Source organism: Brassica napus, chromosome C2 (genome assembly GCF_020379485.1).
Source record: "Brassica napus cultivar Da-Ae chromosome C2, Da-Ae, whole genome shotgun sequence".
In the NCBI taxonomy this organism is placed as follows: domain Eukaryota; kingdom Viridiplantae; phylum Streptophyta; class Magnoliopsida; order Brassicales; family Brassicaceae; genus Brassica; species Brassica napus.
In genome coordinates, this window is record NC_063445.1 from 7,173,741 (window position 1) to 7,245,829 (window position 72,089).

At 36.9% G+C, this 72,089-nt stretch overlaps 6 protein-coding genes, 2 long non-coding RNA genes and 1 other non-coding gene across 10 annotated transcripts; 6 read left to right on the plus strand and 3 right to left on the minus strand.

Moving 5' to 3' along the window:
• Positions 1-13,556: 13,556 nt before the first annotated feature.
• Positions 13,557-14,591, plus strand: LOC125582143. The gene has a single exon (XM_048748671.1). It carries the CDS (start codon positions 13,557-13,559, stop codon positions 14,589-14,591), a length of 1,035 nt encoding a protein of 344 aa, XP_048604628.1.
• Positions 14,592-19,745: 5,154 nt separating this feature from the next.
• Positions 19,746-20,658, plus strand: LOC106417701 (protein LIGHT-DEPENDENT SHORT HYPOCOTYLS 5). Its single transcript, XM_022695916.2, has one exon. The coding sequence runs from the start codon at positions 19,908-19,910 to the stop codon at positions 20,451-20,453; it is 546 nt and encodes a 181-aa protein (XP_022551637.1). The 5' UTR covers positions 19,746-19,907; the 3' UTR covers positions 20,454-20,658.
• A 1,370-nt stretch (positions 20,659-22,028) lies between these two features.
• On the plus strand, positions 22,029-24,029 carry LOC125581498. Its single transcript, XR_007319119.1, has 2 exons — positions 22,029-23,622; positions 23,693-24,029. It is a non-coding gene; the product is annotated as an uncharacterized LOC125581498 (long non-coding RNA).
• Positions 24,030-30,658: 6,629 nt separating this feature from the next.
• TRNAS-CGA lies at positions 30,659-30,740 on the minus strand. Its single transcript has one exon. It is a non-coding gene; the product is annotated as a tRNA-Ser (tRNA).
• Positions 30,741-31,436: 696 nt separating this feature from the next.
• LOC106388117 (transcription initiation factor TFIID subunit 15b-like) lies at positions 31,437-33,551 on the plus strand. The gene is made up of 6 exons (XM_013828116.3): positions 31,437-31,721; positions 31,796-31,886; positions 32,007-32,598; positions 32,734-32,884; positions 32,973-33,051; positions 33,204-33,551. The coding sequence occupies exons 1-6, from the start codon at positions 31,550-31,552 to the stop codon at positions 33,325-33,327; spliced, it is 1,209 nt and encodes a 402-aa protein (XP_013683570.2). The 5' UTR covers positions 31,437-31,549; the 3' UTR covers positions 33,328-33,551.
• Positions 33,552-35,391: 1,840 nt separating this feature from the next.
• Positions 35,392-47,926, minus strand: LOC125581499. Of its 2 annotated transcripts, none has more exons than XR_007319120.1 (3): positions 46,989-47,921; positions 46,491-46,724; positions 35,392-39,752 (listed from the first exon to the last, which is right to left on the minus strand). It is a non-coding gene; the product is annotated as an uncharacterized LOC125581499 (long non-coding RNA). The 2 variants fall into 2 exon arrangements; XR_007319121.1 differs by lacking the exon at positions 35,392-39,752 and adding an exon at positions 39,803-40,408 and having other exon boundaries at positions 46,989-47,926.
• A 202-nt stretch (positions 47,927-48,128) lies between these two features.
• Positions 48,129-54,130, plus strand: LOC106407730 (cation/H(+) antiporter 24-like). Its single transcript, XM_022708020.2, has 2 exons — positions 48,129-49,016; positions 49,297-54,130. The coding sequence occupies exons 1-2, from the start codon at positions 48,717-48,719 to the stop codon at positions 51,550-51,552; spliced, it is 2,556 nt and encodes an 851-aa protein (XP_022563741.2). The 5' UTR covers positions 48,129-48,716; the 3' UTR covers positions 51,553-54,130.
• A 9,585-nt stretch (positions 54,131-63,715) lies between these two features.
• LOC106388132 (exocyst complex component EXO70B1) lies at positions 63,716-65,905 on the plus strand. Its single transcript, XM_013828135.3, has one exon. The coding sequence runs from the start codon at positions 63,833-63,835 to the stop codon at positions 65,678-65,680; it is 1,848 nt and encodes a 615-aa protein (XP_013683589.2). The 5' UTR covers positions 63,716-63,832; the 3' UTR covers positions 65,681-65,905.
• A 418-nt stretch (positions 65,906-66,323) lies between these two features.
• Positions 66,324-67,790, minus strand: LOC106388143 (40S ribosomal protein S4-1-like). Its single transcript, XM_013828147.3, has 4 exons — positions 67,645-67,790; positions 67,323-67,400; positions 66,958-67,236; positions 66,324-66,865 (listed from the first exon to the last, which is right to left on the minus strand). The coding sequence occupies exons 1-4, from the start codon at positions 67,645-67,647 to the stop codon at positions 66,446-66,448; spliced, it is 780 nt and encodes a 259-aa protein (XP_013683601.1). The 5' UTR covers positions 67,648-67,790; the 3' UTR covers positions 66,324-66,445.
• Positions 67,791-72,089: the final 4,299 nt, after the last annotated feature.

Below are 72,089 nucleotides of genomic sequence, written 5' to 3' on the forward strand. Positions count from 1 at the left end.
TCGTTGTTGCTCAGTGTACCACTCCGGGAACCCATGAACAAGAACGCATTCGGAAATCTCATGTCCTGTTCGGCCACAGTGTGTGCATGATCGAGCTGGATCCCTGGAGCGAGGTGGAGCAGAATTGGTTGGAGTTGTAGAAGAACCCTTGGAGGCCTCTGTTTTGACAGTAAACCCAAGCGCATCCGAACGTTGTTCTTTAGAGCGTGTCGCAACCATGTTTTGTTCTTCCCGAATGACTCGAGAATAGACAATATTGAGGTCTGGTAATGGTTCTTCATCAGTAATCCGAGACCTGATAGAAAGAAAGCGTGAATCATCAAGACCAAAGAGAAATTTATGGACCCTGGCGTCCTCTTTTTCTTTTTCGATCTCAGCCGCTGCAGCACAGGTACAAACACGTGTAGTTTTAAGATTTTGAAGTTCTTCCCAAATTTTGGTCAATCTTCCCTAGTAATCAAGTACAGATTGACCATCCTGCTTGCAGTTAGTGATTACATCCTGTAGTTGATGGATACGAGCTCCATTTTTGACTGAGAAGCGAAACTTCAAGGTTTCCCATAGCTTGTAGGCATCAGGTACATGTGTTACCGTAGAACGAACCTTCGCGTCAATCGATGTTCGTATCCAGTCCACTATCATTGAGTTTGCAGCAAGCCAGCTCCCTAGGTCAGGATGATCGTCAACAGGTTTTGTGATAACTCCGTCGATAAAGCCGGTTTTCTGCTTTGCTTGTAGAGAGTTACAAAGCTCGGTAGACCACTCTGGATAGTTATCATGGGTAAGTAGAACAAATGTAATCAAGGCACCTGGATTGTCTGATGGGTGTAGATGATATGGAGAAGCTGCCATCGAAGGTCCTTGGCTTGTAGCAGTAGAATTGATTGGAGAAGATGATGGAGAAGTAGACATCATTGTTTTTGTAGAAGTAGAATAATCAAAAGTTTAGGATTTGAAAAAAAAATTTAGGTATGATCTTTTAGCTCTGATACCATATAATGTAGTAGAATAGAATTGTGTATCTCATTAATTAATCCACGGCATGTTTATATACAACATTAACTTGGAGAATAAATTAAACCTACGCTAAGAATAGGAAAAGTAGGTAAACCTAAACTCGTTAGAAATAGAAAGTTATCTCATTAGTTATATACTACTCCTTGTAAGTATTTTATTAAACATTTAAATCGAATCTTAAATAGACAGTGCAGTGCTAACTGCTCGGGAAAACCGTCTTTGACAGCTTGTGATGACCATATTTTCTTGGTCGACGACGACCAGACAATTTGATAATACCAATGCCATCCAGATTGGTTTTAACAATTTAACAAGTGTCAAATGAGAATATTTTCATTCTCTTTTCTTACTCTTTATTCACAAGTTATTCTACGAAAGATTTATTGATGCAGAAGCCCTAAGATAATTTTATTTTCAAAGGTCAATTTTGTTGTTTAATCAGGTTTTGATGTCAATATTATGACGCACACAACAACAAAAGTTGATAACAACTCAATGATTATGGATAGCGGAAGACGGGTACAACTAAAAGGGCACGTGGAGTAGTGGATTCTGACAAGCTTCACGTGTCACCACTTTGACGAAAGCTAAAAGATGAGAATGTCTCCTTCCCGCATCTTTTTCACATTATTATGTGCGTGTATGCGTTTAGTACACTGTACACTGTATGGTAGTGTCGGGCCTATGGATTCTCCTATATTACGGCCTCTGAAACAACCCAATTCGTATAGTTTAGCATAAACTTGTGAAATCCATGTCTTATTTTCCCTCTCTATTCCATATTCGCATTTTTGGGCTTGCCTTTGATTTTGAATAAACATTTTCACTCTTTGTTACTATTCCATATGTTGTTCACTTGTTCCTATCATGTTTCAAAAAAAAAGAAAAAAAAAAAAAGTTCACTTGTTCCTATCAGCTTATCCTATTAAAATCTAGGATCTCGGTGAAAATGTAAATTAGTTTCTTAGAAAAGCTACCACACTACCTAATCCAAATTTGAAATATTTTCCAACTAATACTAAAAAGGTAGTCGGATTGCTTGTTACCAAAACTCTTTGTTACTTGTTAGATCTAAGATGCCAAGAACGTAGAACTAGATTGTCCATTTCTTTTTTTTTTTTGTCAAGAGCTGTCCATTTCAGTTTAAGGTTGACAACAGCAGATATGAGTTGAATTGATAGTATATAAGATATCTAACATTATCACTACCTAAAATGTACCGTGAAAATTAACAAGTCTAGTAATTCGTATACTAGACAATGTAATAATGATGATCGAAATGATATTTTCTCTATTTAAGGCTTGGTATTAACCAAACCTACACAAACTCCTTCACTCTATGTCTATATCCGTTTAACACAAGTGACCGGAGAGGGGAAGAAATCGAGGCACACGGAATGTACGTTGCTGGAACATCTAACGATCTCCAAGTTGTACCTTCTGTTCCAGCGATTGATTTCTTTCACAAACCGTACGATATTTCTTTATTGTTACAGGGCTTATTTAACCGTACGATATTAATTAATGCATCTGTTCTTGAATACAAATCTAGCAAAATGAACAAATTTCTAATTAAGCGTAATTTTATGTTTGATGTGTACTAATTCAGACTTACATATATATACTAGGTAATTATCCGCGTCTTTCGCGGAATGTGATTATTAATTTTGTTATTTTTAATAATGAAATATTAAATATGTTTAATTTAGATATCGGTTCAGTTTTAATTAAGTTGTTTTTTTTGTTTTTAATCTCTTAAAATATAACTATAATTTAAAATCAATATTTATTTTGGTTTGTTTGGTTCAAATTGTTGATGTTTTCGGTTTTCCGGTGATAACAAAAAATTATTATTATTTGTTTGATTTCATGTTATATGAATTTTAGATAGTCCTAATGTCGAACCAATAGTTTCATATTATAGTTTTTAAACATATAGTAGTTAAAGAAAAGAAAAATAAAGTTATTAAAAAAAATTATTTTACTACAATTTGGTCGATAGTGAAAGAAGCATTAAAAAAATATTTCAACTTCTAAGAAAATTAGATACTTCAGTTGTAATAAATATTTAGTTATATATGTGCTCACATCAATGTTCACATGTATGTGTATGTAAAATATATAAAAGCGGTTGGTAAATATATAAAGATACTGTTAATCAATATTAAATGATACTCCCTCCGTTTTTGTCCTATTTGTTCAGCATAACAATAACTAATTATTTTTAGTTATTTTTTTGTTTTAACCAAGTGGTTTTATTAAAAGTAAAATTTTAATTTGTGTTTATGCTAAAATATGTTACAAAAAGAAACAAATGAAGGATAAAATTCTTAAAATAAAATTAATTAAAAATAAAATAAGACTAGACATTAGTGAATATGTGTGTGTGTGTGTTTAAGTCTTTTGTAATATTAAGGAATGGGTAATCTTTCTCCATTAATCGACCTGATTTGATTGTCGTTGATATATCATAGACGCTTGATTTGCATATAACTTAAATTCCCTGCGTGTGTTTTTTTTCTTAGAACAAAGTTTCAAAGAATGTGCCATTTGTTATTTGTTACTAGTATTTTAATATTTGTTAATTTTAATCCTAATTTGTGTCATCATCTGAAGTTTCAAACATAATGGACTCAAAATGAGTCGAGATGGCGTAAATGCTATTCGAGATCTCTCATTTCCAGTGTTATCATTCAGAAAAAAAATACACGCAACAAACAGTTTATAAAGACAAGAAAAGATAAGTTATGTTACTTTTGTGTAATCATGCGATGCCATCTTTGATGAATTAGATAGAGTGGTCTTTAAAATGATTTGCGCAAAAGACTAAGAGAAGATAATGTATTTTATTAAAATATACAAACAAATTGAGTTATGTTTATGTTATTTTATAGCACAAAATGAGATCGATCATTTTGTTTGTTTGACAGCAGATGAGATCTTATAATGGTATGCCATAATGAATTTATGATTATGTTGTAGGTTTATATGAGATTTAGAAGAAAACAAAAACATGCTATACGTATACGATGGATGACCTATTCAAAAGTGAAAAGGCGTGACCGCATAGGTATGAAACTAAGCACTAAACACAAAATGTTAAGTAAATGGCGAGTGAGTGATGAAATGAAATTGCGTGGATTAGACAATTAGAACTTTAATGGCCAATATTTTTCTTCATTCTCTTGACCCACTACCTGTTAAGGAGATAATATAACTATAAGGACTTCTTTGTAAATACAATACTCTACGTTTAACCCTACTTGTAATACAGTATAAATACTGTACATGTTGTTAATAAGAAATCTATTTCAATCCTATTTTCTATATGGTATAAGAGCAGGCTATACCTAATCTCTAAAGCCGTCATACCTCTTTTTCAAATTTTTCTTTTCAACGCTTCTTCATGTCTTCAAGCGACAACTTTCCAGCCCTCACCGGCGAAACCGTTGATGTCTCAAACACAACAAAAATCCTCAACATCAACATGACCAACGTTACTAAGCTAACGTCCTCTAACTTTCTTATGTGGAGTAAACAAATACATGTGCTCCTTGATGGATACGACTTGGCGGTTCATATTGTTGGATCTGCCATCACGCCTGCAACAACTCTCACTACCGATGATGGTCTTGTACCAAATCCTGCCTACACACTGTGGAAACGTCAGGATCGACTTATCTACAGTGCCCTTTTAGGCGCAATCACAACAACTCTACAGCCTATCGTCTCGACGGCGAGTACCGCAGTAGATATCTGGACAACCCTCTCGCTCACATATGCTAAGCCAAGCATGGCTCATATCAAACAATTGAGGCAACATCTGCGCCAATGGACAAAAGGCAGCAAGTCCATCAACGAATACTATCAAGACTTCACAACACGATTTGATCAATTGGCGTTACTTAACAAGCCAATGGATCTTGAGGATCAAATTGAGCACATATTGGAGGGCCTTCCTGATGATTACAAAAAAGTCGTAGACAAGATTGAAGGTCGCGAAACTCCTCCTACTCTCACCGAAATACATGAGAAACTGCTCAATCATGAGGCCAAACTGCAATTAGCCTCACTGTCTGCAACTTCCGTACCGGTTACGGCAAACTTCACCAACTACAGAGGATCCTCGAGAAACAATCACAACCGCCATAAAAACTCTCATCGTGGTGGTTACAGAGGTAACCAGACTCAAAACCAGAACCAGACTTGGCAGAAACAACAGCTCACATCGTCACCGCAGCAGAATATGGGCCGTGACTACCAAGGCAGATGCCAGATCTGCTCTGTCTATGGACACAGCGCTCGTCGCTGTCCTCAACTTCACGGCTACTCCAATCAGCAATCACCGGCCCCTTCTTCTGTTATGTGGCAGCCAAGAGCTAATGATGCTCACGCCTCGATCTACAACCCTACGCCTTGGTTGCTAGACAGTGGAGCTACACACCACTTGACATCCGACCTCAACAACCTTGCGATTCATCAACCGTATGGTGGAGGATAAGAAGTAGCGATAGCTGATGGGTCAGGACTTTAGATTACACACACTAGTTCTGCTTCTCTCCCTACTCCATCTAAGTCTCTGCAACTTAAAGATATTCTTTGTGTTCCTAGTGTCAATAAGAACTTGATATCTGTATATCGGTTGTGCAACGCTAATCAAGTCTCTGTGGAATTCTTTCCTGCTTGTTTTCAGGTGAAGGATCTCAGCACGGGGGTCCGGTTGCTCCAAGGCAGAACGAGGGATGATTTGTATGAGTGGCCAATCCAACCATCCGCCCATTCCATTACCTACCCTGAAACCAAGACCACCCTCTCTCAATGGCACCAAAGGCTTGGCCACTCTTCACCAACCCTTCGATCTATAGTTTCCAATTTTTCTTTACCTTGTTTAACAACTCTTTCAATTTCTTACCTTGTAACGATTGTTTGCTTAATAAAACTCAGAAACTTCCTTTTCATCAAAGCACAATCATCTCTTCTCATCCTTTAGAATATCTCTTCTCAGATGTTTGGCAATCTCCTATACTCTCCACTCAAAACTATAAATATTATGTAGTCTTTGTGGATCATTTTACTCGTTAAACTTGGATGTTTCCTCTCACAGCCAAATCCTAAGTCAAACAAATCTTTACAGCCTTCAAACCCCTTATCGAAACCAAGTTCAAAGCCAAAATTCGAAACCTATATTCAGACAATGGGGGAGAGTTCTTAGCTCTTCGCCCACTCCTAGCCACCCATGGTATCTCACATCTCACAACCCCACCTCACACCCCAGAGCATAACGGTCTCTCCGAAAGAAAGCATAGGCATATCGTTGAGACCGGTTTGTCGCTTCTCTCTTCCGCGAATATGCCTCTCTCATACTGGCACTTCGCTTTTGCGACTGCAGTGTTCCAAATAAACCGCCTCCCCACCCCTGTCCTCTCTAACCAATCTCCTTTCCAGAAACTCTTCAAAACATCTCCCAACTACCTTAAGCTTCACACCTTTGGATGCCTATGTTTCCCATAGTTACGCCCCTATGCACCTGATAAACTCCAAAACTGTTCCTTACCATGCCTATTCATTGGCTACTCCTTAACTCAGAGTGCTTATCAATGCTTAGAACCTATATCAGGCCGTATATATACATCGCGTCATGTGTGATTCAATGAAACAGAGTATCCTTACAAAACCATGTTTCCGTCCAACTCTATTCCTCATCCTGAACCCACACCATCTCACGACCCGTCCTCTGTTACTATCATTCCTGTCTCCATCTCGCCACTCGTACAAACTCCATCGTCGCTAACGAGTAATCAGCCCACGAGCTCCGATTCTTCACCACCAGAAGTGACAGAAAATGCTACTCCCCTACCTCATCAACCTGTCACGACCGCACCGTCTCTAGCGTCTGAACCAGTTGCTCAGACACAACCAACATCTCCAGTTGCTCAGGCTCCAGCTGCTGCTCCTCTCCAACAAGCTGCAGAGCCCAGACACTCTATGAAGACACGATTGCGGAACAAAATCATCAAACCTGTTACACGGTACAATCTCACTGCGAAACTGCAAATGGATCCACACTGGATACCAGCTACTTGGCAACAAGCTATGCAGCATGAACATTGGCGAGAAGCAATGAGCAAGGAGTTCAACTCAACGACAACAAACAATACATGGGATCTCACTGAGTATTCGCAAAATATGAATGTTGTGGGTTGTCGCTGGGTATTTACCATCAAATATAATCCTGATGGCAGCATAGATCGCTACAAAGCTCGAATTGTTGCCAAAGGTTTTCATCAGCAACAAGGTGTTGACTACACTGACACCTTTAGCCATGTGATGAAATCTACTACTATCAGAATCGTGCTTGGTTTAGCTGTCAACAAAGACTGGCCTGTCTGACAAATTGACGTTAATACTGCGTTTCTTCAAGGTCATCTTAATGAGGAATTATTTATGTCCCAACCGCCAGGGTTCGCTGATCACGATCGTCCTTCTCATGTGTGTAAGTTGCGTAAAGCACTCTATGGTCTGAAACAGGCGCCACGTGTTTGGTACTCGGAGTTGAAATCATTTCTTATACAGGTTGGCTTCTCCAACTCCTTATCAGATACCTCTCTCTTTATCTACAAGAATCGTGGTGACCTTATCTATGTCTTGGTCTATGTTGATGACATACTAATAACTGGCAGCAATCAAGCATTGATATAAAGGTTCATGGATGCTCTTGCAAACAAGTTCTCAATCAAGGATATGGGTCTCTTAAACTACTTCTTGGGCATTGAAACTATCAGAACATCGGCTGGGATTCACTTGATGCAGAGGAAATATATCACAAATCTTCTGATAAAAGCAAATATGCTGCACTGCAAACCAGTTCTGACCCTGCTTCCTACATCACTGAAGCTAGAGCTTACCTCAGGTGATCCTCTTGCTGATCCACATGCGTATAGGCGCCTAGTCGGAAGCCTCCAGTATCTTGCCCTCACACGTCCAGATATCTCGTATGCAGTCAACAAGTTGTCGCAGTTTATGCATCGGCCAACCTCTGAACATATGCAAGCAGTTAAACGGGTACTAAGATATCTCTCTGGAACTCTCACTCATGGTATCTTTCTCCGCAAACAAACCAATCAGAACCTTCATGCTTATTCTGATACCGACTTGGCTGGTGACACTGATGATTATGTCTCCACCAATGTTTATATCATCTATATTGGCTCGCAGCCAATCTCTTGGAGTTCGAAAAAGCAACAGGGGGTTGCACGTTCCTCGACTGAAGCCGAGTATCGATCTGTTGCTAATACTGCATCTGGACTACGGTGGGTTTGTTCGTTACTTACTGAGCTTGGCGTCTCCATTCCTACTACCCCGACTGTGTACTGCGATAATATCAAAGCGACAGATCTGTGTGCTAATCCAGTCTTCCACTCTCGTAAGAAACACATTGCTCTTGATTATCACTTTCTACGGGGTCAGATACAGTCTCGTGTACTTCGGGTCTCTTATGTGTCTACTAAAGATCAACTTGCGGATGCCCTCACCAAGCCTCTGCCTCGCGCTCCATTCCAACTGTTATGAAACAAGATATGTGTCACACATGTTCCACCTTCTTGAGGGGACATGTTAAGGAGATAATATAACTATAAGGACTTCTTTGTAAATACAATACTCTACGTTTAACCCTACTTATAATACAATATAAATACTATACATGGTGTTAATAAGAAATCTATTTCAGTCCTATTTTCTATACTACCAACTCGTCACCATTTCTTTTCTCTTTCTCATTTTCGTATTTTATCAGATCCAATGCCATTGCATGTTTATATTAGTATATTACAAAAGAAGTCTTATTGCGATTCCATGATTTATAACAATGTCAAGTTCAAATACTGAGAATTTAGCTTGCAGTCTTCATGGCAGTTGACTAGTTGTTGGTCTATCTAGCATGGGTTTAATTGATAACTAGATCTCGATCAGTGCAACCGCGCGTGTACTTTTTTTCATTTATTTTTATATAAATATTTTGTTTTCAATTACAAATTGGTATATGTTATAATATGTATGTGTCTATCAATTTTTAAAACATAATAAATTTACGGTATATTTTTTCATTGAATAGATTGTTTCAAACTTTCACATGTATTTGTATATTCTTCTATATATATATATATATATATATTTGGATTATTATTTCATTATTAAAATCGTAACTATATATATAAAGATTAGTAAAATATTGTTTTATTGTCATAATCTAAAATATTGTAATATTTCACAAAAGTTTTTAAAAAATTAAACTTTTCGCTTCATAGATTTACATCATCGAGTAAATAATTAAACATTTAGTTTTTTTTTTATTTTTAAAATAAATTATATAGTTTAAAATTTGTTTTCATTGGTTTAAGGTAGTAAAGATTAATCATTGTTAGATAATATGATTTTTGTTATTTAAAAATAAATCTTTATAATTTTAAAAGTTAACATCGACAAATATTAAAATAATTAACATATTAAATTATATATATTTAATTTATACTATCTATAAATCCAATGGATCATCTATTGTTTAAATCCAATTATTGATAGCCCAATAAAAATTTCTGGTAGACCTAAAATTTAAATGATAAGATTAGAGATTAAATGTAACATGACTTTCTAGGAATAGGTCCATTAGGTCTATTTTAAAAAATATCACACATGAATCAAGGTTGTGACTTCTGTTTTAATATATAAGATTTTTTTCATTGAATAGATTATTTCAAACTTTCACATGTATTTGTATCTACTTATATATATATATATATATATATTTTTTCGGATTATTATTTCCTTATTAAAATCGTAACTATATATATAAAGATTAGCAAAATATTGTTTTATTGTCATATTCAAAAATATTGTAACATTTCACAAATTTAGAAAGTTTTCATAAAAATTAAAATTTTCGCTTCATAGATTTATATTATCGAGTAAATAATTAAAATTTTAGTTTTTTTTAATTTTTAAAATAAACTATATAGTTTAAATTTTGTTTTCATTGGTTTAAGCTAGTAAAGATTAATAATTGTTAGATTATATGATTTTTGTTATTTAAAAAAAATCTTTATAATTTTAAAAGTTAACATCGACAAATATTTAAATAATTAATATATGGAGGTATAGTATTACAACATTAAATTATATATATTTAATTTATACTATCTATAAATCCAATGGATCATCTATTGTTTACATCCAATTATTGATAGCCCAATAAAAATTTCTGGTAGGCCCAAAATTTAAATAATAAGATTATAGATTAAATGTAACATGACTTTATAAGAATATGTATATTAGGTTCATTTTTAAAAAAATCATACATGAATCAAAGTTGTGATTTCTATTTTAATATATAACATTTTAAAAAATCACACATGAATCAAGGTTGTGAGTTTTGTTTTAATATATAAGATGAATCAAGGTTGTGAGTTTTGTTTTAATATATAAGATATATGACCTCAATAACGTACTAATAAAGCAGGATGCACAGTTAGTAACAACCTTTGATGCTATCGTGCTTACAGCTACCAATCAGCGAACAATTAACTTCAATGAGAGAACATGGTAAAGAAAGAGTTATTCTTGGGTTCACCCCCTACCTTTAGGTTCACCAACCAATAGAAAATTGTCATTTTAAATCTAGTATCTTTTAATTAAGGAAACCAAATAACTTGCAAATTATATTATTTTTTCAAAATAAAATTTAAAAATAAATAAGAATAATATATAAAAAACGAATTCAAAAAAAAAAAATGTTGTCAACAAAACACTAAACCCTAAGCTCTAATACTAAACCCTAAACTCAAATCCTAAACCCTAAATCTTTGGGTAAACCCTAAATCTTTGGGTAAACCCCTAAACCCTTGGAAAAACACTAAACATGTTGTCAACAAAACACTAAACCCTAAACTCTAATCCTAAACCCTAAACCATTGGGAAAACCTTAAACCTTTGGGTAAACCCTAAACCCTTGGGTAAACCCTAAACCCTTAGGTAAACCCTAAACCCTTGGAAAAACACTAAACATTTGGATAAATTCTAAATTCTAAATCTTAAACACTAAACCCTAAATCTTAAAAATAAATATTTTTTTTAAATAATCTTTTTTTAGAACTATTGTTATTTTTATTTATTTAATTTTTTATTTTTTATTTTAAAAGCATAATATAATTTGGCAAGTTATTTTGTTTCCTTAATTAAAAGATACTAGATCTAAAATGACAACTTTCTATTGGTTGGTGAACCTAAAACGTTCACCCTAGGGGGTGAACCCAAGAAAAAGTCGTAAAGAAATTAACTATCTGTTGAAACTTGAAAGGGAAAAAGTTGCGTTTCCTATAATGGAACAAATTAGATCTCGATCCGCGCAACAGCGTGGATTTTTGTTTTCATTTATTTTTATATAAATATTTTGTTTTCAATTCTAAATTGGTATATATTATAATATATATGTGCCTATCAATTTTTAAAACATAATAAGTTTACTGTATATTTTTTCATTGAATAGATTGTTTCAAACTTTCACATGTATTTGTATCTTCTTCTATATATATATTTTTGGATTATTATTTCATTATTAAAATCGTAACTATATATATAAATATTAGTAAAATATTGTTTTATTGTCATATTCAAAGATATTATAACATTTCACAAATTTAGAAAGTTTTTAAAAAATAAACGTTTCGCTTCATACATTTATATTATCGAGTAAATAATTAAATATTTAGTTTTTGTTTAATTTTTTAAATAAACTATATAGTTTAAAATTTCTTTTCATTGGTTTAAGGTAGTAAAGATTAATCATTGTTAGATAATATGATTTTTGTTATTTAAAAAAAAATATTTATAATTTTAAAAGTTAACATCGACAAATATTTAAATATTTAGCATATAGAGGTATAGTATTACAACATTAAATTATATCTATTTAATTTATACTATCTATAAATCCAATGGATCATCTATTGTGTTATAAACCATTTAGTGATCGACCCATTTATCAGCCCGTGTAGCAAGACGGGCCAAGCCCATCAGCAGGATCATACTGGCGCCTATCTACTCTTGTGTTTATCTACATTATAGTTGGTGTTTATCTTACGTATTGCTAGTCATTATCTAGTTAAGGATAAATACGATCTCATGTCGATCCAGTACTTAGACCGTCATTACCATATGTATATAAAGACCAGTTGGTCGACCTAATAATACACACAAGTTCCCCTCTTCATTCACAACACGTTATCAGCACGACCTTGTCTCTAAACCCTTCAAAAAATCCACCACCCATAAATCAGAAACCAAACGATCTCTTGCTATTTTCCGGCGACTCCTAAAGCTCTTCCAGTCGCCTCCTTTTCTCTCTGTCAGCAACCAGCAGCAGCTGTCTCTCCTCACATACCGTTCAACTCATCACAAAAGGTTCAGGTATCTTCAGAAAACTCAAAACAAAACCAAAAAGGATTTAAACCTTCAGCCGCATACATACAGCTACATCTAGCCGTATGTCTTTGCAGAATAAAATCTAAAACCCTAATCTATTTTCAAAGCTTAAATCTCGTCTTGTTTCACTCTGTTTAAGCTTGTTTGATTTTTTTAATCTTCCTGATGTGAGTTAATTGCTAGAACCTTTTAGGTTGACAATTACACCAATTTTTTTTTACATATCCGACTACTGCATCAACTTAATCTGATTGTTTGCTTGCATTAGAAACTTGTTCTTGAATGTTTAAAGTCTTTCTCGGATATGTTGAAATCGACTAGAACCTGTCTCAAATTTGAAAGAATTTTTAATATTTTTAAGATAAATCCGATTTTTCTTATAGATAAATCTGAAATTTTAAAGATAAAACCAATTTTTTTGATAAATCCGACTGAAAACAATATATTATATATTTTAATTCGATTTTCCTATTTTTTTAAAAAACCTTATATCTTTATCTTTAAAAAAAAAAAAGGATTTTCAGCATTTATCAGAAAAATATCGATTTATTTTTTTCCTAATCCTTCTAGGAATAGGAATTGCTAGTATTTATCTGAAAATAAATAAATTTCAGATTATTACTGATATACTAGCATTATCAAATCATTATATTTAATCTGATAAATATCGAAAACAAATAAAAGTAAGAAATGATTGCATTTTTTTTGAAAATGTATACTAATCTGATTTCATGCATGGATTTAACTTTATCTCGATTTTGTATAGGTTTAACTTTACCTTCCTGCATATCACATGAAATCATCTGATTAGGATAGATCATTCATACTGATTAGTTTACTTTCATGTCGAAAATTGATAAAACTGATCAGATTTCATGCAATGGATTTAACTTTATCCTAGATGTATAGGTTTAACTTTACCTTCCTGCATATACATGAAATCGTTTGGATCATTGAAAAAAAAATATTGTTATTTACTTGCATTGCTTGTATCCGACTGAAAGAGTATGTGAATGATCCGATTATTTTCTTACTAATGGGGATAAACTACAAATATTTTTCAGATGTCAAAGATTGCGAATCTTGATTTCAGTGCTTTGAAAAGCAATGGTGACAACTACCTGGAATGGGCGCTTGATGCAAAGATCATGCTGCGATCAAAAGATCTTGGTGACACAATCACCAAAGACAACAATTCCAGTGACAAAGACAAGTATAGAGCTATCTACATGATACGCCACCATCTCCAAGAGAACTTGAAAACTCAGTACATGACCATGGAAAATCCATATGACCTTTGGATCGCTTTACAGCGAAGATATGACCACCAGAAAACGGTGTTGCTTCCAAAGGCTCAATATGATTGGAAACACATAAGGTTCTTGGACTACAAATCAGTAGACGAGTACAACTCAGTCCTGTTCAGAATTGTGTCCTTGTTAAGGTTATGTGGTGAAAAAGTAACCGAGGAAGAGATGCTTAATAAAACTCTCTCCACGTTTCCTCAAACCAACATGGTATTGCAACAGCAGTACAGAGAGAGGAATTTCGCCACATATACTGAGTTGATAGAATGTCTCTTGTTGGCTGAAGCTAACAACGAACTGTTATTGAAAAACAGTGAGATGAGACCTCCTGGTACAGCTCCATTACCCGACATCTCTAAGCTGGCTATAGAGCCAAAGAAAGAGAGTAACCTTGTCCAACACAATGACCATCCCGGTCCAAACCGTGGAAGAAGTCAAGGACGAGGTCGTGGTTCTTTTAAAGCACACGGGCGAGGACGTGGTCGCGGTACCACACCCGGCTTTAGCCGTGGTCGTGGTCGAGGCCGTAGTGTGTCTTTTAAACCACAGATCAAAGCTGATCGATGCCACAAATGTGGTATGGGTAATCATTGGGCAAAGAATTGCCGAAATCCTAAGCATTTGTGTGAGCTTTACATGGAGAGCTTAAAAAGAAACCCGGAAGCTAACATGGTTCGAGACCCGGGATATGATGGTGATGATGATGATGACTTGGAAGACGTCCAGGATCACCAGCACGAGTCAGACAAAGTTGATCACATGGAGTTTGAAACTTCAGACATACTGAAATAAGGAATTAAAATTCCATATCTTTTTTTTTTATTGTTTTCCCCTGGATTTGGTGTTCTTTAAGATTGTTTATCAGCGTTTGGTTTTGGATTTAACTTTATCCTTATGAATGAATAAAATTTTTTTCATTTCTCATATGCCTAAGAATTAGATCATTAAAGATACCATCTCTGAAAATTTTATTATTGTTCATTAACTTTATGATTATTGTTTTTGAAGAATGAAAAGTGGAATGGATACAATCGTGGTGGACAGTGGCACCAGCCACACCATTTTGAGAGACAAACGATTTTTCATACATCTCACACATAAGGTAGCTAACATCACCACTATAGCTGGCACGGCTAGCTTAATTGAAGGCTATGGCCACGCCAATATCTTATTGCCAAAAGGTACACATCTTGAGATTGAAGATGCTTTGTACTCACCTAGCTCAAACAGAAGTCTATTGAGCTTTAAAGACATAAGACTGAATGGTTTCCACATCGAAACAATGGGTGAAGGAAGTAAAGAATTCCTACAGATTTATAAAATCACCCAAGGCAATAAGAAAGTCTTTGAGACTATACCTGCGTGTGGGACTGGTCTTTATTATGCCCAGACCAGTCTTGTTGAGGCTAATGCCGTCTTGAATAAAGAATTCAAAGAAGAGTTTACTCTTTGGCACAATCGGCTGGGACACCCCGGTTCGAACATGATGCAAAAACTCATATCAAATTCAAATGGTCACAGTTTGAAAACAAAAAGAGTTATCCCTAAGAATATCACATGTGAAGCATGCTCACAAGGGAAACTAATTACTAAGCCATCACGTACCAAAGTGAATAACGAAGTGCCAATTTCCTAGAAAGAATACAAGTTGATATTTGTGGACCAATACACCCACCCTGTGGGACATTTAGATATTTTATGGTCCTGATTGATGCATCCACAAGATGGTCACATGTTTGTCTCCTATCAACTCGTAATCTAGCACTTGCAAGATTGTTGGCTCAGATAATAAGACTGGGAGCACATTTTCCAGATTTTCCATTAAATACTATACGTCTAGACAATGCAAGTGAATTCACTTCCCAAGCTTTTAATGACTATTGTATGTCCATGGGGGTAAGTGTGGAGCATTCTGTAGCACATGTCCATACTCAGAATGGCCTGGCTGAATCCTTTATAAAACGGATCCAGCTGATTGCCCGGCCACTCTTAATGAATACCAAACTCCCAGTATCAGCTTGGGGACATGCAGTACTACATGCAGCTGAGCTAATTCGCATCAGGCCATCTAGTGAGCACAAATACTCGCCATCCCAACTACTAACGGGTCATGAGCCAGATATATCCCATCTAAGAGTTTTTGGATGTGCCGTCCAAGTGCCTATAGCACCACCACAGAGAACAAAGATGGGACCTCAGAGGAGGATGGGAGTATATGTTGGATACGATTCCCCTTCTATTATTAAGTACCTAGAGCCAACAACAGGTGATTTGTTTAAGGCCAGGTTCGCGGATTGTCATTTTGATGAATCCCAGTATCCAGCATTAGGGGGAGATTATGGTAAGCTGGTACAGGATATAAAATGGAATCAAACATCCTTAACATGGCAGGATCCTCGGACTAGAGATTGTGATCTAGAAGTCCGGAAGATTATACATCTTCAAGAGCTAGCTAACAGATTGCCAGATTCCTTTGCTGACCCAAATAGAGTAACCAAGTCATACATACCAGCTGCAAATGCACCAATAAGACTTGATGTCCGTGATGGACATAATCAGGCTGCTACTACGTCTAAACCACAATTGAAACGTGGTAGACCAGTAGGTTCCAAAGACAAAGAAGTTCGGAAAAGAAAGAGTGCAAAGAAATCCGACAAAGTGGAAACTCTAGACATGGAAAAGGAAACTCATGTACCACCAAAAGATACTTGGGACGCTAAGAATCAAGGTAATGAAGTTCCTGACAATAATGAGATCTCAATAAATTATGTCATGTCTGGAAGGAAATGGAACAGAAAACATGTCGACATGAGTGATATATTTGCTTATAATGTAGCAGTCGAATTGATGGATAATAAGGATCTAGAACCCACATCTATACTAGAATGTATGCAACGACCAGATTGGTTGAAATGGAAAGAAGCCATTAATGTGGAGTTAGAATCACTGAAAAAGAGAGGAGTGTTTGGACAGATCATCCGGACACCTCACAACATAAAACCAGTGGGATACAAATGGGTTTTTGTGAGAAAAAGAAATGAGAAAGGAGAAGTTGTGAGATATAAAGCACGACTTGTTGCACAAGGATTCTCACAAAGACCAGGAATAGATTATGAGGAAACTTATTCCCCTGTGGTGGATGCTACGACCTTAAGATTTCTAATAAGTCTGGCTGTAAGAGAAGGTCTTGATATGCGGTTAATGGATGTTGTAACTGCCTACTTATATGGTCCACTGGATAATGAGATATACATGAAAATTCCAGATGGTATTGAATTGAAAAACAAAGAGAGTTCTCGAGAACAACATTGTATCAGATTGAACAAGTCTCTTTATGGATTAAAGCAATCAGGTCGAATGTGGTACAATAGACTGTCCGAATATCTCCTGAAAGAAGGATACAAAAACGACCAGATCTGCCCATGCATATTCATAAAGAAGTTCAATAAGGGTTTTGTAATCATTGCAGTATATGTAGATGATTTAAATATCCTAGGAACCTCTGGAGAAATTTCCCAAACTGTTGAATATCTCAAGAAAGAATTCGAGATGAAAGATCTTGGAAAAACAAAGTTTTGTTTGGGATTGCAACTTGAGTATATGAAAGATGGAATTCTTGTGCATCAAAAGGCATATACAGAAAAAGTACTCAAAAGATTTAATATGGACCAGTCTCACCCATTGACTAGCCCCATGGACCATGGTCGTGAGAAGTTTTGGTCCGGACACTGACCCATTTGGTCCGAAGAAGAAAAATGAGGAAGTCCTTGGTCCCGAAGTGCCTTATCTCAGTGCCATAGGAGCTCTGATGTATTTAGCTGGCCACACACGACCAGACATCAGCTTTGCTGTGAACTTACTTTCTAGGTTCAGCTCCTGTCCGACCCAAAGGCACTGGAACGGGATTAAACATATACTTCTGTACCTACAAGGAACGAAAGACTTGGGTCTTATGTTTACTAACAAATCTAAGGAAGATTTAGTTGGTTTTGCTGATGCAGGTTATCTCTCTGATCCACATTATGCTAGATCTCAGACTGGTTATGTTTTTACACACGGTGGGACAGCTATATCCTGGCGGTCCATGAAGCAGACCATGGCAGCCACATCCTCTAACCACGCAGAAATATTAGCCATGCATGAAGCCAGCCGTGAGAGTGTATGGATGAGATCCATGACACATCATATTCGTACCACTTGTGGTATGATCAAAGGAAAGGATCCACCGACCATCCTATACGAGGATAACACAGCATGCATCGCACAGCTTAAGGATGGATACATTAAAGGAGATAGGACGAAACATATTCTTCCTAAGTTCTTCTTTACACACGAGCTTCAGAAGGCATGAGAGGTCCAAGTATTGCAAGTCCGTTTGAGTGAGAATTCAGCCGACCTCTTCACCAAGTCACTACCAACCTCAACGTTCAAGAAGCTCATATGGAAGATAGGCATGCGTCGACTGAAGGATCTTCGGTGATGCATTCATCAGGGGGAGTTCATGTGTTGTACTCTTTTTCCTGTCTTGTTTTCCCTTTTACCACATTGGGTTTTGGGTTTGTCAAGAGAGGTTTTAATGAGGCAACATCCAAAGCATGAATGAACCTTGACCGGATGTGTCGATCAAGGGGGAGTGTTATAAACCATTTAGTGATCGACCCATTTATCAGCCCGTGTAGCAAGACGGGCCAAGCCCATTCGCAAGATCATATTGGCGCCTATCTACTCTTGTGTTTATCTACATTATAGTTAGTGTTTATCTTACGTATTGCTAGTCATTATCTAGTTAAGGATAAGTACGATCTCATGTCGATCCAGTACTTAGACCGTCATTACCATATGTATATAAAGACCAGTTGGTCGACCTAATAATATACACAAGTTCCCCTCTTCATTCACAACATATTGTTTAAATTCAATTATTGATAGCCCAATAAAAATTTTTAGTATGCCCAAAATTTAAATGATAAGATTAGATATTAAATGTAATATGACTTCTTAGTAATATGTCCATTAGGTCTATTTTTAAAAAGATCAGACATGAATCAAGGTTGTGATTTCTATTTTAATATATAAGATATTGGACCGACTATCTATTGATATGATTTGATGTATCAACAAGATATATAAATGATTAAATCAAAAAAATAAATCACGGGAGGCATCAATCGACTACAAAGCATTAGATTGGAATGGTAGTCTCAACGTCGCTAGCTTAACGTCCCTAAAAATAGCAGCCTTTAGATGTGCACATCAGAGATGTCAATTTCGAAAATCATTTGGTACATAACTTTGTTGAATGTAACTATGTAAGTGATGAAAATATATGATATAATTTTTTATTCCACATTAGATTGAAGTTGCATCTGATTGTAAACAGTTTTTTTTGGTTGAATATAATTTTACATTCATTCAAAAAATGATATATGGATAATTACTCTACTTTGTGACAAAAAAAAAAGGATAATTACTCTACTATTTTTTAAGAAAGTATCAGAAATGTGAAAGTATATATGTGAAATATAACCAAGATTTAGGGCCATATATATGTAAAATTTTAATTACTCTCACTCTTTTTTTTTTTTTACATTTTAGATGAACACGCAGCATTATTTTGACCAAATCAACGGGTATCCAATAAAAATAGTTATATTATAATCTTGTAAATTGTCATTACTATACCTATAAGCCTAAATCCTTAAGGTTTGCCGACACTTGTATTCATTTGTTTTCTTAATCCAATATAATATAGGTGTGAATCTTAAATCAACAAGAAGATTTATAAAAAAGCATACCAAGAAATCAAAATGAATTTATCAAACCAAAAAAACAAAATGAAAGCTAAAACATGATGGGCAATAGAAATTAGATGCATCTCAATTTCCATCTTCTTTTTCCTCACAGAAAGAAATATGATGATGGGACGTAAAAAAAGGTGAGCAACTACAATATGAATAATCAAGTCCAACTTGTTTGCTTGTGACTTGTGACTCAGCAAAAATAAAAGTCATCCTCTCTTTCTCACAATCACACACACACACACACACTTGACTCGCAAACAAAATCAAGAACCCAATACCTTAACTACATCCTGATATAATTACATAGATGGAGGGAGAAACCGCTGCGAAGGCAGCAGGGAGTTCCTCCTCATCACCAAGCCGATATGAGTCACAGAAAAGACGAGACTGGAACACTGTCCTTCAGTATTTAAAGAACCACAAGCCACCTCTGAGCCTGTCTCGTTGCAGTGGCGCACACGTCATCGAGTTCCTTAAGTACCTCGACCAGTTTGGTAAGACCAAAGTCCACGTCCTGGCTTGTCCCTTCTTTGGAGAGCCGAACCCACCGGCTCAGTGCACTTGCCCTCTCCGGCAAGCTTGGGGAAGCCTCGACGCTCTCATCGGCCGTCTAAGGGCTGCGTTTGAGGAAATAGGCGGTGGTCTTCCTGAGTCAAACCCTTTCGCTGCCAAAGCTGTTAGGATCTATCTTAAGGAAGTCCGTGAAACTCAGGCTAAGGCTCGAGGGATTCCCTACGATAAGAAAAAACGAAAACGGCCTCTTACAGCCAAGGCAACTCCCAACGTCGATGATGGAGAAAGCAGTGGAGGAAGTGGTGGTGCTGCTTTGGTCGTTTCTTCAACTATGGTATAGTCACGCCACCGACGGAATCCAAATACCTGATGCTAAATCTTAATAAAGTATATATAAATGGTTTAGTAATTATTATGTTCTTTACTTTCTAAATAATCAAATGTTTTGTGTATTAAGTATTGAGATGTATTATGTATACTGCAATTGTATACATGGAAAAGAGGATGACCCATTATTAATTAAAATTTTATTACGTTTAGTTATATACAGTGATCGCTTATTTTTTTCCACCGTGACTGATTGATCAGTACGAAAGTGTATATAGTTGAGATGTTTGTACGTGCGAACTCTCGAAGCTCACGTGAGTTGTGATTTTTCTCACAAGTCACGAATCTTCAGGTGCTTTCTTTTAAAAGCTTTAATGATGATGGTGAGCTTTGATGATGTTGGTGATGATCAATATCATCTTCTTACTCTCACACGTTATGTACTTGTTAATAGAAACATGGTAAGAAAAGAGGGATAATAATAGTATCAAGATCCATTTTTCTAAGAAATAGCAAAGATAAAATAAAAAAGGGAAATTTGGACTCATAACTATAATGGGCCATGATATTAAGCTTCTACCCACAGTAACACTTAGGCTACGATACAGTGTATATATTTGTGTATAATGGCCAAAATACCCCACCATGCGTCGTGGAAAACTGTAGGCCCCACCGGATCTTTCGTTTTGTCTAGCCCCTGGAAACTGAAACGTTTAGAAGTTTTATAAAAACAACACCCCGACAAAGACGGAATCTTTAGAGAGTGTCCAAGTTTGTGTGGCTTTTGGAGGAAAAGGGGTTCTCTATCGTGAGTCGGTGTGGTATAGAGCGAGTAAAGGGATAACAGAAGCTAGGGTTTGCGAGGCGGTTGTAATTGGCGTTGGGAGGCGCGATTGAAGAGGGTTAACGGAAGGAATCGAGGTACGAACTTAAATCGGCGATTTGCAGTCTATCATAATCATTAATTTAGCCTATCCTTTTTCCGCCAAACCAATCGTGTTTACGGTACTTAAATCGACCATTTCCACTATATTGCAGATCTGTGAAGAAGTTCTGAACGGCGGCTGAGTAGAAAGGTAAATTTACAGCATTGTTGCATGCGATTAAGTTTTTAAAGGCAATCTGTTATATGTTGCGTTTCGCGTGTTTGTTTATGTGCTTTGGTGTCTGCAAATCATTTATGGGTTTGGTTGGGGTGTTGGAAGACAATTATAGTTAAGCGATTGTATCGCATGTGATTTAGTTTAGCGATTCTGTTGCATGCGATTATGTTTTTAAACGATATCTGTTATATGTCGAGGTTCGCATGTTGGGCTATGTCGTTGGTGTCTGCAAATCGTTTCTGCGTTTGGTAGTGGTATTGAAAGACAATTACTATAACTATACTATGTTAGATAAAGAATAGTATGGTGTGGTATGGTGTCATGTATGGCTGGTTAAGCGTTTTCTGTGCTATTGACTTCAATATGTGTCTATTTGGTTTGCAACAACACTATAACTAGCATGTATGTCGAAGTTGGGCTTGTTATTGTCTTAGGGCGTCGGAATAATTAATATATTTTGTTCCGTTCGTATAGTAGGTCTGATGTTGTGTCTTTGCAGGGAAAGAATGGAAGAGTTAGGTTTGCCAGAGCGCTTGTTTCTGACCGGATATGAACCTACGGGGTGAAAAAGAATTAACAACTATTTCAATTTGCGATGGATTGAGGTCGTAAAAGCAGCACTTTCAGATTCTCAACAGAAGATGTTGGCGGAATCTCAGTTTAGACAACTCATGCTAATGGGGTCGCATATTTCAGTTATGTTTGCACACTAGATGTTGTCCCGTCAGTTGGTTACCCGGAAGCTGTATGAGCTGTGGTGGTTGTTCTGCTTATACATATATCGTCGATCCATTTCATTACCTAGAAACCTCAGAATGGAATTGGAGGTGTCTCCACTTTCTACCTGTTATCACAATTTCCCTGTCTATACTATATAGCATATAGTCTGGTAAACTTGTTATCCAAAAACATTAAATGCTTTACATACTCTATATCCCGCAACAATACACTGACCCAATCCCTTGTGATAGTTAGACTTCACTTCTTATCAGTTGTTCTATTTTTCCATATATCCTTCTTCTATGTTATCACCTATAAACCTCAGCCGGGGAAATACAGGTGTGTTCCCTTGTATGCATGTTCCCAAAATGTTCCAGACTATTCTGCACATCGTATGGTCTAGTCATATTGTAAACTACAATTGGGTCGGTAAAACAACGTATTTTGTGTCCGCATAATTTCTCAAATACCTCACCCTCTTCCAAGGAACAGGCTTTACCATGTTATATGTATAAGCAGAACCTAAGCAGTTTGTTGCGAAATCGGGAGCACTAGTCGCGTATTTAAAATACAGTATCGTTAGTTGCCGACTTGCAACTCATTGGTGATGTTTTGAATAATTAAGTGCGTGGTTAGGATATAAAAGTGACAGACTATTCTATTATAGGTTTGGTACAACTCATTTACGCACATGCTCTTTTTTCTTTCCTCTCCGTGGACACGCACACGCACTTGAAAGGTCAATTCCCTCACTTTTGGCCCAAACCTGTCCCTTCCTTGGACTGTTACTGTAGCATGGGTATATTATCTAATTGTTTTCCAATTATGAATATACACCAAATTCTCCCAATAAAAAAATAATAGTGGAGGGTCTTAAATAAATACATAAGTTCAAATTTGAAAAGGACTAGTGCCAACCTAGCATTAATTCTCTTGGTAACCATAGTAATAAAGAACCACAGCTTATAAGCGGTGTTCTGGTGGCCGGTGACTTTATAGTCGCCGGTCACTGATCTTTCTTTTTTTTTCTGTTTTTTGTTGTATTATAATCTTCGATCTCTAAGATCGATCTTATCTTCCGGTTGCGGATAGTTCTTTTCGTGATAGGCGATATGTTGTGTTAAAGTATTTTGGTGTGTTAAAATCCGTTTCTTGGCTTTTTTTATTTTATTCTTATCGTGTTTAATTTTGAGGGGTTCTTAATCTATTCGTTAGATAAGCTTGGCTTCTTACTCAGATGAGGTATCAATCTTCGTTAAAAGAATATTATCGCGTAGTATCCAATCGAGTATGAAATCAAGATGATTGATCAAGCGATGGAGAATCGATGCAGTTTCAGATAAGCCGGAGTTCTCTGTTGTAAAATTCTGTTAAGACTCTGCTTCCATCTCCTTAAAGCTTCTCACTGGAGTTCATCTCTTGCGTGTAGATGAAGAGCCTTAAAACATCAACAGCGATCTCAGAAAGGAAGAGCGGTCAAGCAATTTCAACCTAATCGAAGAAAGGTGTTTGGGTCATCGATCTGGCTGTTTCTCCGGTGATACCTCTGACGTCCTCTTTCGATTCCAGATTCGTCTTTTCCACATGATGGGACACGTGGTGATCATGCAATCCAAACCTTATATTTTTAACACGTGTTTTCTTGTTGTAAATTTTATTTTCAGAATGTGGACAAGATTTGGGCTGAATATGTATATGAGACTGGGCTGAGTTGTTTGTATATTTGGGTTTGAAGCCCTTTAATAAAATGCCGACAAAAAAAAAAATTTCTCTTGGTAACCAATATACAAATCTTTATCATAATATAGAGAAACTCTAGACTCTCATTCTTTTGATTTTTTTTTCCAAGCCTAACACATTTTTAAGTTTTATTTCAAACGTTACACACTTTCATATATCTCGAACTCAAATTAAGCACTTTCTTAGCACCAGGAAAAAAAACAGTTAGCTAATTAGGTAGTATATAATAACTAGAGTTGATTACATGGTCTTCAAGATGGGATAGTGCTGCTCTGGAACGTCCAAATTAGTAAGATGGCAGATTGAAATCCTACATGTACATATTTTGCCATGAATTTATTTTCCAAAAGAGCATAATATATTTTGAGAATGATTATAGTTACTAGTTGTTTCAATTCACGATGGAAAATAACAAAAATATATAACAACTATTTAACAGAAGAAAAAACTAATGTTATGTTTCGACTAAAAGTAAAAATAAATAAAATTAGTGATGTGCAGAATATATAAATGAGTAGACAACTAAATTGAAACGAATATGAATAGAGTGATCAACTGTGTCTGTGCGCTAAAAGAAAATGGAAGGTGTTGTGAAACTAGAGAATAAAATCTATGTTTCTGTATTATTCATAAACATAAGTAGCATTTTATATATAGAAAATTACACCGTCGTAGAATAATGAAAATACTAAAGAAAGAAAATACAAATATGGAAAGAGTACAAATATGGAAAGAGTACAAATCATAATCTAATAAGAAAAATGCAAGATGCCGATTATCTCTCTCTCTCCTCACGGTCGACTTTCTCTCTCTCTCTAGCATTGGGCCGGTTATGGACATCCACAATATGATTTATAACACTCCCCCTTGGATGCCATAACCATACATGGATTGTAATACGGTTTAGATGTTGCCTCATTAAAACCTTACCAGAAAAACCCATTGGGACAAAACCATGGTGAAGGAAAAAGAGTACAACACGTATTACTCCCCCTGTTCTGAACAACTCGCGGCTGGCCTCATGAACAACCAAGATCTCCGAATGGTTTGAAGATGTGGCCGCGATCGCCTGCTTCATGGAACGCCATGATATGGCCGTTCCACCATGTGTCAAAACATAGCCTGTCTGTGATCGAGCATTGTGTGGATCCGAAAGATAACCTGCAACATCAAAATCAACTAAACCTTCTTTGTTTTGGTTAGTATAAAATAAACCCAAGTCTTTCGTTCCTTGCAGGTAACGAAGAATATGTTTAATCCCGTCCCAGTGCCTTTGGGGTGGACAAGAGCTAAATCTAGGAAATAGATTCTCGGCAAAACATATATCTGGTCGTGTGTGACTAGCAAGATACATCAAAGCTCCTATGACACTGAGATAAGGCACTTCGGGACCAAGGACATCTTCATCGTCCATCTTAGGACGGAATGGATCAGTGTCCAGGCCGAGAGACCTCACGACCATGGGGCTAGATAAGGGGTGAGACTCGGCCATGTTAAATCTCTTAAGTATTTTTTTTTATGTATATGCCATTTGATGCACAAGGATTCCATCTCTTATGTACTCAAGCTATAATCCCAAACATAATTTCGTTTTTCCTAGATCTTTCATCTCGAATTCTTTCTTAAGATATTCAACTGTTTGGAAAATCTCTCCAGAGGTTCATAGGATATTCAAATCATCAACATACACTGCTATAATTACAAAGCCTTGGCCGAATTTCTTTATAAAGATACAAGGACTGATCGGATCATTCTTATATCCCTCTTTCACTAAGTACTCACTTAGTCTATTGTACCACATTCGGCCTGATTGTTTCAATCCATAAAGTGACTTATTCAACTTTATACAGTGTTGTTCTCGAGTACTCGATTTGTTTTTCAACTCTATACCCTCTGGTACTTTCATATAAATCTCATTATCCAGTGGACCATAAAAGTATACAGTTACTACATCCATTAACCGCAAGTCTAAGTTTTCTCTTATAGCCAGACTTATCAGGAATCTAAAAGTAGTAGCATCCACCACATGAGAATATGTTTCCTCATAATCGATTCCTGGTCTCTGTGGGAATCCTTGTGCAACAAGCCGTGCTTTATATCTCACGACTTCACCATGTTCATTTCTTTTCCTCATAAAGACCCATTTGTATCCAACTGGTTTAACATCATATGGTGTTCGGATTATAGGACCGAAAACACCTCTTTTCTTTAAAGAATTTAACTTCACGTTTATAGCTTCTTTCCATTTGATCCAATCTGATCGTTGAGTGCACTCATAAATAGACGTGGGTTCATGATCCTCATTATCATCCATGATTTCAAGTGCTACATTGCATGCAAATATATCATCAATGTCGACATTATTTATGTTCCATTGTATCCTAGACAAGACATAATTTATTGAGATCTCATTATTATCAGGACCTTCAGTACCTTGAATCTTGGCGTCCCAAGAATCAGTATTAGATACATCAGGGCCGGCCGCATCTAAGCATTCATGATCGGCCGCGATCGCTATTAGGGTTTTGGGATCGGCCGCGACTAAGTCCCGAGATTTAGGAACGACCGCGGTCGCTTCTAGGATTTTAACAACCTCAGTTTCAATCTCTGCACCTTTCTTAGTTTTTCTAGGGTTCTTATCTTTGGAACCTATTGGTCTACCACGTTTCAAACGTTGTCTAGACTCTGTAGCAACTTGATTGTGTCCCTCTTGAACATCAATTCTTATTGGTGCATTAGCAGCTGGTATATATGACTTAGTCACTCTTTTCGGGTCAGCAAAGGAATCTGGCAATTGATTAGCTAGCTTTTGTAAATGTATAATCTTTTGGACTTCTAAATCACATTCCTGAGTCCGAGGATCTTGCCAAGATAAGGATGTTTGATTCCATGTAATCTTTTTTTTACCAGCTTATTGCTATCTCCCCCTAATGTTGGATGTTCGGATTCATCAAAGTGACAATCCGCATACCTTGCCTTAAATAAATCACCCGTAGTTGGCTCAAGATATTTTATAATCGTGGGGAAATCATATCCAACATATATCCCCATCCTCCTTTGAGGTCCCATCTTTGTTCTCTGTGGTGGAGCAATTTGTACATAGACGGCACAACCAAATGTCTTAAAATGAGATATGTCTGGCTCATGACCCGTAAGCAATTGTGATGGGGAATATTTATGTTCACTAGATGGTCTGATACGAATCAGTTCGGCCGTGTGCAAGACCGCGTGTCCCCAAACTGTGGTCGGAAGCTTAGACCTCATAAGCAATGGTCTAGCTATTAGCTGAATTCGTTTTATGAATGATTCGGCCAAGCCGTTTTGTGTATGTACATGTGCCACGGAGTGTTCCACACTTACCCCTATGGACATACAGTAATCATTTAACGCTTGGGACGTGAACTCACCAGCATTGGTCTCTATCATTCTGACCTTAGCATAGTAAAAGTCCAGTAGAGAGCGCATGTATAGACTCTAGGACTTTCTTATAGCCTTGGCCGATCTCTATAATCTGAAGGAACTCTTTGTTTCCTTCGCCCTTAGTCTCAATATGAAAGTCATTCATTCTAATGTCTTTAAATCTCAATAGGCTTCTCTTAGAGCTGGGTGAATACAATGCATCAGATATCTCTAGATGCGTACCCTTAGGCAACATGATGTTAGCCTGGCCGTAGCCCTCTATGAGACTGGCTATACCCGGAATGATACTTTAGAGACTTTATATAAAAAACTTTCAATCATTAATAAAATAAGTTCAAAGCAATCAAAACATAGAAAACATAACGCAAAGAACACGAAAACATAGATGTCGAATTCAACTTCATTCTTTTAAACAATCTGAAGTTTCATAATCCATAAGATCGTCTCGTTCATGATTGAAATCATCTTCACCATCTTGATAAGTCATATGAGCTTCAGGATTCTTCCCTTTCAAACTCTCTTGGTAGAGGTCAACGAGATGTTTGGGAGTCCTACATGTCTTAGCCCAATGATTATCCATACCACATCTATGACACACGGATTTGGTCGAGTTTTGTGGCTTGAAAGATGTACCACGGCCTCCATAGGAGCCACAGCCATATGAGTTGCCTTGGCCTCGACCAAACGATTTTCGGTCTCGACCACCATGTCCATGCCAGTTTCCACGACCATGGTTGTGTTGGCTATCACTCTCGACATGGTTCGACTCTTTCTTAGCCTCTACGGTCGCATGTGCCTCAGGTAATGGGTTTGTTCCAGGAGGTCTCAATTCACTGTTTCTCATCAACAGTTCATTGTTCTGCTCAGCGAACAAGAGACAAGAGATCAGATTAGCATAAGTTGTGAAGCCTTTTTCACGGTACTATTGTTGTAACAACACATTGCTTGTGTGGAAGGTGGAAAAGGTTTTCTCAAGCATATTCTTATCTGTTATATTCTCAACACACAGTTTCAAATTTGAAACTATTTTAAACAGGGCCGAGTTATACTCGTCCACGGACTTGAAGTCCTGGATTCTGAGATTCCTCCAATCATACATAGCCTTTGGTAATAACACTGTTCTCTGGTGATCATATCTCGTTTTCAACTCTGTCCAAAGGTCTAGAGGATTCTCAATAGTCAAATACTGATCTTAAAGACTCTCAATAAGATGATGACGTATAATTAATATCGCACTGTCTCTATCTTTCTCACTTGCATTATTGCCCTCGGTGATACATTCACCGAGTCCTTTGGATTTTAAGATGATTTTAGCATCAAGTGCCCATTGCAAGTAATTATCTCCAGAGAGACTTAGGGCAGTAAAATCAAAGTTGTTGATTTTCGACATCTGAAATCATATGTTTCATAATTTAGATTTAAAAGTGTTCAAGCGAATGCAATAAATATGCTCAAGCAATCCGGATTCTAGGTATGATGCAAATAGGTCTTCGTATATGATGCGTACATGTTCAATCTTAGCATTTAGATTCTATATGCAATCAGTTCGTACTATTATGCATGCATGATGCAAACAAGCCGCACGGCTACAATCTTAGCAAACGGTTTCAATGCAATTAATACAATGGTTATTCGTTTTCAATCTTAGCAAACGGTTTTCTAAGAGTTCAATGTGTAATTGCAATCAAACAGTCGAGCAATGCAACAATTAGGGTTCATTCGAGAATGTATGAAAACTATCAATACTAGCCGGATCATTATCAAGACGAGAATGCATAAATCATTTAACCTAGCAAGCGATTTCTATTTCAATTCAAGCATTCGGTTTTAATCAATCAAACAAGATAGTATTCGATTTTAATTTCAAGAAATTAGGGTTTCGATCAAACAATCAATACGACTTCAATTTCAAAATCATTCAATCGGTTTTATCAATTCAAACAACCAAATTCAAGAATGAGATTATCAATCCTAGCAATCGATTTCTATGTGATCAAATTCAATACGGTTTTAATTAATCAAGACTAGCATACTATACCCAAACATACAATCATTCAAACAATCAATTTCGATTCAAAGCATTAGATTAGGGTTTCGATTTTAATTCATTCAATCAATCAATTTGATTTCGAATTAGGGTTTATAAAATCGAATGTGTTTTAGTATTAGGGTTTTAAATAAAATCGATTTCATGCATTCATGCAATAAGCATGTATGCGGCTAGGATCATGGATATTAGGGTTTCGATTTTGATCTTAGATCATTGGGGTTTTGAGATTCAAAACCATTAAGGTTTCGATTTTAATTGATCAAACAATCAATCTCGATTAGGGTTTGGGGTATCGAACTTATGATTATGAGCTTCGATTTACTCATTGTGGATTTGATTTATTACCCTATGGTTTTGATTTCAACATTAGATCATACTATTAGGGTTTGTAGTTTTTATGGTTTCGATTCTTATCAAACAATCAAATTCGATTATGGGTTCTCTTTAAGGTTTCGAATTACCTTAACCTCAAGTAGGGTTGAATGGACCACCAAAGAGATGAACCGCGAGCTGGAACTGATCGGAACGTGATCTGATGTTGTCGCGAGCTGTCTGATTGCTGAGATCGGGAACGCGAGCTGTCCAACGTGCTGATCGGGTCGCGAGCTATCTGAGATCGTCTTGTTTGCGAGCTGAGGTTGAACAAGCCGAGATCGTCTGAGCTAGGATTAGGAACGCCTTGAGCTGAAGCTGATCGGGAACAGATTGCAAACAAGGATCGTGATGTAAGGTTTCGCGATCGGGATTAGGATGGTTCGCCAGTAAGGATGTTCGCCGATTAGGGTTAGGGTTTTGGGCGGTTTGTTTTAGCTTAGGGATTTAGATTCTATCGTGCTGATAACGTGTTGTGAAATTAGAGAATAGAATCTATGTTTCTGTATTATTCATAAACATAAGGAACCCTTTATATATAGGGAATTACACCGTCATAGAATAATGGAAAGACTAAAGAAAGGAAATACAAATATGGAAAGAGTACAAATCATATAATCTAATAAGGAAAATGCAAGATGTCGATTCTCTCTCTCTCCTCACGGTCGTCTCTCTCTCTAGCATTGGGCCGGTTATAGACATCCACAATATTATTTATGATAGTAGGATATTTTTCACATTCCACTTGTCAGTAGAGTAGGGACAAAAACGTGTGTCCTTAAGAAATAGAAGAAAACTGAATAAAAAATCAGACGTCGACAGCAGGATTCAAACCTGCGCGGGCAAAGCCCAATTGATTTCGAGTCAATCTCCTTAACCACTCGGACATATCGACAATTTGTTTACAGTTAAACACAAAACTAATACAACACAAAATAAACGACTTCCTTATAGAAAAAAAATCCAGTGTAAATTGGTCAGTGCCAATCTTCTTACTGTGGACTTATCTTCGAAGAATTCTTTACAATCATCAATTATAGAGTATTCCACACTTGGATTGGTTTGCACGTAGCAGTTGTAGATGAGCTATTTCTCTAGAGCTATGGCAACAACCAGTAAAGCCCTTTTCTCAATGGAGCTAGCAGCGATGAACATCCAAGATGCTTTAGCTAAGGCGAGCTTGGCAAGTGGAGGGAAGCTCGTAGTCCTCTCTAGCTTTGACTCCTTTCTTTCTGAATCTGGTCGACCTTCTTCATGGCTGCTCAACAAGGCAATGATCCAACTCCTCTCCTTTCTCACAAGGCATCACTCTCATTTCCTTGTTTCAATCTTTCCTTTTCTAAGCTTAATCACCGACGGCGGAAGCGTTCTTGAAAGAACTGATAAGTCACTTACAAAAAAAGACTGGTCCTGACTCTGCTCCGCGCTCAGGTTGAAAACCTCTTGGGACTCAAATTCGGTTGTCTCAACCATAAGCCATATTAAAACTAAAAAAATAATATTGGGCTGGGCCAATAAGGTTACATGCCTATGGGCCATTTAGACGGTGTCGTTTTGAGTCATAGAAAAGAACGTTCAGTTGGTTTTACAAACCGGTCGGCAAAGATGAGATTTTAAGACAATTAAAAGAGACAAAACTGTTTCTTAAGAAGCTGACAGTTAGCAAAAGAGTTTTGGTCTGTCGTGTATCGCAAACCCTAGGTCATGTCTGGTATGTACAATCAAGACGGCGGCGGAGGTGCGCCTATCCCGTCCTACGGAGGAGGTGGAGGTTATGGCGGCGGTGATGCTGGATATGGAGGACGCGGTTCCTCCGGCGGAGGTGGATACGGCGGACGCGGTGGTTACAGCGGCGGAGGCGGAAGAGGCAATCGAGGTTTGTGACTCTGATTGCTCCAGATCTGAATTTTCCGTGAATGATTTGTCCTTGAATGTTTTGATTCGATTCAGGCGGCGGCGGTGGATATCAAGGAGGTGATCGCGGTGGTAGAGGAGGTGGTGGTGGCGGCAGAGATGGTGATTGGCGTTGCCCTAACCCTAGGTAATGATTGCACTAATCTCTTAATCTTTTAGTTTATTTAGGATCCCATTGTGTAATGAAATTAGATTGTCTGCTGGCTTCCTTGTTGTTTACTTTATCCTCGGAACTGTTTGTATATAGCTGTGGGAACGTGAACTTTGCAAGAAGAGTTGAATGTAACAAGTGTGGTGCACCTGCTCCATCTGGTACTGGTGACCGGGGAGGTGGTGGGTATAGCCGAGGTGGAGGTGGTCGTGATAGTGGTAGGAGCTATGAGAGTAGTAGATATGATGGTGGCAGTAGGAGCAGTGGTGGTGGTGGCTCTTATGGTAGTTACAATCAACATAGAGATAGGGATAATGGTTCTTATGGTCAGGGTCCTACACCTCCTCCCTTGGCACCTATTCCATCTTATGATGGTTCTGGGAGTTACCCTCCACCACCTTCCGGGTATGGTATGGAAGCAGTTCCCCCTCCTTCAAGCTATGCTGGTGGACCCCCATCATATGGTGGTCCCACAAGGGGTTATGGTGGTAGAGGTGGTGGCTACGATGGTGGTAGCGCTCCTCGAGGCCAGGAAGCTAGTGATGGAGGAGATGCAGCCGCTGAAAAAGTCAAGCAGTGTGATGAAAATTGTGATGAGACTTGTGATAATGCCAGAATATACATCTCTAATTTACCCCCGGATGTGACTGTTGATGAACTCAAGGATCTCTTTGGTGGCATTGGCCAAGTAATAACACTGGTCTTTTTTTACTTCTGTTGTGTTTTTAACTTATGTGAATGAGCTTTCTCCCTTGACATGGATTCTTGTTTCTTTATTTGTTTATTGGTGTGCTGATTTGAAAGTGCACTTTCTGTTGGATAGGTTGGAAGAATCAAGCAGAAGCGGGGTTACAAAGATCAGTGGCCTTATAACATCAAGATTTACACTGATGACAAGGGAAAAAATAAAGGTGACGCCTGCTTAGCGTATGAAGATCCTAGCGCCGCACACTCTGCAGGCGGCTTTTTCAACAGTATGTACCAGTACCATGGAATTGCAGTCTTGTTTATTGAATTATTTAAAAAGTTCTATTTGATGAAGGATGGTGGATTGTTTTGTAGATTATGAAATGAGGGGGAACAAGATTGGTGTAACGATGGCAGAGAAGTCTGCGCCCAAAGCTCCTGCTTTTGACCAGAGGTAGCTTTCTTGATTCTTTATTAGTACTTTCCCATCTTTAGTCACCACTACTACATCTTGTAGGTTGTTGTCACTTTTATATTCAGCAGTAACCTGGTTTTTTTTATTCGTTGGTAATTATGTGTTCCTTGCAAAACTTGTAAATGGTGCAGAGGCGGTGGTAGAGGAGGAGGAGGAGGAGGAGGTGGCTATGGTGGGGGAGACAGAAGAAGGGATAACTATGGGTCAGGACCAGACAGAAACCACCATGGGGGAAACAGGTCTCGTCCATATTGAGAGAAAGAGAAGAATCAATGAAGCAGATGTTATTTGTTCTAAGAGTTGTGTGTTCTATGAATTATCAATATATTGGAGATACCAAACAAAAATGTAGCTGGACATGTCTGATACCTCCTCTATTTTTTCTTAGGTAGGGTTCACTCGAAATATCTATCATTTGTTGGAGAATATTATTGTGTGAATATGTAAGAGATACAAAAATATCAAACCAGTTTCGGATGTTTGCCGTCTACATAAACATTCTGTTTGAAGTAAAGGGGCTCCTTCTCAGCTATCTTGGAATCCTTCTCAATTAGACAAAGATCTCGGTTCTCTTTACCTGTTCAATCTCGTAAGCAAGAGCCTTGAACTGAAAGTTAAAGAGTTAAGAGACGAGATATACAAACCTTTAACAATCTAGTTAATTCGGACAGTTTTAAATGTGTAAAATTCAATTTTCGAACGACATTATTTCACCAATCATGTGTTCTTGACATCAAACTGGCTTTACAAGCCATTTCTCTCATTCTACCGATTTTCTTTCTCACTTTCTACTTGAATTCCACACATTTTGAACTGTTAGTCATTCATTTACTATCGTTTACATCACATTTCGAAAAGAAAAAAAAAATTCAATAAATATGATCTATCCATCCCTTTAACCAAATAGTAAACCTTACCTTTACCGTTAGTTTCCATCTCGTTTACACAAGCTCAACGAATCCGGGAATGAAGGCGGAGATACACATAAAAGCAAGAAGAAGCCATGGAACTCAGGATGGATGGCGCCATTTATATACAAACGTATGTATACTAATTGACTGAGTTATGGCGCTATCCCTCCTGAGCTTTGGAGCTACTTCTCTACTATTCCAGCTGAGATTTATATGCATATGTATCTTCCTCTACATGTGTTTTGATGTTATATGTACATACACATATTCATAAATAAGTAATTTTAGAGAGGAGCTTGTATCACATTGCTGTATTTATAGTCTGAAGGTCCCCAGTAGTACAACAACAGTTATACAATATCAGCACTTTGAATGCATTCCCATACCCACATAAATGTTTTTTTGTTTGTTTTACTAGTAAAAAATAGGAAGCTATAAGAGAATATATAATTGATATATGCATTATTTATAGGACGAATTACGAATGGTGGAGAGCGTACCACTGGTTAACATATCCCCTATATATTATTAGTGAAACATTACAATTTCTTTTTGTACACACGTGTCATCACTATGATGATTCTTAGAATTATTAGAGAAATATGTTAGTCCATCTAATTATATAATAAACTTTTTATTAAACTAACCATAAATTTATTATTAATGTCATTTATTATTTCATTAAATAAAGATTACGGAATTGCCTAATGTGGCTAAAGTATATATGACAATTAATAATTTTGAATAATAAAGATCTGATAAAAAAATGTATCTTCTATCAAATTTGTATAATTTAAAACTATTAAAATAATTTAAAAAAAATCACAATAACCATATTATAATGTATATGTTATATTTTGAATTTTAAAAAATGACTATAAACTACTAAAACTGTTAAAAGTCTCACATTCAAATTTTGCGATCCATGGTTTAAAATTTTTGTTATGAAAAAATACAAATGATTACAAAATCATATAAATAAAAGTATAATTTAATTAATCATTAAGATTTAAAATATATATGTATATATATCATTTCAAATTAAACTATAAACCATATTAAATATTTTAATTTCAAAATTTACTTTGAATAATTTTTTTGATAAAAGTTTTGAACTAACATTGATTAATTTTTTTAAATTATAAATTACTAAAATTATTAATCCTACAATGAAAATTTTGTTATCAATAATTTAAAGTTTTTGCTATTAAAGATACACATGATAAAAAAAACATATGAGTAGAAATCTTCATTTAATAGACATTAATATTAAAAATATACTATGTATGTTAATATCATTTAAATTTAATTACATATTCTATCAAATTTTTTTAAAAAATTGTTTGGATTAATAAAATTGATTTATACGTTCGCACCAATTTAATTATATATGTAATAGTTACTGACTTTTAATTATTCAATATATATTTATTATTTCATAATATGTAAGAACATATAATACATAAAATAATTTATATATATAATGTTTATCCCGCGCAAGGCGCGGATCTAAATCTAGTATATATTATAGTATAAGATTTGTCTCCATTTTGTTAAAATTACATATAATAAATGTTTTTTTTTGAAACTAGATATAATTAATGTTGAGTTATAGATTAGTGTTGGACCTCACTACACTTTGTCGGACTATATTTATGAAATGTTATTTATAAATGAAATATGCCTAGATATATAATGCAGTGTAACCGATTAGAATTATACTGTATTGACTAGTATTATATTACCGGGTTTTGGGTAGCAAAACTTTTAATTTCTCCATGGCGCAAACTTTACTCAGCATGGGCACGAGTCTCCTACGGTTAGACAAGAAAATGAGACTAAAGTAAATGCAAAACCCATAATATATAAAATGTTAAAGATTAAAGGGAGTGATGCATTCAATATTGGACGTAAGGTTCCACCTAATTCTCTTTCATTTCAGAATATTTATTTTTATGACAATTGAGTACTGTTATAATTTATACCTTACAAGTAATATTGATATGTCCAGAAGGAAAAATAATTATATCTCCATTTTATTATCCGACCCGTTTCATACTTTCTACTAATTTAAATAATACTGTTTTCACCTATATTATTTTATGTATTTTAGATTAATTACGGTCAATGAAATGAGAATTGAAAATTGTATTACTGTTGGTTGTCAAGTGTGTTAATACTGTTTTCACCTATATTGTTTTATGTATTTTAGATGAATTACGTTCAATGAAATCAGAATTGAAAAGAGGATATTGAAAATTGTATTACTGTTGGTTCTTTACTGTCAAGTGTGTTAATGTGGAAAGATACATGCATGATTATCTATCTTATTAAAACAGAAGTACACTTATATAATAACCCTATAAGTTACACAATATTTACAGTCAAATGCCATTGAGAATTAAATTTATCTCTACTTAAAAATTCTTGTCTTTTCCACATTTCAATTATTTTCCTTATCTAACACCAACAAACTACAAATAAGGAAACCTATTTTTAATAACTCAAACGTGATTCCCACCCTAAAACAACGGAATTGCATCGCATTATTGACATGTTGATCAAGATTTATACAAAATCTTTGATTTACTCAATAAACACCTAAACTTGGGGAACAAGCACAAGATATTATCATTTCCTATTTCAAATCATAACAATTAAGATTTTTAACATCATTTCGAAAACAAGAAACATAATAAAAACAAAATATTCTTTTCATTAACCTCTTTTTAATAACTCAAACGTGATTCCCACCCTAAAAAAACGGAATTGCATCGCATTATTGACATGTTGATCAAGATTTATACAAAATCTTTGATTTACTCAATAAACACCTAAACTTGGGGAACAAGCACAAGATATTATCATTTCCTATTTCAAATCATAACAATTAAGATTTTTAGCATCATTTCGAAAACAAGAAACAGAATAAAAACAAAATATTATTTTCATTAATTTCGCCAAAAATGCCTTGTAAATTAAGCAAATCTTATTCTCAACTAGGGTATTGTCCCTCTACTATATATTCTACCCGAGTACCACACCATTGTACACATTCTATTACGACTTTCCTCACCAAAAAAACATGTCTGCTAACAAAAGGTTTCATCTCATCAGCGACCTTAAACCCTTTAAGGATGCGTGGCGTGTTCAAGTGAAACTGATTCACTCATGGATACAAAACCCACCTTACGCTGATGAAACATTAGAAATGGTTTTAGCTGATCAAACTGTTAGTTCTATAATCATTTTTTTTTGTTTTGAATTTAAATATAGTAGATTTTATTTATGATACAATCATTTGTTATTATTAGGATGCTAAAGTTCAGTGCTCCTGCAAGAGAACTCTCATTAAGCGAGTTCAACGTAGCCTTCCTCTTGGAAAATGGCGTGTTATTCAGAATGTGAAGATATCTGGAACGGGTGGCAAATACAAACCAACAAACCTGGGCTATAAGATGAATATCACAAACGATACTGTTTTTGCAGATTCCGATCTCACTGACGATAGCAGCTTTTTATCTCTAGCAAGTTACAATGAGATATTGGATGGAAGTGTTAATACTAAGTGTCTTATTGGTATATAATTTTGAACTACTTCTCTTAGATTATTTTTATCTTTTCAATACTACATATTCTGACTAGCATTACTATAATTATTTATGACAGACATAATAGGCCAAGCTATTGATATTGGTGAAGTTCAGATCATCCAAGTCCATAATGAAGACAGGAAAAGGATTCTATTTCGCTTACGAGACAACAGGTATTAGATCGTAACTTAGATTGATTTCAATGAACTTATATTGATTTCAAAAAAAATAATATGTTTTCATGTGTGTAAAACAGTGGTAATTCTTTGGCATGTTGTCTTTGGGGCCGTTATGCTGAGCAAATCGAACATCATCGTGAGAAACATGTTGGTGAAGACATTGTTTGCTTGCTAAGATTGGCTAAAATCAGTGAGTTTGGAGGTATGAAAATATATAATTACATGCGCTTTAATATGAAATATTTATGCGATTTAATAATTTTTTTTAAACTATCATAATTGTAGGTGAAGTTCAAATAACAAATGCATTTGACGCATCACTTTTGGATCTCAAAACTATGGCTGAGGCTTTGGATTTCAAAGAGAAGTAGAATATTTAGCTTAGCAAATATTTTACTTACTTATTTTTTTATTCAAATAATTAATTTGTTTCTTTTACTTAATAAATGAACTCAGGCTCAAAAATATGGACCTTCCTCTAGCTGGGAATGAACAGAATGACCCGAAAAAGGATCTTCTCAAAGTTGCTGATGATTGGGATGATGTTGGTATCATTTTGATTTCTGAGTTACAGGAAACTTCTGAGGTTTGTTTGTAAAAGTTCAAACTTATAACTAATATTAATTATGCGGCATAATTTTTTCACATTTTGATCTCATGTAACCTATTTGATACAACTAATTGTAGCTCGAGAACGTTAAGATCGTGTGTTCAGTGGAAGCAGTAGATACTGATTGGGCGTTGTACTATTTTGGATGTAAGGGTTGTGGCAAGCTTGTTACTAGGATCAGAAGGTCTGTGTCTGGCAAGCTTGCTAAACCTCTGTTCCGTTGTGCTGGGTGTCGTACCAATGGATCTAATGTCGTTCCAAAGTAAGATTGTTTTCATTTTTGTCTAAATGAACTTTTTATCTATAAGTTTATATATCAAAACAAAAGTACATGTTGTCCTAACATTGAATTATCATGACAGATTCAAACTTCATTTGATTGTTCATGATGACACTGGAGACTGTAAACTCGTGTTGCTTGGCTCTATTGCAAAAAGCATCATCGGTTTTGAAGCACAGGAGCTTTGGGATGGTTCTTATGAAGAGGTAAGTTTGTGTCTATACAACTTGAATAAAAAAAATGTATTATCTAAATTTTTATTTTCCAGATTGAAGATCCAGAAAATTTGCCTCAACCAATACTGGATTTGGTAGGCAAATCTTTCTGTTTTGGACTCTGTCCCTCTGATTCCGGATCCGAGATCTATAAGGTTTCAAAAGTCTGGTCTGGATATATTATTCACCAAATTGAAACTGAATCAGAACCAGTCACCCTTATAGAAGGTTGTTCATCCACTGTGTCTCTGGTGGGGTACGTGTTTCTGAAATCTAGAATGATTTATCCTATTGATGTTATTTTAAGTTGTTGACCAAATGTTTGTTATTTCTTTGGAATGTAGGTTATGTTGCAGGATGTTGAGAATCATGCATCATCAGGAGATTGTGCAACTCCTTTCTCGAAAAGAAAAGAAACTGATTCAGAACTGGCAGACATAACATCTACTTCAAAGAAGTTGTGCACTCCCACAGTCAAGACTGAAAAATCTAAGATCGATTAGTTTTTTCGAAGCTGAAGGACTACCTATGTTTCTTGCTGGCCTATACCTATGTTTTTTGCTTTGAGTGTTTTTATTTTAGTTTTTTGCTTCCGTTGTTTATTTCTGCACTTTAAGTTTTTTAATAAGTGAATTTTAAGTGGATTTTTTGTTCTCTGATCTTTTATAATAAAGTAGCCTTTTTTTCTTAGTTTATATTTTCTATAAAGAATATCATCAACTAACTTTACTAACCAAACAACTTAGCACATTCTATTGTTCGTCTAACTAAAGTTAATCTATAAAGCAATAAATTTTGTTTTAAAATATTGGGTACCTTAGACATTCAAAATATTTAGTGGAAGAATTATTCTGGCCATTGAATATCCCCACGTTCAATATGAATGTTTCTCCTGCATATAATCATAAAAAAATAAAACATCAGAATATAATATGCTAACGAAATTGTAGAGGTTCACATTTAGGAAAACTTAATTAATCAAAAATATGTATTGATTATACTTAGAATAACAGATGTACCACTTTACATGAAAAAATTCACATTTAACATTTATACAATTTGGAAATTTGGTTACCCTAATATTAAGCCGCTTTTTTATTGCAAAAACTTAATTAGAAAAGTGGATATTGAGTTGCAATCGCAATCATCGCGTCAAACACCCTTTTGTATCTGAAAAACCTAAGGTGAAAAGCTCTACTCACGTATTATGAAAAGGAAAAGAAGGGGGGTTCATGGTAGTGGAAACGAAAATCTTCCTACCAGTTCTACTTATAGTAGACAAATAAGTCCTGCAGGCTTACAAAACCAAGTTATACCACTTCGTGATTGCTCAGATTCTACTGTGCCATTGACATCTGTTTTTAATAGGGTTTACCAGACCATCGGATCCTCACCATCTACAACTACCTTTGACCCATTACATGCTGCACATGGTAGTAGTTCGGCTTCACCTCACACGCCATCTACTGCTCCAGTTCGTTTGTTTGGTAAGCCTGCTGCTTATAAATACTATTTCCCAATCTATTACTTTTCTCATCACATCATCACCTGTTCTAACATGAAAATATGTTATTGCTGTGATATCTTCTTAGGTGTGGATTTGACTCTAAACCAACCATCATGTTCAACAGTTTATAGAAGTTGTCTGACTAATGCGAACTGTGAGTTAAACAAAACTTTATATTGTTCTTAATATGTACATGTTTACTTAAAATATCATCTGTTACTATTTTGTAGTGTCATTCCGTCCAAACTGTACTAGATCCAAAACACCTCTATCCCAGAATAGAAAGAGAAGAAGAAAGCCCCCACGTTCTGTCTTGGATGATATTACTAATATTTCACAATCTTTATCTAATGGAAACGAAGAAACAACAACAAACATACATCATGATATCAATCAAGAGGATGATGAACTGCTTGACGATGATTTTGTTGGAGGTACTAATCCCTACGTGTATAATCTGCAAATTAGTTATATTGCTAAGTTTTTTTTCTTATGGCCTTTGTTTTAGGTATCTCTCATTATGAAGGCGAGCTTGATTTCGATTTTAGTTCTCAAGAAAGTTCAGACTCTGAACTTGAAGCGGACAATGTAGAGGTTCATGCTACACCAGCCACTGATCCGTATCGCCCCCCCACCATTTTGTATGAAATCAATTTTGGAACGCTGCCAAAATCGTGAACGGAGGTCAACTAAGGTTCTAAATAAACGAAAAGAAGAAGGTTATTTCATGTCTATTTTTACAACTTTTATAGTATCCTGAATTTGGCAAAAAATTCAATTGCTTATACTGCTCATTTGATTTCACCTGAGCAGAGTATCTTGATGAGGGCGATCCAGATTACTCATGCTCTCATTGTGGTGCTATTATGTGGTTTGGCGAAAGGTTAAACAGACGTAGAAATGCTTCAAAGCCTACATTTTCACTATGTTGTTTGCAAGGTCAAGTTCAGTTGCCATTACTAAAAGAACCACCATTGGTGCTGAAAAAGCTGATGGAAGGAGATGACATACTAAGCAAGCATTTCCAGAAGAATATGAGGCCTTATAACATGGCTTTCTCATTTACTTCCCTTGGGGGAAAAGTTGAAAGATCAGTTCAGAAGGGCATAGGACCTTCTATGTTTCAGCTTCAAGGAGAAAATTATCATCTAATGGGAAGTCTACAACCACATGATGGAAATGAAGCCAAGTTTGGTCAGCTATATATAGTAGACACTGAACATGAAGTTGAAAATAGAGTGAACTGTTTGAGGTAAATTTAAACCTCACTCTCCCAATAAACCAAACCATTACTCATTTATGTATGACATTGCATTTAATAGTAGAGTTTGAATGATTTATTTATTTCTGATGTCTATGGTTTCATTTCTTTACAGCAAAGGAAAAGGAAATTTCAAAACAAAGAAGAAAGATAGGCTCAAGGAGGAGATTATTGACATGTTGAGGAAGATGTTGAATGAAGTTAATCCTTATGTGAAGCAGTTCAGATCAGCTAAAGATCGATTTAGGACAGATCCTGATGATGCGTTTCACATGCGTATTGTGAGTGATCGCTTACAGGATGGAAGAACTTATAATACTCCCACGGCTACTGAAGTTGCCGCACTCATTCCTGGTGATTTTAATCTAGATATGAATAACAGAGATATTGTTCTTCAGCAACAATCAGGAAAGCTTCTAAGGATAAACGAGATTCATGCTTCTTACCTTGCACTGCAGTATCCTCTATTGTTTACTTATGTAGAAGACGGATTCAGACTGGGTATTAAAAAAGGTGTCACAGCAGCAACAAAAAAACTAAAGAAGCCTAATATCAGTATGAGACAATTCTTTGCTTATCGTCTTCATGAGCGTAAGAATGAGTCCCACTGTCTCTTACATTCTAGGCGACTCTTTCAGCAATTCATCGTTGATGCCTTTACAACTATTGAGTCAAACCGCTTACGATATTTGAAGTTCAACCAGTCTACTCTACGGTCTGATAGTTATGATTCTATAAAGGAGTCTGAAAATGCTGGAAGGATTGATATGCATGAGCAAGGGACAGAATTCATATTGCCAGCTTCTTTTGTTGGGAGTCCTAGATATATGAAAAATAACTACTTGGATGCTATGACAATATGTAAGCATTTTGGATTTCCGGATCTATTCATTACTTTTACCTGCAATCCCAAATGGCCAGAGATCACAAGGTATCTGAAGAAAAGGAATTTAAAAGCGGAGGACAGACCGGACATTATTTGTAGGCTATTCAAGATGAAACTTGAATCATTGATGGACGATTTGACAAAAAAGAATATGCTTGGGCAGACTGTGGCATGTAAGTATAACTACTGAAATATCTACATTATCTTTATTCGTTTCCAATTCATCACTAACTATTTTTTAAATTTTTTTTTGTGACAGCAATGTATACTATCGAGTTTCAAAAACGTGGCTTACCCCATGCCCATATTCTCTTATTTCTCCACCCCACCAGCAAGCTTCCAAACACAGACGACATTGACAAGATTATATCTGCAGAAGTACCTAACAAGGTGGAGGAACCAGAACTCTATGATGTGATTAAAGATATGATGATTCATGGTCCTTGTGGAGCTGCTAACATGAATTCTCCATGTATGGAGAATGGATTGTGTTCAAAGTCATATCCAAAAGCATTTGCTGTGAAAACTACAATTAATAAAGAAGGGTTTCCTATTTACAGAAGGCGTGAGCAATCAGAGAGTTTTGTTGAGAAGAATGGGGTTAGATGTGATAACCGATATGTTATTCCTTACAACAAAAAGCTATCTCTTCGTTATAGAGCTCACATTAATGTAGAGTGGTGCAACCAAGCTGGCTCTATTAAGTACTTATTTAAGTACATTAATAAAGGACAGGATCGTGTAACAGTTGCTGTTGAACCTCCTGCTCATATCGTAGACAGCATATTGGCAAATGCACCTGTCCAGCCTCCTGCCAGTACGGATTCAAATATGACTTCAAATGCCGCCGGAAATATTGTTGATGGCACTGAAGGAAGTCTTGAGAAGAAGAAGAATGAAATCAATGACTTTTTTGATTGCAGGTACATTCTATATTCAAAAAGTTTTTTTTTAATACTAAATAGTATTCACTTTTTGTTGATACCGATTATTTCTTTGCAGATATGTTTCTGCTTGTGAAGGGACTTGGAGAATTTTCAAGTTTCCAATTCACTTTAGGTCTGTATCAGTTGAGAAGCTGAGTTTTCATCTACCCGGTAAACAAATAGTTTTCTTCAAGGGGAAGGATAAACTGAAAGCTGTTGTCACTCGAAAACTCATCGAGAATACAATGTTCTTGGCATGGTTTGAGCTGAATAAGATTGATGATCTTGCGAAAACTCAGACCTATGCGCAGATACCTAACTTCTTTACATATAACAAGAAGCAGAAGAAGTGGATCAGGCGAAAAAGAGGTTTTAGCATTGGGAGGATTAACTATGCTCCGCGGAAACAGGAAGATGCTTACTTTTTGCGTGTGTTGTTGAACATCGTTAAAGGTCCAACCAGTTACGAAGACTTTAAAACATATGATGGTGTTCTTTACCCTAGCTACAAGGCAGCATGTTTTGCTCGTGGGTTACTAGATGATGATCAAGAGTACATAGATGATATTTTAAGGAGAAGTTATGAAAGCACAGCAAGTGAACTGCGACAATTTTTTGTTATGATGCTGATGAATGACAGTTTATCTATGCCAGAGGTTGTTTGGGAACGTACATGGGAGTGCCTTTCAGAAGATATTGAGTATAACCGAAGAAAATACTTCAAACGACCAGGTAATATTTTTTTTTGTTTAACCAAAAACCGATTCACCAAAGTAATTTTTTTTGTAGTATTCTGACTTTCTCTATGTTTTTCTAGGGTTATTGATCAGTGACGAAGATAAAAAAAAATATGCCTTGCAAGAGATTGACAATCTTTTGAGGCGTAATGGTACTTATCTGGGAAAATTTGAGACTGCCAAAACTGCCAAAGACAAGGACCCAGGATTCAAATGTCTTGATACTGGATGAGAGAAAATATTCACCTGAGTTGCTGCTACAAACTCCTGATCAAGACTGCCGTAAAATGGCAGACGAGCAAAAAATAGTATATGATGAGATACTTTCGGCTGTGGATGATGGAATTGGTGGAATGTTCTTTCTTGATGGATTTGGTGGTACTGGAAAAACATTTCTCTGGAAATTACTTTCTGCAACTATTAGAAGTCGAGGTGATATTGTGTTAAATGTTGCATCCAGTGGCATTGCTTCGTTGTTGTTGCAAGGTGGTAGGACAGCTCATTCAAGATTTGGGATTCCACTAAATCCCGATGAATTTTCTTCGTGTACTATATCGCATGGATCTGATCAGGCTAATTTAGTGAAGGAGTCTTCACTCATTATATGGGACGAAGCACCAATGATGAGCAAGTTTTGTTTTGAAGCACTTGATAGAAGCTTGTCTGATATCATGGGCAACAATAGTGTCAATCCTTTTGGTGGAAAAGTAATTGTTTTTGGGGGTGATTTTAGGCAGGTTCTCCCTGTAATTAATGGAGCTGGAAGGGCCGAAATTGTGTTGGCGGCGCTGAATTCATCATATCTTTGGGAACACTGCAAAGTGCTTAAACTCACAAAGAATATGCGATTGTTATCAGATTGTTTGTCAGTTGAAGAAGCAAAGAATCTTAAGGAGTTTTCAGAGTGGATACTGAAAATTGGGGATGGAAAAGTTAACGAGCCTAATGATGGCGAAGCAGAGATTGAAATTCCTTCTCAGTTTTTGATTACTGACGCGGACGAACCTATAGAAGCAATCAGCAAAGCTGTGTACGGTGATTCTATTTCCCTTCAAGAAAACAAGGACCCTAAGTTTTTACAAGAAAGAGCTATTTTGTGTCCAACAAATGAGGATGTTAATATGATTAACGAGTACATGCTGGATAGACTTGCTGGTATATTTTAATGCTTCACGCCTAATTTTTAGTTTCTGTTTTTCTAATACTTTTCTAACGCTTAACTTTTTTCTATTACAGGTGATGAGAAGATCTATATTAGTGCTGATAGTATAGATCCATCAGATAAAATATCTGTTAACAATGAAGCATTGGGTCCAGACTTCCTTAACACTATCAAAGTTTCTGGTTTGCCAAACCATAGCCTTAGACTCAAGGTTGGTTGTCCTGTGATGGTTTTAAGAAACATTGATCCGTCTGCTGGTTTAATGAATGGAACAAGACTTCAGATCACTGAACTAATGGATTTTATGGTTCGAGCAAAGATTATAACTGGAGAAAAGGTGGGGCGGACAGTTGATATCCCTAGGTTGTCAATAACACCATCAGACACAAGATTACCATTTAAGATGCGTAGAAGGCAATTACCCTTGGCTGTGGCGTTTGCAATTACTATAAATAAAAGTCAAGGTCAATCATTATCTGAAGTTGGTATCTTTCTCCCAAGACCCGTGTTTTCACATGGACATCTCTATGTTGGTATTTCAAGGGTTACATCTAAAAACGGTTTGAAGATATTGATTGTGGACAAAGATGGGAAACCTCAGGCCAAAACTATGAATGTTGTGTTCAAAGAGATATTCAACAATCTCTGACATATTCAGTGATCAGGTATGTGATTTCCATCTACTTGCGTGATTGAGTGAGAAAGTTTTTTTAAATAGTTTATCTATTCTTATCATGATTCAGACACACATGGAATTCAAGAAGACTGGTTGAGAAGATTGTCGTTCTAGACTCACCAGTGTTTTGACGTTGTTTTGTTTTACAGAAGTTAATTCTCAGGATTATGCTTTTTTTATTTGTTTCAAGATTTTTTTTTTGTATTTCGTATTGTTACATAAACAATTATTCGCAAGAATCCTTAAATTCATTATTATTCAACCGTGACTATACCGTAAACTAAAATATATCGAAACAGTGTCTTTTCTAATCCTATATGACCAAAATTTTCATGTAAAGTGATACCAATGACATGTTCTGTTACCAATAACTTCAATCAAAATTCTTCAAGCAATCTCCAGTTATCCTCCTAACTACCATTTTTCAGTTCCAAGCCTAATTACTATAGTGTTAAGCTATTAAAAATGCACTAACCTTAATATGGATTGCATCACGTTTTGTTTCTCTCCCATGTCTTTCACCTCCTGACAAAGCTCTGGCCCTAAAGATGCCATCATTCACCTGCTCATAAATATATACATGGAAAGTGAACTGACTAAAATACTATAAGATGATTAAAAAAAAATTAGTCATATACTTATCTGTCTAACGCAAAGCTTCGGTAGGAACTTGCTTAGTGACCACCATTATACAATTATTTAGTTTGTTCTGTAAAATGAAGATAAAGATTAGTTAACAGTTGTTATTTTACAAATATAAAATATTTCAATGAAATTTAACCAAGCACGATCATATTATAATTTAGACAAGGTGTTCTTCGTACACTTTTAAATCATTCCAATATTTTGTTGTTAAAAAATTAAGATAGTGGTAGTTATAGATCAAAAACAATTATAACAGATTAGATTGACCTTTTTCTTTTAAATATGGAACCATTGTCTACAAAATCTTTAAAATATAATATAACATCACCTCGACAGATCGTATGAGATGAAGTTGTGTACGAGATGAAGATCTGATTGTTCCAAGTTTGATCTACCAAGTTTGAAGATCTGATTGTTCCATGATCGTACGAGATGAAGTCATCGGTGGATCCATCAAGTTTGAAGATCTGATTGCTTGCATGTCTAATATCTCCAAATCACTGTAAGATCTGCAAGTTCAATATATATCTAAACAAAAAACTTAATTAAAGTACTTGATTAGGGTTACAGTTGATTACCTTGCATAGCTCTTCAAATGGAATTAGAATTCTCGATCATCTATCTTTGTTAGAAGGAATTCGAGGTGCAGAATCGGATTTGTTTTTGTTTTCTTCTCATTGAAGAAGAAAGAGAGACCACACAAAAAAAAAGAGATAAGAGAACATTAACCGTTTGCCAAAACCGAGTTTCCAAAAAAAAAAATATCTGCTTCCCGGAAAAAAAACTGTTACACATGGACTTTTAAAATTATGGGCCCTTTTCAATGCTAAATGATCCAAAAGGTTTTCTATTTAACACAAACTCAAGCTTTTAATTAAATTGTAACTTTTTCAATATTATTCATAATCTTAAAAAAAAATCTTTTACAAATCTTAATAAAATTTAAAATAAGTTATTTTTCATAGCAGTTGAATAAATTAATTTCCATTAAAAAGTATACATTATTTATCTATTTCATATATCATACTAACTCATAATTCTTAATTTCATCTTATTTTAATGGTCGTCAATAGAAATGTGGTCCAACTAAAATTACCTTTTCACAGTGTGATCAATTTTGTAATCAAATTATGTTACAACAATTTTTATATTATGTGATGTTTTATTGTCATCATTTGTATTATAATTTTGATACATTATATAATGGTGTAAAAATTTCTGATTACGTTACGTAAACAGAAAAAAACACCCGCCCGGTCGGGCGGGTCCAGATCTAGTAATGTTTAAAACAACAAGTATTATGTGGGGAATGTATGATGAAAACAAAAATCTCAGGAAAAAAAGAATGAGGAAATAGACGCATGGGAGTTTGTGTTAGCCAGCTACCACGGCCCGTACGGCGTACCTCATGTTCCGGGCCTTAATTTTATTTGCATCTAAAATTCATCCATCACATTTATAGAGTGGGGTGACATTATACCTCTCCAACATATATAACATTACATGTGATTCTGAACACTGTAATTTGTAAAAAGAGTAACAAATCTAGGATATTTCGGTGGTATATTGTATTTCAAAAAAGAATCGGTGGTATATATATTCTCTTCCCACATCACAGTTTATTTTCTGATTATTTCCCTGCATTTCATATATATTTTAGAAAATAAATAAATATATACAGACTAGTGTATTCAAACTATCCTGTTAACAGAAAATATTAAGTGGTTCTTAAAAATATGTGTGAAAAACAATTCCAAAAGGTGCATTTTCTATTTAATTCTGCTAAAAATATGCTTTAACAAGTGAAAAATCATATTGAGAAAGAAAAAAACACGAAGACTAATCAAAAACTAACTAGAAGTGTTCCCAAAATAACGCACATCCACATCTGTTTAAAAAAAAGGAACACCAGTTTTGGATCTATAGTATTCTTTCTCTCCACTGATGATCAGTATCATTACGCTTTGGGTGAAACCAAACGTGGTCTGAAAGAATAGTTTGCATGGTTAGGCATTATCCCATCGTGAAACAAACCGTGGTCTGAAAAATAGTTTGCATGGTTAGGTATTTTCCCAGCAATGGCCAGACCGTCCTGCCAATCCATCTTGGGTTCTGGCCGGACAACCCGTCCTCCCCCGGTGATCTTATTATTACTAAAGCTTTCTCGGCCAAGCTTCCGGTGGTTTGCCGACATGTTCACAGTAAACAACCATTTGGATTGTTCAGAGGCGAAAATGCGATGAACTATGCATTTTCAACATTCTTGCTCGAGGCAGTTATTGTTATTTTCTTCATCAAAGCCACTTGCTTCATCCTCCGACCTTTACGTCAACCTCGTATCGTCTGTGAAATCATTGTTCGTCACTCATATCTTAGATCACGAATCTCTCAAAGAAAAAAATTCATCAATAATAATAATTTTTCAATAAAAAAATGTTTTTGAAAAACTCATGTAAAATTTTCTTACTTAAAAACTTTAGAATGGTTCTCTCAAATTTTTTAAAACCTAATTTACTCAAATATTTTTATTTTTGATAAATACTCTCTTTAAAAGATTTTCAATGCGGATGTCCTTATATTTCTTAATAAAATGTTTATTTAATATAATAAGACAATGGTTTGTGTGTGTTTTGAAGGGTGGTATGATGATAGGACCGTCCATGCTTGGAGGAAGCCGTAATTTTAGTTACTACGTGTTCCCACCTATTTCAAACTACATATTCACAAACTTGGGACTAATGGGATTCTTCTACTTCTTCTTTCTCACTGCGGCCAAAACCGACGTCGCATCCATTGCAAAGTCTCCAAAAAAACACAAGTACATTGCTGCCATCAGCGTTCTCGTCCCAATGGTCTGCGTTGGGGCCACGGGGATGGCCATGCGTGAGCAAATGGATAAAACCATGGGGAAGCCTTCTTCCGTTGGAGGGATAGCGTTTGCCTTGGCTTTCAGTTCTTTCCCTGTCATCTACACCATCTTAAGAGACATGAACCTTCTCAACTCTGAGGTGGGGAAGTTCGCCATGTCGGTGGCTCTCCTTGGGGATATGGGAGCGATCCTCGTGCTTGTATTTTTCGAGGCTGTCGTTCAAGCAAACGTAGCAGGAGCCAAAGCTGCAGTCTTCTACGTTGTATCAGTTGTTATATTCAGTGCTTTTATGATTTTGGTCGTGAAACGAGCATTTGAGTGGGTGGACGACCAAACACCTCAGGGAAAACTCGTCGACCAAAACTACATTGTCATGATTCTCATGGGTGTTCTTGTTGCTTGTTTCTTAACGGACATGCTTGGTTTATTGATAGGCACCGGACCTATTTGGTTAGGGTTAATAATCCCTCACGGTCCACCGTTGGGTTCAACGTTGGCTATTCGGAGCGAGACCTTTATACATGAATTTTTAATGCCTTTCTCGTTTGGTTTGGTGGGACTCTACACAGATGTTCACTTCCTTAGCGCTGATGCTTGGGACCACCAACTAGCTCCTCTTGTATACATGACCACGGTTAGCTTCATCACCAAGTTTATCTCTGTGGCTGCCGCTGCTGCTTTCTTTAAAGTCCCTACTAGAGACAGTCTCACTCTTGGCCTCATTATGAACTTGAGAGGTCAACTAGATATCATGCTCTACTTGCTTTGCTTCAGGAAACATGTTGTCGGTCTACCCGGTTTTACTCTCTTGGTTTTGCATACGGTTGTCATAACAGGAGTATCAACACCGATCATCAGCTTCCTCTATGATCCAAATCGTCCTTACAGGATCAGCAAGCACCGGACCATCCAGCACACTCCACCATCCACCGAGATGGGTCTTGTTCTTGCCGTCTCCAACCAAGAAGCCTTGTCTGGCTTGATCACGTTCCTTGATTTCGCCTATCCCACTACAAGTAGTTCATTTGCTATATACGCAATCCAGCTAATGGAGTTGATGGGGCGAGCTTCACCAGTTTTTATAGACCACAAGCTACAAAAAGAGGAGGAAGACAAAGAGGGGGACGAAGAAGAAGGGCGAGTAGACCAAGTGCAAAGCGCCTTTAAGCTGTACCAAAAGAAGAGAAAAGAGTGTGTGACGCTGCATGCCTACACTGCTCATGCTCCAAAGCGTCTAATGTACCAAGATATTTGCGAGCTGGCCTTGGCCAAGAAAACCGCTTTCATTCTCTTACCTTATCAACGAGAGCGTCTTGAGGACAATGCACCTACCGAGCTACTTGACCCCGGCATGCTGTCCGTGAACGCTGATGTCTTGGCGTACACACCTTGCTCTGTATGTATCTATTATGGTAAAGGGCGGCTTAGAAACGCCAAGGTTCGGTCCTCGGTTGACCAGCAACATTCAATTCTACCGAGCCGTGTGAGGCAAGAAACATACCGTTTTGTGGTTTTGTTCTTAGGAGGAGCTGATAACAGAGAAGCTTTGCATCTGGCAGACAGGATGACAGCAAATCCGGACATTACGTTGACGATAGTTAGGTTCTTGTCGTTCAACCACGAAGGAGAGGACGTGAGGGAGAAGAAGCTAGACGATGGGGTGGTGACATGGTTTTGGGTTAAAAACGAAAGCAATGATAGGGTTAGTTATAAGGAGGTTGTGGTCAAGAATGGTGCGGAGACGCTAGCTGCGATCCAAGCGATGAATGTCAATGACTATGATCTATGGATAACAGGGAGGGGAGAAGGGATCAACACAAAGATTCTAGAAGGGCTTGATGCGTGGAGCGAGGACCACCAGCTTGGAGTCATTGGAGAAACTGTGGCTGGGAGTATATTTGCATCAGAAGGTTCGGTGTTGGTGGTGCAGCAACAAGTGAGGAATCAAAAGGGTGGTGATTGTTTCTTGAACGGCAAGTTTGATTATAAAAATTTAGTGTCTCCTTGGTCATGTCATAATTGAGTAATTAGAACGGTTGATTATCTGATTAGGTCATGTTATACAATCTGTTTTAAAAACTAAATCGTAAAACATTTATAAAAATGTACTGAAACATCAATCTCTCTTTCTTTCTTTCTTTTTTTTTGTTTTCTTTTCTCGTGAATGTGTGTTTCTGAAATGAAATAGCCAAGAACCATTCTCTAAGTTGCTTTGGTCTAGTGGTACAGGAGCTCCAGCTGGAGTGTCCACCCCTGGGTTCGAGCCTTGGGCACTGCGGAATTTACATGTGGGCTGCAGCATCCGAGACCGAAGACCGTTACACGGTGAGCCACATGGTGACGCCCTGGCAGCGTCCATGCTCACTTCGGTCTCTAGTTTGGACCACCTCGTTGGGGCCAGGATACTCGGTTAGCAAAAAAAAAAGAACCATTCTCTAAAGTGTCAGGATCAAGCATGGGACATCTGTTGTTTGAGGGTTTTCAGACAAGACAGATTCTTTACACCACATGTTACGTCAAATGACGAGAATTTAAGCCACTTCACGTGCCATCCCTGATCCGCTGCGGTGTGCACGTTAGTCTTCTGTCCCCTGAGCACTTTAGCTACTGGGTGTAAGCTCAAGAACTTGGAGCTTGATAGGTTGCTGCAGTGGTGGAGTTTTGGTTCGTGTACATGTGTTACACATGGAGAGTAATGTTTGACACATGTTTCGGAGAATAAAAAGAAAACATCAAGATGCGATGATGTGTGATATTTCTATATGCTTGGTTGACGAAATAAGCATTAAAGGAATGTTATTAGATCACAAATTGGAAGATTTGGTGATGCTAAAATATAGGAAATATTATATTAGATAATAGGAAAAGATTATTTAATATATATTGTGGCTTTACCTAAGATTAGGGTTAGAGCTTTTACGTTGTAATTCTCAGAGAGAAACACAAAGGGTTTTGGGGTTTCATAACTGAGTGAATTGGTAGACTTGATCAACAGGTGTTGAGTCAAACAAGTTGAGTGTGTTAGAAATCGACACGTGTTGAGTTGTGTAATCGGATCAAACAAGTATGTAAGAGATTGTGTAAAGGATTTCTAATAAAAGATATACGAGTTCTTGGAATTACTTTGTGCCTTGTGTTTTCGTTGTATCTCGATTTTACAATTGGTATCCGAGCAGGACACCTATACGAAGGAGGGGTCTTCGAACCAAGGTGAGATCCTGAGAAGAGAATATGGCGATTTTGGCACACAATATTTTGCTGCTGAATAATGTGAATTATGGATATTGAAAAGTGAGAATGAGAGCAAACTTTCGTGGAGCTGATGAAGATATATGGACAGTTGTTCAATCTGGATGAGAAGAACTGTGGGTGATGCAAGAAGATGGCTTGAAGACACTTAAATCGAAGACAAAGTGAACTGCAACAGAGAAAAAACTTTCAAAGTTTAACGCGAAAGCACTGGATACAATCTTCAGTTCTGTAGATGGAAAGAAATTTGAGCTTATACAGGACTGTGAATCAGCTAAGGAGGCTTGGGATATACTACAAAATGCGTTTGAGGGTACTGCGAATGTTAGGAGGATAAAATTGGACTTGCTTACATCACAGTTTGAAGACATAATGATGAGTGGCGATGAGAAGATAGGAGAATTCAATGCAAAGCTTAGCTCCATAGCCAATGAAGCACAAGTTTAAGGTAAAAAAATACGAAGATGCAAAACTGGTGAAGAAACTTTTGCGATGTATACTTACTAAGTTTGCAGCACATAAAGCGGCAATAAACTTGACGATGAACACTGGTGAACTCAAGTTTGCTGAGATAGTAGGGATATTAAAGGCTGAGGAGATGGAATTGGAATCTAAGTTTTCAAAGTCTGCTCAAGACTCTAGAGTTACAGTTGATGAAGACAACCAAAGAGCTCAAAAACTTGAAGAATCTATTCAGCTGATGATTCAGAAACTTGAAGAAACCATGAATCTCTTGTATAAGATGTCCAACGACAGACTGCCTAGAGAAGAAGAAAGACATAAAATGCAGAGAGGGGTGTGTTTTAATTTTCATGGTATTGGACATGTCAAAACACATTATCCATCATTCAAGAGAAAAGAAATCAAGTGTAATGGATGTAATGGTTATGGGCCCATAAAATCAGAGTGTGTGAACACAAAGAAGATGAAGATGAAGAGAACTTGCAGTGATAAGAAGCCAGAGAGAAAAGAAGATGCTCTCAATTTTGTGACTCTTCATGGAGTTATGGGGTCTGAAAAAGACATCACTAAAGGTGAATTTAGTGCGTCATATGGGTCACACACCAATTTTGATGCGTCACACAGTGATACAGAAAGTGATCTACATGCGGATCTTGTAGTTGAATACCAGATTCTCTTTGGTAAATTTGCAGAACTCAGTCACGAAAACTTGCAGCTCATCAAGGATAAAGCTATGTTAAAATCTCAAGTCAACATCCTAGAGATGGAATAGACTGACACGAAGGGTGAATCAAAGTGTAGGATGATAGAGAATGATGAGGAAGATGAGCTTCAATCTCTTAAGAGAGTTATCGCAGAGCAGAACCGAGTTCAACAAGAGTCTGAAATAAAGTTTCATCAGATGAAACAACCGCTGAATCAAGAACTTGAGAAGAGTCAACTTCTGGAAAGACACCTTACTGAGAACTACAAGAAAGTAGGAATGTTGAACACTGTATCAGCAAGTCTGGATCATATCTTGTCAATGGGGCAGTCTCCAAAAATTAATTGGGGTTTGGGTTATCAAGGATCGACTTCACAAGATTGTGACGAGGCTGGAGGAATAAGGTTCATAAAAGCTGAAGTAAAATCAGATGACAAACCAAAAGCTGAAGAAAAATCAGGATCAGTGACAAAGACTAAAGAGAATCAAAAAACAGCTTGTGGGAATAGAGGCTTGTTCTGTAGAAAGCGAGGTCATCATGGAAGTAGTTCTCACACGGTTGACAGGAATGAAGAAATCAAGTTTGTAAAACCCTCAGTCCCAGCTGTTTCAGTTGTACGAAAGGATGAAACTTAAGCAAAGATTACGATTCCAAAGATACAAGATATAAAAGTTGTTGCTAAGCGAAGGAATGACTGTCACTTTTGTGGTAAGATTGGACATAGTGTTGCTTTATGTTATTCTCGGAGAAACCAGATTGAACGAACTTGGAGGATGGACCTTTGTTATGTGGAACCTAGAAGGTATGGACATGTATGGATAGCTAAGAATGATTTGTATCCCAAGTTTACGAAAGGTGTGTCACACGAGCATACATACACTCGAATGGTTGATCAATATACTGAACTTGAAGAACCAGTTCGATGGCATAGGAGGTATTGAGAGTTTTGATGGTCCAACAAGTATCATGAAGTTTTTCACAGAGTTTTTCACTCAAGCAGGGGGAGATGGTATTTGATTCAGGGGGAGTTTAAGTTAATACTTTTATTGGATGTATGATGCATATTGTGCTTAGAAGTTATTGAGCTTGAGTTGTAAAACTCAATGAAAAAGGGGGAGAATGTAAGCTCAAGAACTTGGAGCTTGATAGGTTGCTGCAGTGGTAGAGTTTTGGTTCGTGTATATGTGTTACACATGGAGAGTAATGTGTGACACATGTTTCGGAGAATAAAAAGGAAAAGTCAAGATGAGATGATGTGTGATATTTCTCTATGCTTGGTTGACGAAATAAGCATTAAAGGAATGTTATCAGATCACAAATTGGAAGATTTGGTGATGCTAAAATATATGATATATTATATTAGATAACAGGAAAATATTATTTAATATATATTGTGGTTTTACCTATGATTAGGGTTAGAGCTTTTACGTTGTAATTCTCAGAGAGAAACACAAAGGGTTTTGGGATTTCATAGCTGAGTGAATTGGTAGACTTGATCAACATGTGTTGAGTCAAACAAGTTGAGTGTGTTAGAAATCGGTAGAAATCGATCCATGTCGAGTTGTGTAATTCGGATCAAACAAGTCTGTAATAGATTGTGTAAAAGATTTTTAATAAAAGATATACGAGTTCTTGGAATTACTTTGTGCCTTGTGTCTTCGCTGTAATTCGATTTTACACTGGGGTGTATTTTAACAAGTGGACTATCTTGACTAGTTACTAGCTTCGCTAAGAGCTGTTCTTTAATTTATCTTAATTGTTCATTAAGACACACGACATGGGTACTTTGGCATGATGATGGCTGTCTAAGGTGCATTTGTAGATAGGTCTAGTGATTTACAGATAGTGCAGACGTTTCTATAAGAGGTTTTTTCGCTGCAAGGAAGAGCCAAAAAGCTAGATTCAAAGGTATTTGGTGGTAACAAATCAAGGATCCTGAAAATAGAAGAGTTAAAAGAAACCATCAAAATCACTGAGGACGCAAAAATGTGCTATCAGAGAGTAAGAGCGGATCAAGGTATTTTAGTAATAACAATTGCATATCACAGTTTTCTGCGGATGTACCAACACTACAAGAAAACATCAAGGATTCTGAGGGAAAAAATCGTCGGAATTTCGTCGGAATATCGTTATTCCGACGAAATTCCGACGAAACACGTCGTCGGAAATAATTCCTCGGAATTTCTTTTTTCCTCTGAAATCCCTCAGAATTTTCCGACGGAATTCCGAGGAAATAAATTTTCGAGGAAATTCCGAGGATCCCTTGTTTGTCGAAAAAGTCCTCGGAATATACCGAGGTAGAACTTCGTCGGGATAATTCCTCGGAAGTTCATCGATCGATGCGTGTTTGGACATATATACATCGATCGATAGGAGTATACCGACGGACTTTTTCCTCGGTTTATTCCGAGGAACTGTTCCCTCGGTATATTCCGAGGGATCCGTTCCTCGGAATTTTCCGAGGGAGTTGTCCCTCGGAAAATTCCGAGGGAAATGTCTCTCGCTATATTTTAAAAAAAAAACGGATCGATCGATGCGTTTTTGTTCAAAAACGCATCGATCGATCTAGTGAAAAATATAATTAATTTCCTCGGAATGTAAAAAATATTAATTTTTTTGAAAAAATAAAATTTCTGAAATTTAAATTCGAAAATATGAAATTAAAAGTAAAATTGAAATCATATTAATTAATATTCAAAGTTTCACAAATAAAAATAAAACATTCCGAGATTGGAGAAAAAAAAAATTACGGGTCTGGCACGTCCGGGAACACCTCGTTCGGGTACATCCTCTGCATCATCTCCATCATTTGCTGGTTCAGCCTCCTCTGTGCCTCATAGCCCGCCTGTTGAGCCGCCATCTGGGTCTCCAACAAAGATATTCGATCATCTTTGTCCTTCAACTGAGCCGTAAGTACTTCTGGATCAACAAAGGGCGGTGGTGCAGAAGAAGGAGGAACCTACCGGGTGCGACGACCCAAACCGAACAAATGTCCCTTCTTCTTTGGAACCGACTGAATAGAAAAAAGCCAAATTTAGAAATTTAAACCAAGAAATAAATGAATTGAACTTAAAAAAAAAAAAACTTACGGATTCAACGATTTCGTTGATTCGAAACCGGGACAAGTTGGTCGAAGCCGTCGAAGCGTCATCCTCGGTTTGAAGCTGAGACACTTCGTCTACCACCTGAGTTTGGACCAGGTCGACCACGTCCCTCACAAGACCGTCATCAATCTGGCCGGTCTTCTTGTTGGTATACGCCCTCCTCATTAGGGCGAGATCATCGACCGGCTCGCCATCATTTTCTTCCGCCTTGAAAAAAAACATAAAATTAAAGAAACATTAGAAATTAGAAGAAATGCACAATAAATTTAAATTCTGAAACTCAAATAATTGAAGAAAAAGCGGTTGAACTTACCATGCGATCTCCGAGAGTGGCAATAGATTGAGCACCCAAGTTATGCTTGTAGATGCCCTTCCCTTTACGGTCGCTCCTGCGGTTGGTGGAGTTGGTGGAAGAAGTTTCTTTCGTCTCCTCCTTATCCCAATGTGCACACAACTCCTTCCAGACCGTGTCGTTCATCGACTTTGGGACCTTTTAATTAAAAAAAAAGAAAAAGTTTAATAAATTAAAAAATTAAAAAATTGTTTAATAAATTAAATCGAACCTTATTGATTTCCCACTTCTTCTTCCACTCGTGGATCTGCTTCCCATAGTTGTCCATTACTTTATGGACGAAGTGGTGATAGATAAAGAGCGTCTCATCGGAATTCCAGTTGAACTCTTGCTGAAAAAAAAACACAATTAGTAGAAAATTTATATTAAAGATTAAAAATATAAGTAAAAAATTAGAATACTTACCGCAAACTGACGAAACCACAGAACCTGCTTGTCGGTTGGGAAGTGAGTGAAAGTCGGATGTCCACTGTCGAGGGCCGAGTACATCATACGGTTGATCCATGCGCTGATCCCGTTCCCGGATCCGTTGAACCTTATTAAAAGAACAAACGGTTAATAATGAATCCAAATTTAAAGAAAAAAAATGTTTAAATTACCATGTTTGACCCCGTCCATGTGGATACGGAGTGAGATACGGAAGATGGTCACGACCGGGCTGTTGAACTAACTCCGCAACCCTCATCACTCCCGGAGGACCCGGAGGAAGAGGAGCGGATGCAGCAGCGGGAGCGAGAGGAGCATGAGCGGGTGCAGCAGAGGGAGATGTATGGTTGGAGCTGTGGGGCGAAGGGGAATCCTGAAAATGGCTGGAATCCCGAGACTGGCTCCCCGTACCACCACGACCACGACGCTGTCGAGGCCGGGTCTGATCATCATGAGACCTGTAAATTAAAAATATATATTTAATAAATACATAAATATATAAATTAATTTTTTTTATTAAAAAAAAATCCCAAATAATTTAATCACAGAAAAAGATTTATATATATTAAATTTTTTTAATAAATATATAAAAATAGTTCTAATAAACAAAAAATAGTTTTAATAAATAAAAATTGTTTAATAATTACAAAAAATAGTTTTAATAATATATATATATGAAAAATATTTTTAAATCCCAAATAATAGTATTTAATCACAAAAAAGTTTTATAGATATTTAAAATGTTTTGTAAAATCCAAAAAATCGAATTTATATAGAAATTTTTTTTTGTAAAATCCAAAAAATCGAATTTATATAGAAAAATCATTTTGTAAAATACAAAAATCGATTTTATATACAAAAATCGATTTTATAAATACAAAAACTAAAAAAATTATAAAAAAATTCTAAATCAATTCAACAAAACAAATTATTCAACCAAATCACAATTCTAAACCTATTATACAACCAAATCACAATCCTAACCAATCACCCTAACAAAAATCTATCAAAACTACACAAAAACCTAACAAATAGAACCTAAGAGAGTGGGATAGGGTCCTTACATGATTTGTGTAAGAGAAGAGGGAGATCGCCGGAGATATCGTCGGATTTCAGGGGGAAATCGCCGGAGAGAAAGAGAGGAGTCGCGCAGAGGAAGAAGAGAGAAATGGGGAAGAAGAAGGGGCTCGTGGTTATAAAACCTAGGGTCCGACGGACATTATCCGTCGGAATTCCGTCGGAATTCTAATTTCAATTTTCGCGAAATATTTGCCCGGTAAAATGAAAATATTCCGAGGAAATTCCGACAGATAGTAAAATATCCGTCGGAATTTCCTCGGAATATTCCGAGGAAATACCGAGGAACTAGTGTTTGGGGTTTCAAAACATCAATTTTTTTTGCCGTATTTCATTTCTTATACAATTGTAATGCATACCATTGAGGATTCTTTGTATACATGAGCATAAACCATGAAATAACAAATTTCAAAACTAATTGAAAGTATTCCCTTTACCGTTCATTAAAAGGTATAAGTGTTTCTCTTATGTTGCGAGATTTCGTTCATACAATCGGAAAAGTGTTAATTATACGGTAAGGAACAAATTTTTGACTTCATAATGAACGTAAGACACTTAATAAGGGTTATATAGGTGTTATTCAAACGGCAAAACGTTGTTTTCGGTTTAAAAACCCTATTTCCTCGGATTATTCCGAGGGAACTCAGAGGAAACCCTCTTCTTCCTCGAACTTTCCTCGGAATATTCCGACGAACTAGTGTTTGGGGTTTCAAAACGTAATTTTTTTTTAAAAAATCGCATCGATCGATGCGTTTTTGAACAAAAACAAATCGATCGATTACTAAGATGGCCCGGGCCGTAAGATTGTGATCGATCGATGAGAGTATCCCATCGATCTATCGACAATCTGAATTGTTCCTCGGAATTTCCTCGGAAAATCTTGTATGTTTTTTTAAAAATGCATCGATCGATGCGTTATAGAACAAAAACGCATCGATCGATTACTAGGATGGACCGGGCCGTAAGATTGTGATCGATCGATGAGAGTAACCCATCGATCTATCGACAATCTGAATTGTTCCTCGGAATTTCCTCGGAAAATCTTGTATGTTTTTTTTAAAATGCATCGATCGATGCGTTATAGAACAAAAACGCATCGATCGATTACTAGGATGGACCGGGCCGTAAGATTGTGATCGATCGATGAGAGTATCCCATCGATCTATCGACAATCTGAATTGTTCCTCGGAATTTCCTCGGAAAATCTTGTATGTTTTTTTAAAAATGCATCGATCGATGCATTATAGAACAAAAACGCATCGATCGATTACCAAGATGGACCGGGCCGTAAGATTGTGATCGATCGATGAGAGTATCCCATCGATCTATCGACAATCTGAATTGTTCCTCGGCATTTCCTCAGAAAATCTTGTATGTTTTTTTAAAAATGCATCGATCGATGCGTTATAGAACAAAAACGCATCGATCGATTACCAAGATGGCCCGGGCCGTAAGAATGTGATCGATCGATGCGTTATAGAAACAAAACGCATCGATCGATGCGTGTTCGGAAAACAGAATTATAAGGCAAAACCCGACATTTTTTGGATCTAAACCTTAGAACTCTCATCCCCTCCGATTTCCCCTATAATTCGCCCCCCCTTTCTCTCTCTATAATCATCCGATTTGAACAATTTTGGGCTCTATTCCACTTGATTTTTCGGCTCTACCTGATTCCTACACTCGTCTTCACCCTAAGACAGGTATACTCCGCGAATCTCCACATTCTGAAATCGTGTTCTTGAGCAATTTTTTGGGTTTTGTGAATTTCTTATTTCCGTGTTGATTCCTTGATCAAATATGCATGAAACAGATGTTTAAACATGGAATAGAACACAATTGTCTGTGATCAACGAGTTTGGAACATGATTTGAGATGATTTAGGGATAGAGAATTTTTTTCAATTTCGTTTTTTTTTATCACAACTCGATTTCGCTTTTCATTTTCATGTTGCTTTGAGTTCTTAATTGATTATAACCATGTTGAGAGCAATGATTCTATTTTGTAGAGAATGAAGCGCACGAAAACATCAGCAAAGAAAAACACACAAGAAGCGGGTTCGTCACAGCTGGAGAAGCAAAGGCCAAAGAAGTGAGATAAGTCTGATACCACCCACTACAACAACATGAAGAAGGTAGCCGTTCCGGCTACACAACTAGCATGTCCTGAGACGATGACAATATTGGGAATCAAAGCAGACATTGAAGGACTGTTCCAGAACATGGGTCTAGGCCAACTATGCAACCTCAAGGAACCCACTTATCCGGAGTTGGTACGCCAGTTCATAGCATCCGCATACGTCACCCGTCCCGATGATAGCCATCAGGAAGGTTTTCTGGCATTCGTAGTGCAGAAAGTATACTATGAGGTATCTTTCACAGACCTCTGCGGACTATTTGGATTGAGTGCGGGGGAGAGGACATATGGTCTTTATTGGACTTCAGAGCTGTTGAACTTCTGGGAAACGATTGGCACATGGGTTTACAGATCTTCTCAGGCAAAGGAGTCACTTATCCGGAGCCCAGTACTGAGATATGCGACACGCCTCATTGGCTCATTGCTATACGGGACAACCACAGCCGCATCAGTCACACAATGGGAGTTGTGCCTCCTGTACCAAGGTGTGAGGCATTTGCTACCGGCATTTGGAAACTCTACATTCCCACCTGCTACTGCCTTCAACATGGGAGCGGTGCTGGCCGCAAACTTAGCAGGATACAAGGGGAAAGTAACCAAATCCAAGAGCAATGCATGTGGATTTGGTGCAGTGATTACTCGGATCCTTAGACATGTGGGTGTAGACTGTGAGAACCACCAGGTAGCACTGGACAGATCGAACAACATTGCTTGGAACTACCTGGATGTCATTTCTCTAGTAAGTAAGGAGTTCATAGCTGGTCCCCACTCGAGGATCGATCGGGATGGTCCTTACGTCTACGTATTCCAGGACCGAGCGAAGAAAACACTCTACTGCCACCTGCCTCAGATCGGCCTGACTGCTCTACTTTCAGAGGCTGCAGTTGAGTTCCTACCCCTGCATCCAACATATCATAAAATGGCCTGAATGACCATCTCTGCAACCTTCGTACAATGGTTGCTTTCCAGCATCCAACATATCATAAAATCTCCTAGCTTCTGCATTGGGTAAATCTTCCCCTCTAAAATGATCATTTACCATCTGCTCAGTACCTACACCATAATCTACATCCGTTCTAATTGGTTCTTCTAATCTAACCGCTGGCTGAGGTTCACTAGTACTACCATGTTCATAATCAGTTTCCCCATGATGATACCAAATTTTGTAACTTCGTGTAAACCCACTCAAATATAGATGAGTCCAAACATCCCACTCTTTAATAACCTTTCTATTTTTACAATTAGAGCAAGGACATCTTAACATACCTGTTTTTGCTTCCGGTTGTCGGTGAACTAACCCCATGAATTCAGTTATACCTCGTTGGTATTCTTCCGTAAGCAATCTCGTGTTCGGATCCAAATGAGGTCGATCGATCCAAGAACGAAAATAATTTGAAGAAGACATATTTTTTATGAATCAAATTCGTGTGTAAATAGAGTAAGAGGGAGGATGAAGATATGAAGTGAATGAAGAGGAAGAGGAGTGCTTGTATTTATAGTTTAAATCCTGCCGACATACCGAGGAAATTCCGACGGAATTCCGACGGACAAAACTAGTTCGTCGGAATTTCCTCGGAATTTTGTAAAATCCCCCAACGGCTATAATATTTCCTCGGAATTCATCGGTTTTTTCCGAGGAACACAGTTTTCCTCGGAATTTCCTCGGAATATTCCGACGGACTGTAGTTTCCTCGGAATTCCGTCGGTATATTCCGAGGATTTCATTTTCCGTCGGAATGTACGTCAGAATATCGCTGTTTTCTTGTAGTGCAACATGATATGAAGTTTTTGGTTGTGCTCTGTGCAAATTTGTATCATTGCAGGATAACAACTGATCTGAGGTGGAGAGGTTGGATGGAGAAAGGCGTGTGCAGTCTTCATGAGCGCCATAAGAGTTTTGTTGTGAACCACGCACCTTATTATAGTACAGCACATTGGAATTAGAGAAATAGAGGCCTAAGCCTTTCCTTATCGGTTACAGTAATTCCATTCTTAATGAGCTTTCAAAAGTAGACAAGTTGACAAAATAAATAATAAAAACGTGGTCCATGGGTGATGGGTTTCATATAGTTAGGACCTAACCTTAAATAATAAAAATCCTCTTATATAGGTAACTATTTTAGAGGTTTGAGCTTTAATAACCTAAAGCCCAATCTTTTTCTTTTCCTTAATCTTGTGTAAAGCCATAATGACTTGCTCAAAGACGTCGTTGTGAAACCTACATGTTCATTTGGGCATAACTACATGCCGATTCAATGTATGTCACAAAATCACAATACGTGATAAACTAATAATGAATGTCAAAACAGTGTAGTTTCTTGTTTTTTTTGCTTTTTCATAGTTACTGTAAATTGGTTCTCCATAATTCATAAGCATCTCCGTGAGAAATTGAACCAACAATCTTAAACCATGTCCTGTTTTGAAAGAATAGAAGCTTCGAGCTACCAATGACTGCAACAGTAGCGGAGACGTCAACATTAGCGAAAAGCGAAGATGTTGTTCGAAGAAAAAAAAAAAAAAACGCGAAAAGCGAAGAGTCCACAAAAAGACACGACCGTACCTTTATTTTTTCAGACAACGCGGCCAAGTCAAAGATAGCGTCCTCTCTTAAACAAGGGGTGTTTTCGTCATTTCAGATATCTTTTTCCAGTCTCCATCCAGTCTTCTTCCTTGCTTGGAACTTTCTTCGTCTTCGATTCCTTTTCTTACTTACTTTCCCCATTCGATCTCGCTCTGACCACCTTTTTTTATATAACACACAAAAACCTCTCTCTACTCAAATCATAACCCTTCATGGCAGAGAACGGTGAAGAAAAGCTACTCGCGGTCGCGCGTCACATAGCCAAGACCCTCGGCCACAACGAATCCATGGCTGATGACGTCTTACAGATCTTCTCAACCTTCGACGGCAGATTCTCCCGGGAGAAGCTCTCCGAGGGACAGCCCGGAGAAGACGGATCCACCGTCACCGCACTCGAGCGAGCTCTCAACTCGCTAGACTCCCAGATCTCCCGCTTCGTCGCCGCCGATCAGCCAATCTGGGCCGATCCCGCCGACTCAGCCGCCTTCCTCGACGCCATCGACGAGCTAGTAAACATCACCAGAGAGTGGAGCCACGTGGCCAACGAGAAGCCCGTCGGCGTGTGCCTCGCACGCGCCGACGAGATGCTCCAGCAAGCGATGTTCCGCGTCGAGGAAGAGTTCAGGTCGCTCATGGAGCGAGGCGCCGAGTCCTTCGCGGTGAATAGTCACCGCTTAGACTCCGACGAGGAGGTGGAAGGAGACGATGACTACGACGGTGACCAGATCCCGGTGGCGCAGCCTCTTACTGACTACGACCTCATCATCGACGCGCTCCCGTCGGCGACCATCAACGACCTCCACGAGATGGCGAAGCGGATGCTCGCCGCGGGGTTTGGTAAGTCGTGCTCGCACGTGTACAGCGCGTGTAGGAGAGAGTTTCTCGAAGAGAGCGTGTCGAGGTTAGGGTTAAAGAAGCGTAGCATCGAGGAGGTTCATAAGATGCCGTGGCAGGAGCTCGAGGATGAGATCGAGCGGTGGATTAAATCCGCTAACGTCGCTCTACGCATCCTCTTCCCTAGCGAGCGTCGTTTATGCGACCGTGTCTTCTTCGGCTTCTCCTCAGCTGCTGATCTTTCCTTCATGGAGGTGTGTCGCGGCTCCACTATTCAGATTCTGAACTTCGCGGACGCGATTGCTATAGGCAGCCGGTCGCCTGAGAGGTTGTTCAAGGTGCTTGACGTGTTTGAGACGATGAGGGATTTGATGGGTGAGTTTGAGTCTGTGTTCTCGGATCAGTTTTGTTTGGTTCTTAGAAACGAAGCTGTGACTATTTGGAAACGTTTGGGAGAGGCGGTTAGAGGGATTTTTATGGAGCTTGAGAATTTGATCAGGCGTGATCCGGCTAAAGCTGCTGTTCCGGGGGGTGGTTTGCATCCGATCACTCGTTATGTGATGAACTATCTCCGAGCTGCGTGTAGGTCGAGGCAGACGCTGGAGCAAGTGTTTGAGGAGAGCAATGGCGTTCCGTCGAAAGATTCGACTCTGTTGACCGTACAGATGTCTTGGATCATGGAGCTTTTAGAGAGTAACTTGGAGGTGAAATCAAAAGTTTACAAAGATCCAGCTTTGTGCTATTTGTTTCTGATGAACAACGGGAGGTACATTGTTCAGAAGGTGAAGGACGGTGACCTGGGGTCGCTCTTAGGAGAGGACTGGATCCGGAAACACAATGCTAAAGTCAGACAGTATCATTCGAGTTATCAGAGAAGCGCGTGGAATAAGATGCTGGGGCTGCTGAAGGTGGATAACACGGCGGCGGGTATGAACGGGTTAGGGAAAAACATGAAGGAGAAGCTGAAGCAGTTCAATGTGCAGTTTGATGAGACGTGTAAAGTGCATTCGACTTGGGTTGTGTTCGACGAGCAGCTCAGGGAGGAACTGAGAATCTCGCTGGCTAGGCTGCTGTTGCCGGCGTACGGGAACTTCATAGGGAGGTTTCAGAACCTTGGAGATTTAGGGAAAGGGAAAAACGCAGACAAGTATATCAAGTATGGAGTTGAGGACATTGATGCGCATATCAACGAGCTGTTTAAAGGCTCAACGACTGCAAGAAAATGAAGGTAAACTTGTGAAATGTTTGTAAACGAACCATCTGCTAATGACCAATTGCGAAGCCTTGCATGGTGGATTTGTATAATGTATTGTTTTACACGATTAGCTCAGCTCTATTGTGTTGTGTTATGATGTTGCATTGTGTACTAAATCAGAGGTTTTGTTATTGTAAAAAGAAAAACAAGAATGACATTTATCTCACAAATTATAGGATTTGATAAGACTTTGACATGTGATGTGAGAGACTCATCTAGATTAATCTTTTAGGTAGACAAGTTTAGTACTCTCATTTAGGATCCGCAAGTTTCATTTTTAGCTCTTAAATAGATAAAGTTTTGAAAACAGAGAGTGAACCAAACAATGTAAACAGTTTCTAAGAAACAATAGATGTCTGAAAAGGCATAACAAAGAGCAAAAGTTACAAAATTAAGCCAGCTTGTTGGCCAGTTACGATGTTATATTGTACTAAATTAGAGGTTTTGTTTTGTTCTGTAATAAGAAGAAAGAAGAATGACATGTATCTAAGGTCTAAGCAATCAGGTCTTTAGATTTAGATATTTCAGGACGAGAATAGGCTCATATAGAATCCGCAAATTTCATTGTTTAACTCTTGAAATAGATAAAATAACACGAGTTTCAAAACCGGGAGCGAATCAAAAAAATGTAAACAGAGTCTAAGAAACAATAAGTCTTTTTTTTTTGGGTCAAAGAAACAATAAGTCTAGAAACGCATCATAATAAATAGCTGGAAATAAAAAAAAATTAAGCAGCCTATTGAGCCGCAAGCCTCTTCCTAGCTTCCTCAATGATGGTAAGCTTGATACCCTTACCCTTAGGAAGAGACACCCACGGCTTTGTCCCTTTCCCTAGAGTGAAGACATTCCCCAACCTTGTTGCAAACTCATGCCCTGTCGCGTCCTGGATGTGGATCGTCTCAAAGCTTCCCTTATGCTTCTCACGGTTCTTAATCACACCAACACGCCCTCTGTTTCTTCCACCAGTCACCATCACAACATTGCCGACATCGAACTTGATGAACTCGACAACCTTGTTCTCCTCAAGGTCGAGCTTAATGGTGTCGTTAGGCTTGATGAGCGGGTCAGGGTAACGGATGGTGCGACCATCGTACGTGTTAAGGTAAGGGATTCCCTTCTGTCCGAAGGAGATAGTTCGAACCTTGCAAAGCTTAAACTGTAGAAAGAGCATAAACAAATCGTATCGGTACACATATCACATCAAGCATTACTTTAAATAATGACATAAGAGGAGATCAAACACCAAACCTTGGCTTCCTCATCCTTGATGGAGTGAAGACGGAAACGTCCCTTGGTATCATAGAGAAGACGGAAGTTCTCGTTGGTCTTAGGGATAGAGACAACATCCATGAAACCAGCAGGGTAGGTCTTGTCAGTCCTGACTTTCCCATCGACCTGGATATGCCTCTGCATCAAGATGGAGATGACTTCACGGTAGGTAAGAGCGTACTTCAACTTGTTCCTGATGATAAGGACGAGGGGAAGACACTCCCTCGACTTATGTGGTCCGGAAGATGGCTTGGGGGCCTGTTTGGAACCAATACGAGCAAGCATTATAAACAAAGGGAAGAATGTGTATGGATTGAGACAAGAAGAGAGAGAAGAAGACATACAAAGGCACCACCAAGTTTGTCAAGACCCCAAATTTTAGGGGCATTGAGCCTCTTCAAATGCTTCTTTAAACCTCTCGTCTGTTTAAGAACCGAACATAACATATATGTTAGAGAGATACAGTTGAGATCAAAGTAAGTCAGATGTAAGGACTCTAAATGATCCAATCAATCCAATTGATGTGAAGCTAGGTTAAGGATCATCATCTAACTCACTAACACAAACCTACCAGACTCGAATTGCGAAATCATCTATATGTAAACATATCACTATGATGACAACAGAGAACAGGTGAAAGATAGAGAGAGAGAGAGGATGAGGAACCATGGTTGGAGTTTGAAAGTGTAGCTCCGATGATCAAGACGACGACTTCTCTCGTTTTAGCTCCGAACGACTGGTTAAGCTGTGATAGAAGAAGACATGTAAAACCCTAATTGTATTTAAATAGCCTCTCTTCACGATGTTAGGGTATATTGGGCTCCTACCGTCGGCCCATTATATATATATCCATTTGTAAGCCTTATGTTTTTTCCAGTTGACGGACTTGAGTGAACAATCTCTTCGTTTTTGTTAGGCCTTTTAACTGGTCCACTTTTTTTCTGGGCAAATTAATATTCCATTTATATACCTTTTTCACAGAAACACACACAATTTCTCAAATGTATGACACATTTAAAACACTGAAAATACTATTGTTTTTGATTAGGTAGATTATTAGGAAAAATAACATGAAATATTCAGTGTAGTACAAGTATACAACTTGTTATATGTTAATGTTCAAAAGACGATATAACCAAAATCGTTAGACTTAAATTTCATATTCTATATGTCCAGTTCCGGATCTGAGAATAAAAAGGCCTTAAAATTTTTTTAAGAACATTTGATTTTATCATTTGGGGATCTATGCCCATATAAAAAATGTCCAAAATTTCTGAGAACCAAAATCAATGTTACAATGGGCTTGATCCGGCCTGATGTTCACCGGAGTCATATTATTCTGATGTCGCTATTTTTTGTGATGATATTACTGAGATTATATCATGTATGAACATTTTAATTTACTATAAGTGACGATTTTTATTTCACGACGGATATGTGTTCATAGATTTTAGGGAAATTCTCTCGAATAGCCTTTTTAAAACTTCTGTCACAAAAAATAGCACTTAAAAAATGACCAAAATAATTTCTTTTTATTTTGAAATTTTAATATATTTTTTTTTTAAATTTGAAACCATATCTCCGAAAACCCACTTTTTAACTCTAAACTCTAAGTCTATATCAGTTAAACCTAAGGTAAAAATGTATTTTTACCATTTAATAAAACTTATTTTGGTCATTTTTTTCACTGAGTGTTATTTTTGTGAAAATAAACTAAAAATAAATATTATAGAGAATTTCTCTAGGAATGAACTACCTAATTTTCAAGAACACATATATACAATACGATGACGAATGGTTTACATGATTACATATAAGCTTTTAGTTCACTGGTCACTGGTCACTGGTCAATTGATATCTCCGCACATATACACCTAACTGTTCCCAGGTTTCGAGTACGTTTCATGAAAACTGTGAATTGTAGATGAATATGTAAACTTTATTTGAAAAGATATATTTATAGAATAGTGGATAAAATATTTGAACTTTCAAAATCATTGTGGGTTTGATCGTGTTGCATGTAAGGAGCATGATGTATCAGTAGTTATGTGTACTGTTGGTGTGGATACTAGTATATACTACACAATGCAAACCGATATTCATACACACATTAACAACATCTAAATATATTTTGATTCAATATCTGAGGACTGAGGTCAAATAAAAGATATGAGAGAGAGGTCTCGATGATCTTCTCCTTGGTGGATAAGATTTACCAGGTCCATGCAATACAAAACATGTCTAAGTAAGATGAGATGAATTTGGATTCATTGGACGCATGAATATAGTTTACAAGTTGGTGCCATCGTTTGTTCTGCCGTTTTTGCATTATTGGCACCTTTTAAAAAATTTAGCAGCCTTTTACTATACAGAAGTTTTTGTTACAAGTAGCATTATTGTCATATATTAATATAGTTCGATCGGTGAATTATTATATTAACTATATGATGGGAAATTTGGAATTATTTGTTATATATGACTTTAAAATGATTGAAGAGGTAGACCAGCCTTTAAAGGGCTGTGTTGATAAGTCGTGATATGATAACTTGTCGTGTTTTATTCAGATACATCCACCTTCTTACTCTCGTTTCTACTTAATTGGTTTAATATGCCGATGCAAGAGTACCTCAATTATTTTAGTGGTACGTACACTTAAGAGAACTTCAGTATTCTAAGGAGATATATATTTCCGAGCTCTTCGTCATAACAAGGATCATTTCTTTTTCATGTATCTAGAATTTCGTCATCTCCCTAGAACGTTATTTAGATTTAAACATGACACTAATTAGTTATTACATACCTACTCAACGAGTGTGCATCCTACTTATTGGTTTCGAAAACCATAATATATATCTTCAGGCTCAATATATGGCAAACAGCCTTATTAAGAAAACTATCGATGGACACAATTCAGGCGAATGAATTTTTTTTACAAACTCAATCTACCTCTTTTTTTATAGAATTGACAGCAATCTACCATTACTTGCCAACATAATAAAAGCAAACACTCAGCACCTAAAAGTGGACCTCGCTTAAACTCAAAACACAAATCATTTGCGACAAATACAAACGATTTGTGGTTCAACTTTCAACAATCCACATGAGAAAGATATTTGAATTAGGCATTGAGAGAGATGAAAATGTAGACGAAGGGAACAGTAACTGATAGACTACTGATAAATAACTTCACCTAATGATTCTTTGTTTGTTAACCTCTCGCTATCACTTCCATCTTTCTTATTATATATTTTTCTCACCTATCTTTGAAATTCAACGTCGTCTGAATTTGAGAAGTTTATATTGGATTTGAGTTGTGGTATGTTGATCGTTGATATTGGATCAAGGTAATATCAACGATGATTTTTGTTACTTTTCAAACAACATGTCATAATCACTATTTCTTTCTTCTTTGGTGGGTGTGGCAACCTCTAAGTCTCTAAGTCTCTAACGATAAAACTTACAAAGTATACTAATTAAATTTCAAGTCAGAGCAGATATATAGTCGTTTAGTTATAGTCTTCTCATTCTATATATCTATTAACAGTTAGTTTATAGGCGGCGTTGGCCATCTTTTATTTTCTAGGTTTGGTATGTATAAAGTATAATAACAATATTTTGTTGATGTAATGTGTGAACCGGATATATGTTCCAATAAACTAAACTTCGAGAATTTCCCTTTTTAAAATACGAATCTACATGAAAAATGAAAGGTGAAAGGCTGAGAAAGTCGTGGTTGCATGCATGGATGGTCAGCTACTTTTGCCAAGACCATCGTTAACCCCGATCTTTTAATTGGGGTTCTTAGCTTCGGCTAAGAGACGGTTCTTAACTTTTCTTAGATTTTAAATTAGAAAAGTTAATAACCATCTCTTAAATAAGAGATATAATAGCCGTTTCTTAGCTGAAAAATGTAAAAAATAAATAAAAAATTAAATCATAAGTTAAGAACTTCGGATAAGAGACCGGGGTTAATCATTTATTTGAACAAATCCAAACTTATATTCTCTCCTCGATTAATTATATGATCTCGGCCCCAACATGGATTTAGTTAGACCAAAATCACAAACCGATATCAATCAACATTGTGGAAAGATCATAAAACATTTATGAATTTGTAGTTTACATTTAAGTCTATTTAATTTTTAGAAAATTTCAGTTTATTTGAACACATAAGAACGTATTTTTGTAGCTTTATCTTCATAAGCGTAATGCAATTGTCTTATAACATTTTTGTAAGTGTGACCGCGCCTACAGCTTTGATCTTACTCGCTGATATTGTGAATCTCTGATATATCATATACCATTTGACTACTCCAGCTTTAACACATCTAAATCTGGAGTTTCTCTTTCGATGTATACTTAGAAAAATAAATGCATTTTGAAAACATAAATAACCAATTTCAATTCTTTTTTTAAATATTACAATTTTGTTTTGTTACCATCGCATCACGTATCAGATCAATACGTCAATTCACACTAGCCAACCCAACGGAAATCAATAACCCAAAATTGTGCATGACTCATCTCATCTGAAATCGGTCGGACCAAACAATCTTTTTTTTTAATGTGATAGGAATGTGACATTGAAAATCAAGAATAAACTTGATTAATATACAGTTTTTAAAAAAACTTGATTAATATACAAGGATTAGAAATATTACTTTGTAATTTGAAATGCCATCAAATTTAATATGTTTAATTGGGTTTGCTGGATCTCGAACCAGTTTATCCGTTCTGGTTCTAATATCATGGGAAGATTAATGAGATTACAATCATAATTGTTAGTAGTGATTAATTAGATTGAATTTATTTTCGATGAAAGGTTTATAAAAACAACCCAATTTAGCCATGATGTGGATGTGGCGGCTAGTAATATATAAAATAACTTTAAATATGCTCAAGTTAAAATGTGCTTTTACTTCCCTCCCCCCCACCTCCCCCCCCCCCCAAATAATAAACCTAGCCAGCTAATAGAGAGTGCTGTATATGATTGGTAAAAGAAAGATAACGGAGAATGTGCAGAAAAAAAGAAAAATGAAAACAAGGAGTTGGTAGAGGGTGGCGTAAAGGATCAAGTAGATGATCTTTTTTTTTGAGAAAAAAGGATAAAG

Bases quoted from the DNA above. Each gene is read 5' to 3' on its own strand.
- LOC125582143 (XM_048748671.1), top strand. From the start codon at position 13,557: ATGTCAAAGATTGCGAATCTTGATTTCAGTGCTTTGAAAAGCAATGGT.
- LOC106417701 (XM_022695916.2), top strand. From the start codon at position 19,908: ATGGAGGGAGAAACCGCTGCGAAGGCAGCAGGGAGTTCCTCCTCATCA.
- LOC106388117 (XM_013828116.3), top strand. From the start codon at position 31,550: ATGTCTGGTATGTACAATCAAGACGGCGGCGGAGGTGCGCCTATCCCG. The intron at 31,722-31,795 runs GTTTGTGACTCT...GATTCGATTCAG, and splicing joins AGGCGGAAGAGGCAATCGAG to GCGGCGGCGGTGGATATCAA. The intron at 32,885-32,972 runs GTATGTACCAGT...ATTGTTTTGTAG, and splicing joins TGCAGGCGGCTTTTTCAACA to ATTATGAAATGAGGGGGAAC.
- LOC106407730 (XM_022708020.2), top strand. From the start codon at position 48,717: ATGGTTAGGTATTTTCCCAGCAATGGCCAGACCGTCCTGCCAATCCAT. The intron at 49,017-49,296 runs GTTCGTCACTCA...TGTGTTTTGAAG, and splicing joins GTATCGTCTGTGAAATCATT to GGTGGTATGATGATAGGACC.
- LOC106388132 (XM_013828135.3), top strand. From the start codon at position 63,833: ATGGCAGAGAACGGTGAAGAAAAGCTACTCGCGGTCGCGCGTCACATA.
- LOC106388143 (XM_013828147.3), bottom strand. The intron at 67,237-67,322 runs GTATGTCTTCTT...GGTTCCAAACAG, and splicing joins ACAAACTTGGTGGTGCCTTT to GCCCCCAAGCCATCTTCCGG. The intron at 66,866-66,957 runs GTTTGGTGTTTG...CTCTTTCTACAG, and splicing joins TCAAGGATGAGGAAGCCAAG to TTTAAGCTTTGCAAGGTTCG.